General features: G+C 38.0%; 1 long non-coding RNA gene across 1 annotated transcript; it reads right to left on the minus strand.

The window, feature by feature from the left end:
• Positions 1 to 9489: 9489 nt before the first annotated feature.
• Positions 9490 to 54773, minus strand: Gm11351 (predicted gene 11351). Its single transcript, NR_045062.1, has 4 exons — positions 54738 to 54773; positions 19217 to 19421; positions 10893 to 10974; positions 9490 to 9749 (listed from the first exon to the last, which is right to left on the minus strand). It is a non-coding gene; the product is annotated as a predicted gene 11351 (long non-coding RNA).
• Between the last annotated feature and the right edge of the window lie 17316 nt (positions 54774 to 72089).

Raw genomic sequence — 72089 nt, forward strand, 5'->3', positions numbered from 1 at the left:
ACTATAGTTTTAAGTTTTTTTTTAACTTTATGTGTATGTCTGAATGCCTGCTTGTCTGTTTGTGAATTATGCACATGCAATGCTTCAAGAGGCCAGGAGAGGAGTCAGATCCTCTGGAGCTGGAGTTGCAGGTGGTTGTGAGCTGACCTTGCTGTTAGCTGGACCCAGGTCCTCTGTAAGAACAGCTTTCAATTCTGTGGGCTGTATCGGGTGTTTTGTCCATTTTTTTTTTTTGGCTAATATCCACTTATTAGTGAGTACATACCATGCATGCCATTTAGGGTGCAAGTTACCTAACTTAGGATGATATTTTCTAGTTCCATCCATTTGCCTGCAAAACTCAGAATGTCATCGTTCTCAATTGCTGAGTAGTCACTTGTGTAAATGCACCACAGTTTCTGTATCCACTCTTCTGCCGTGGGACATCTGAATTGTTTCCAGCTTCTGGCTATCACAAACAAGGCCTCTATGAACATAGTAGAACACATGCCCCTGGGGCATGGTGGGGCAACTTTTGGGTATATTCCTAAGACTGGTATAGCTGGGTCTTCAGGTAGATCTATTTCCAATTTTCTGAGCAACCTCCAGAGTGATTTCCAGAGTGGTTGTACAAGCTTGCAATCTCACCAGCAATGGAGGAGTGTTCCTCTTTCTCCACATCCTCTCCAACATGTGCTGTCACCTGAGTTTTTGATCTTAGCGATTCTGATTAGTGTAAGGTAGAATCTCAGGGTATCTTCATTTGCAGTTTTCTGATCAATAAGGACTTTGAACATTTCTTTAGGTGCTTCTCAGCCATTCAAGATTCCTCTGTCGTGAATTCCCGGTTTAGTTCTATACCTCATTTTTTGATTGGGTTGTTTGGTATTTTCTGGTTGTTAGCTTCTTGAGCTCTTTATATATTTTCGATATTAGCCTTCTATTGGATGTGGGGTTAGTGAATAATTTTTTCCAGTCTGCAGGTTGCCAATTTTTCCTATTAACTAAGTCCTTTGCCTTACAGAAGCTTTCCAGTTTCATGAGGTTCCATTTATCAATTCTTGATCTATGAGCCACTGAAGTTCTGTTTAGGAAATTTCCCCCTGTGCCAATGAGTTCAAAGCTCTTTCCCACTTCCTCTTCTATTAGATTGACTGTGTCTTGTTTTATATGGAGGTTCTTGATCCACTTTGACTTGAGTTTTGTGCAAGGTGACAAATATGTGTCTATTTTAATTTTTCTACATACAGAGAGCCAATTAGACCAGCACCATTTATTGAAGATGCTTTTTTTCCATTGTATATTTTTGCCTTCTTTGTCAAAGATCAAATGTGGGGGGAGGGAAGGACTTGGGTGAGAAAGAGGACAGGGAAGGAGGGGAACATGATCAGGTATTAGGTGGGGAAAAGAACTGAAGCCCTGAGGGTCAGCATCGAGACTGGAAACAGGTAACTTCAGGAGGTAGGAGGTGAGGGAACCCTCCAGAGTGTACCAGAGTCCTGGGAGGTGATAGACTCTCATGACTCAAAGGGAGGGACCTTAGATGAAAGGCTCTACAATGGGGAGAGAGAACTTGTCGAGCCATCCTTAGCACAAAGATAGGGCATCAAGTGAGGCATGAGATTTCCATCCCACGGTCAAAACTCTGACCCACTTTGGGCTGTCACTGGACCTCCATTTCCTCAGCTCTTTTCCATTTTTTTATCCCTGCAGTTTATGTTTATGTATACTGCTATTCCTGTATGAAGATAATGATAAATAATTCCTATCCAATATACTGTTTCTTAATCAAGAAAGGAGTGAATGTACAAAAGTAAGACAGATATCGGGAAAGCAATACTGAAAGGTCAAATGTAGACAAGAAGAATTATACAGCTTTGCCCTCCTGGCTCATCACCGGAAGTAGTTGTAATCCAGGACACACCCATGCTTAGGATGGTCATGTTGTTACTGTCCTTGGCCTTTCATGTACCACTTAATGAAAAGTGCCTTCCCTATATCACCATTTCTCCTTAAATCTCTCTGAGTCTCAGCAGTACAGTCCTTCTGGGATCAGTGTAGTTTAATATCAAGGTAACTTGAGAGGTTGTTATTATACACCTACAAAGGTGGATCAGCCCCTTAGAAAAAGCATTTGAATATATGCTAATAAAAACAGCCTCCTGTTCATCTAGCATGAGCTGTTTACTTATGAGAGTGGAAAGAAAATAAGGCATTTCTAATCTGGGTCAGAAATGAGATGGTGCTTGATGAAAATCATGACTGTGCCTGTCCTATTATCTGCTTGTGGAAAATGACCTTTGAGTTATCGACCTGTGCCTCCAGCTGACAATGATTATCATTATGTCCTCCTGGATCTTAGAAAAGTTATAAATCCCTGTGGATGGTTATTGTTGTTTTCTGTATTTTGTGAGCCAGAATCATATGTTTTCCTAACGACCCAATGCCAAGCTGAGGTGAGGTGCTTTTTTCAATGTAGTCTCAGGTTTCACAGATGATTGCTTTATGAATCTCAATGACTTTTTCAACCATCGAATCCTAGCTTATTGCTGTGGACCCTGCAATGAATCTCACCAGTCTACAGCCTGCATGAATTATCACAGCTTCTCCTTATCACAATCTGTGTCTTGCCTTGATAGACTTTGCATCTCTCTGACAAACACACACGCGGAACCCCAAGAGAAGATTTATTTTTGCTCGTGGTTTCAGAGGTTTCACTCCCCATGAGGTGACATCCAGAGGAGAACCTTATGAGTCCTTTATGTGCCTCTGAACCTCATTTAGTGAACGAACTAGATGCCTCAAATTTATAGGAGGTGTAATTAGGTTTAATAAAAATAATATTATACCTAAATTCTTGTTGTTAAAATAAAACTTCAATGCAGTGAAAACACTAGTTTATCTCATCATTTGATCTTTCTTATTTATTTTTTAACTTAAAATATTTATGTTTTTTGCCTTTAGTTGTGTGTATTCAGGTGTGTTTGTTGGCATATGTGCAGGTGAGTGTGGGAACCCCAGAGGACAGAGGCATCGAAGACCCTTGAACTGCAGTGTTAACCTATGCTGGGAACTAAACTCAGGTATTCCAGAAGAGCAGCAAGAGCTTAGCCACTGAACTATCCTTCTTTTTCATATCTCGTTGACCAGAAACACTCCAATGAACAAGGAGTTAAATAGATATAGTTTGTATGTATAGAGTCTTAGTTTGTAGGAAACTAGACAAGTGGATGATAGCAAGACATTATTCTCAAGAATAATCATTGATCACTATAATATTTAATGCTACTGTTGTCTGTCTTGAATTTCTGGAGTCTGTCTTATCTTTTGGTGAAGTTTTCTTCTTTTTCTCCAGATATATTCTTCTTATTGATGACTTTAATTTTGTTTTAATTTCGGTGAAAAGAAGACTGCTATTATATTCAAATAACCTAGAGTTAAATGTATTTTTCTGATTGACTTTCACATAATATTGCTGAGGTAGACTGCTGTAAAGTTGATGTGTATCATTTAAATATCTGAATACGATTGCACTAGACATGTACCTGAGCACTGAGAGGAATTATAAATGAGCTTGGTACAATTATATTTGTAAGAATTCCTTTAGGGGTTCTGGGTGCTCAGAGAACATTTGAACAAGTAAGACATTGAATCTGATTGTGTTTGATGAATGTGATCTTTTTTCTAGCTATTGTGTGTGTGTTGCATATTTGTGTGCGCATGTGTATGTTTGTGCACATGTGTGTGAATACATGTTAAAGAACAGGGGAAAAACCTCAAAAATTGTTCTGGTGGGTGACCTCTACCGTTTAAAAATATGTTTCAAATATTTTCAAACAACATATTCTGTTGACATTCTTCCCTCACCCCAAGACCTCTTAGATACTCGCCTCATTCTACTATGGACTTCATGTTCTCTATCTCAGAAAAAGGAAGGAATGAAAGAAAACCAAACCAAACCCGAACATGAAGCATATGAAGACCAGACAAGAGCAGGCATGTTCAGGCATGTAAGGATTTGACTCAAGGCACACTGCATGAGATGAAGCTCCTACCTGACATGATCTGGGTGACTAAAAACCAGAGACTACATGGTCCAGAGATCTGGGGTAAAACCAAAATATTGGTATTAAAAAATAAAAAAGTAACAGAAAGATTCCTAATGAAATTCTGCTATACATACAGATCAGTGCCTTATTCAGCCATCATCAGAGAGTCTTCCTCCTGCAACAGATGGACACGAATACAGAAAACCAAAGGTACACATCACACACACACACACACACACACAGAGAGAGAGAGAGAGAGAGAGAGAGAGACAGAGAGAGAGACAGAGACGACAGAGACAGAGACAGAGACAGAGACAGAGACAGAGACAGGGAGCGCTTAGGACACACAACCCTAAACTAAATGAGATATATCCATTAATTGTCTCCCCTTAGAGCTCAGAGAACCCCATAGAAGAGGCAGCAGAAGGCGTTGGGGAGGCAGGGGCATATAGGACACCAGGAGAATAGACCCTGGAAAACAACTAAGAAAAGCTCGTATGACCTTATAGAGACTGAAGCAGCAAGCAAATGTCTTACACGGGTCTGCTCCAGGTCCTCTTCACAGATACTATAGCTTTCTGTTTAGTACTTTTATGAGACTCCTGAGTGTCTAAATGAGTGAGTCTCTGATCTGTGTACCTTCTACTGGGGCTCTTTTATTTTTCTGTTGGCTTAGCTTGTCCAACTTTAGTGTGATGTATTTTGTTGTTGTTGTTGTTTTAACTTAATATAATTTATATTGTTATGTTTTGGTATTATCTCTTATTGTAGAGCTGTGTGTGACCACCACGTTACACAATCAAACAAGAAGCTACTTGCAGTTGAGAGCGGATGGATGTAGGCATCTAGAAAGCACAAGATCTATGGAGTAGATGCTGATGAGAGAACAGGTGAGGAGGAATGGGGAGAAGTGAAGGGAGGGCAATCAATATTCAGATTACATTGGGTGAAAAAAAACCCTGCTTAATAAAGGGGGTGGGGAAGTACCTGGAGACCATTTTTCTTGATCTTGAGAATTAAGCCTGCCCTGAAATGTTATGAATATACCCAGTGATACTCCATTGGAAAAAACAACAAGAACAACAACAAAAACAATAAACATTCTCTCTTCCAGCAGCTCTCAATTGTGAATAGCTTCTTGTTTAGTTGAACTTTGTGCTCACTTTTCCTCCTCTGGGTTTTGTCTGGCTTTAACTTGTACATGCTGCCATAGTCTGTGAGGCTCCATGGTATGTGCATCAATCAGTCACTGTTTGGAAGACACTGTTTCCTTGGAGCCATCCACCATCTCTAGCTCTTACACTCTTTTCTTCTCTTCTTTGCATAAATCCCAGAGTCTTGGAGTAAGGAATGTGATATAGTTATCCTATGTAGGACTGATTGCTCCTAAATGTCTCACTGTCTGCACTTTTTCCAATTGTGTGTCTCTGTTAATTTCCATTTACTGCAAGAAGAAGTTTCTGTGATGAGGCCTGAGCAATGTACTAATCTATGAGTATAGAAGTATTTCATTATCAGTTATTTTATTGTTGTTTGTTTAGCAGAAAAATAGGAATAGATTTTTTTCCCCTAGGATATATGATCAAGCCAGTCTGATGTTTTTCATTAAGAGTTGTCAGGTATAGGCTCCGTCATCTAATCAAAACGTAATTGGTTACTTCCATAATATCTGTGCCACTATGTTCCAATATATCTTGTAGGCAGGCCACTATTGTAGCTCACAGAATTTATAGCTGGGTAAAATTGATAAATACTTTTCTCCTCAATAGCAAGTACTGTAACTTCCAGCTCCATGAGCACTGGTCATTAGAAGTGAAGCTTCTATTTGGGTACCAGCTCTAGTTCTCCGTGTTCAAAGATATAAGTATGTGGATCTTCAGCAATTTGTCTTACTGTCAGCATGTGGAGGCAGTAACTGGTAGTATTGGTAATAGCCTGTAATGTCTAAGAACAGTCTCTGGGGGAACTCTTTGGCCAGTGTTTCAAAAGCATGTAATCCATTTCTGGTAACATTTCTTGGCTTTTACTCGGAAGCATGTAATGTCTAGTTGGGACATTGTCTCCTCCACTTTATTGTTTCCTTATTTAAATTCTTTTTATAAATGTATATATTTTAGGAAGCTAGTAGGTCTTTATACAGCTTTCCAAATGGTTGTTGGTATTAGTTTTCCCTTTCCATAGTCCTCTTCGTACTATGCCTTTCCATCACAACCCTGTTAATCCTGTTCTAATGTCCCCTTTATCCATTTACAAAGCTATACTCTAGTGCCTCTTCTTTGGAAAAGTCCCTCTTTTTCCTGGTCCCTCCCTAGTTACCTAAGCGGAACATTCAATCTAAAGCTTGCAGTGCTTGTCTTTCTTAAGATGGTTATTTCTGTCTGTATCCATTTACTTTCAAGGTTCATTTTTCTTAATGGCTGAATAATATTCCTTTCTGTAAATACAGCACGTTTTCATTACCTTTTCATGAGTTGGTAGATAGCAAAACTGTTTTTAATCTCTGGCTATTATGAATAGAACATGTATGAGCAAGTATCTAAGCCATAAGATGCAAGGTTTTTTGAGTACATGGCTAAGAATGGTAGAGCTGGGTCTTGTGGTAGGTCTATTTTCAGCTTTTTTCAGGAACATCTGCACTAATTTCTATAGTGGGTATACCAGTTTGCATTCCTTTCAGAAAAAATAAATGTTCATCTTTCCTTTTATACTTGCTAACGTCTACTGTTATAGCTTTTTTAAATTTAATTGATCTTGGTCATTCTGTGTTGGGTAAGATGCAATCTCAAAGTCCTTTTAATGTGCATTTCCCTGATGGCTAAGGGTGATGAACTCTGTTTTAGTGTTTCTCAGCCATTGACTTTTATCTGTTGTGAACTCTCTGCTTAGTTCTCTACCCCATTTTTAATTGGGTTGTTTGTTTTCTTGATGTACAGTTCTTTTTTTAATTATTTGTTTATTGTAGATACTGATCTTCTGTTAGATGTAAAGATTTCTTTCTGTGCTGTACAGGTACTTCTTAACTTTATAGAGTCCCATTTATCAATTGTTGGTCTTAATACCTGTGCTATCTATTGTTATTTTCTCTTTGGAACATCCTTTCCTGTGCCATTGAGTGCAAACCCATTTTCTAATTTCTCTTTTGTCAGATTTAGGGTGTTTTGTCTTATGCTGATGTCCTTGATCCATCTGGAGTTCAAGCTTGTACAGGGTGATAGATGTAGACCTATTTAATTTTTTCTCCATGTAATCATCCAAGTTTGGCCATAATGATGTATTGAATGGATAACGCTGCTTTACTCCAGTTTGTATTTTGGGCTTCTTGTCAAATATTAGTTATCTGTAGAAGTGTAGACTTGTGTGCAGATCTTCAGTTCTGTTGCATTGATCATTGTGTCTGTTTTTATGCTAATAGTGTGACCTTTTTATTCCTATAGCACTGTAGTACATACCTTGAAATTTGAGATAGTGACACTCCCGTATGTTTTAACTTTTCCAGGGTTATTTAGCTAGCTATTATTTTTTTTATTCTTCCATATGAAGTTTACGATTGTTTTTCAATTTCTGTGAGGAATTGTGATGCAATTTTGATGTGGATTTCACTAAATCTGTAGATTGGGTTTTTTGTTTGTTTGTTTGTTTGTTTTGGTTGATTAGATGACTATTTCACCATATTAATCCTACTGATCCATGAACACAGCAGATCATTCCATTTTCTGTTACCTTTCATCTAAGTGGGGGGAGAGAGAGAGAGAGAGAGACAGAGAGACAGAGAGAAAGAGAGAGAAAGAGAGAGACAGAGAGACAGGGAGAGAAGAGACAGAAACAGAGACAAGAGCTACTGTGAAAGGAATTGTTTCCTGATTTCTTCCTCAGCATGCTTGTATCAAGGTTACTGATTGTTGTGTATTAATTTTTTTATTATTCTGCTTTGAAAGTATTTATCAGCTGTAGAAATTTCATGGGAGATTCTTTTAGGTATAGAATCATATGATTTGCAATTAAGCATACTTCAATTCCTTCTTTTCCTACTTGTATCCCATTGCTCTTCAACTGTATTATTGATCTGGCTAAGTGTGGAGAGAATGGATTTCCTTGTTTTCCCAATTTAAATGGAAGAGCTTTGAGTTTCTTTTAATTTAGGATGATATTGGCTGTGAGCTTGCTGTAAGTTCCTTTTATTACATTGAGATATGTCCCTAGTATCTCTCTGAGTTTCATTATAAAAGGATGTTGTATTTTGTCAAAGACCTTTTCTGTATTTAAGTAGATAATCATGTGATTTTTAAGTAGATAATCATGAGATTTTATGTAGATAATCTGCCTGTTTATGTGATGGATTGCATTTATTGATTTCTATATAATGAACCATCCTTGCATCACTGGTATGAAGCCAACTTGATTGTGACAGATACTCTTTTGGGTTTGATTTTTAATTGATTTTGCGTGTATTCTGTTGAGTAGTTTTGCATCTATAGTCAAAATGGATATTAGTCTGTAATTTTCTGTTTTGGAGAATCTTTGTATAGTGGTTTTATTATCAGAGTAATAGGACCTTCGAATAATTTGAAATTGATTCTTAAGTTTCTATTTTGCAGAATAACTTGAGGAGTATTGGCATGTAAATCATTAGATGTCAGTCTCCTAAATATTATGGGATGAAATTCATCTTTTCTGGATGATAATAAATAAAATGTAATTAACATAAGATAGACAGGGCTAGAATGTAGCTCAACCTGTAGAGTTCTTTTCAATATTTACAAAGGCCTGGGTTCAATCTTTAGCATCACATTAACTGGGTATTGTGATATACATGTGTGGTTACAGCACTCAGGAGGAAAAGGATTCCAGCAAATTAATAAACCAAGGTTATGCTTGTCAAAAAGCCAGTTCAGGAATAGTCTGGGCTACATTGAGTCCTCATATTTTGATAAAACTGTCCCAGTTAGGGTTACTATTTCTGTGATGAAACACCATGCGAAAAGCAATTTGAAGAGGAAAATATTTCATTGGCTTACACTTCCATGTCACTGTTTATCACTGAAGGAAGTCAGGATAGGAACTCAAGCTAGGAAGAAAACTGGAGACAGGAGCTGATACAGGGGCCATGGAGCACAGCTGTCAGGTGCTTTGCTCTCTGTGGATTGCCTTTTTTCTTATGGAATACAGGACTCCCAGTCTAGGGATAGCCACACCCTTAATGGGCTTCTCCCTCATCAATCACCAATTAAGACAATGTTCTACAGGCTTGCCTGCGTTGATTTCATGCAGGCATTTGAGAACTTAAGTTTCCCTTGTCCCAGATGACCTTAGCTTATATCATGTTGACATGAAACTAGCCAGTACTAAAGCAAACCAAAACAAATAAGATAAGCTAAGAAGGTGAGTGATTTTTGTTTAATTCTAAAGATAAGTCTTTTTCAGAAACTAAAATCTATGGATGACTTGGAAAAATACTACAACCTTTTTCTATAACATGTTTTATTGTTTTATCTATTTTTCTATGTTTAATATATTTTCCATCTTACTTAGAAGCCAGTAATTTTTTCCTCAGTGTAACTTGTCTTTTTAAATAACAGATATTATGGGAATCTCTGAAAAGGACTTGTTTTCCTGTTCTTTTGGACACTACCAGTATTTGGCTCTCCAGTTGATAATGATTTCTACAGTACATCAGATGTCGGCACAGTCTCTTCTGTGGCCATTTGAATTGTTCCATTTGCTCTACAAACAGAAATGTGAATTCTCATTAGAAACATTCCTTTGGATTTCATGATGACAAGATTGAAATCTTTTGACCTCAATGTCAAAGAAAATTCATTATTGAATGAAACCACCTAATCATGACTAATATTTAAAATATTAAAAAGATGGTCTGTAAAACTGCCTTACTCAGTTGAATGCTTCAGAAAAGTTGTATGGATGGTAAACATAATTTTTTTTCCATGATGACAAAAAGTATATATGGGAAATCAGACTGGCACCGTTTGAATTCATTTCATATGAACCCAATAGTTTGAAGCAATGTTCATTTCTTTAACTCAGGTTTTTAAGTCAATAAGATGGTGGTCATATCCTTCTGCAAAGAAGGAAGTAGAACCATCCAACATCTCTGATTTCATATAATCTCCTTGCTGCCTGGATCATCTCTGGATGGGAGAGGGAAGCCTGGTTTTCTTCAATATTTCCCCGGAGCCTGACAGACTAGTTCCTGGCACTCAGTCTGTCAGCCTCGATTTATGTATCAACCAATATCACTTTGTTCCAAGAAAATGATTAAATTGCCTAAGTCATAATTTCATCTGGGTTTAACGATTTAAACTATGCTGTCACTCGTGCCCTTGTCATTCAGATAATTTCACAGCCATCGAATGTTATGTAGTGCCATATTTTCTGTTTTAAAATCAAGTACTGTGACGTTGTCTCTGCCCTCTAGGAGCTTATAATCTTAACAGTTTTTCTTCCAGAAAGCTTGCAAATCCCTATGCGTTTTGAATTTTGCTTTAGTCTTTCCCCAAAGTCCTATCCCCCAAAATTTTATCTTTAATTGGAATAACAAGATGTAGTACCGGTGTGTGTAATGTGTGCCTCTGTGTGTACACATGTGTGCACATACGAGTACACAGGTATGTGTATATGTATGTATATATGTCCATGAGAACATGCATCTGCCCTATCAGTAAGTGTGCATATAATCTTTTTAGTTTTGGCTAGTAGGGCTTTGATAGTCTATGCACTTGGCTTGTTCGACCATGAAGAGATGGTAGTAACAGTTTTACAATACTCTATTGATAATTTGAACTAAACTCAATGCTTTGTCCAGCACATCAGTCTTAATCATAGAGAAGCTGAGAGTGCAGAAAATACCTGTCTCTTCTTGTTCACACACTAGGTGGAAATCAGCTTACTCCAGTAGCTTCCATGTGGATGGTAGCCAGTCTCTTCTTCCCTGTCATGGAGATATAGACCTCAAGTCACTAATAATTTTAAACAGAAGCAAGCTAGAAGGATTTTTATTTTTATCTCAGTGTCTTTTCAAATGCAGGAATCTTCTGAATGCACACATTATGGATAACTGTAGTACCTGTCTTTCTTTTCTAAACAAGTCACCTTCATGCAGGTCTTGGGGGAATATCCTCTTATCTCTATGCATGTGATAACCTACTTGCTGCTGAGGCTGGCCCAGACTCTCCTCTCTCTTTGGCAAGTTTATTTATCCTTTTCCCCACTTTGACATTCCTGGCTCCAGCTGCCAGGATAGGCTTGGTGCCTTTATCAGAGTAGATTAGTTGCATTCTACAGGATTAGAAAGGTTTTAGAGAGCAACTGAGAGTTGGCAAAAGGAGCCTGTGTTGTTTAGAAATGTCAAATAAAAAAAGTGCTGCCAGGTTTCTGAGGGAAGAAAATGGAAGGACAGATGGAGGCACCTTTAAATCAGGTTTTCGCAGACAAAACGGTGAGAAAACAGCAGCCAGGACCTTTAAGAAAACAATCTTCTTATATGTTCAGAAAGGAGGAGGGTGTGGTGAAGCAGACAGAGAATGATGCGTTTCAATAAGGAGTTGAAAATTTTGAAATTGGACAGTTTCTGGCATTATACTCCAGACTTTTCTATTCTATTCAATCTTTTGGAGCAGCCCTGGGAGAAGACAAGCCAGAGCGTGGTGTTGAAGGGCACACCACTCTTCCATTACACCTGCTGCCTGTATTCTGATTTCTTTGATGATTTGAAGAAGGGGGTGGCTGTGGGGCTTTTGTCTTTGATGTGCTTTCTCAGAGAAAGGGGACAGTTATTAGCTCAGAGAGAAGCCTTGATCTCCTAAAGAGTCTGTGCTGGTGACAAAGGAAATGAAGAAAGCTGATTTTGGCACTATGTCTTGCATCTTTCCAGCAATGGCCCCCCACCCCCACCCCCACCCCCAGTACAAAGAGAAGTCACTGCTTCTGAAACCCCCAAAGGCTGAGTTAGGCAGGAGACAAGAATCAGAACATGTTGCTACTCTACTATATATGCAAAAGGATTGGAAAGTGTTCCACCATGGTCTCTGCCTTTACTGGGGAGCAGCCTTGAAGAGAAGGGAAGACACAGTGTGAATAGAAAGAAAATGGATGAAAAAATGGCCAAGATGTTAGAAACTTGGCACAGACTTCCTTGGGGTTTTGTTGAACTTGAAGTGAAACACTAAAGTCTGATGGGAAACCTCCACAGGAATAACTTCTTTTCTGTTTAAAAGATTCTCTGTGTGTGTATTACTACACAGCTGTGGCAGTGTGAGGGTGTGGGTCATGTGTATGTGAGTACAAGTACTCAAAGAGGCCAGGCACATTCTATCACTGGAACTAGACCTACAGATCACTGGGGGTTGGGAACCAAACTCAGGTACCCTCCAGGAACTCTGACCTCTGAGTTGTCTCTTCTGCTCCAAAATTTACCTCTACCAAGCCAAAAGTCAGCATTCTCAACTGCTGAGCTCTAGTATCCCTTGTTGCCTGTTTGTTTGTTTGTTTGTTTGTTTGTTTTTCAGCAAAGAGAAGCAGAAAGAATAAAGTTTGAGACTTCCCTATGTTGGGCTAAAGACCTATGAATCCTCCCTCAGGTATCAAAAGTCAGGCAGTTAGTCAAACTTAGTATCCATTTATCATACAGGTAGGGGTGGCTAACCCTTTGTGTTGGTTCAGGGTTCCTTTAAAAGACAAACAATTTACTTGTAAAACTCACACCTCTCCCTTTAGCAGCTCAGCTGTGCTGGTGACCTCTACTCCTCCCCAATGCTTCTCTGAATATGCCATGTTTCAAGGCATCGCTAAAAAAGAGATGACATCACACTAATTTAGTTTTGTTAGTGATTGAGTTGCCATCGAGATCAGAAACCCATGTCAGGGCCATCTGTAGATGTAGTACCAATCAACAGGCAACCTATTCAAGTGCATCCAGGGTAATTCCTTCTCGGAGAGAGCAGGATCCTCGGGGAATGTTCATGTGCTTCTGGTCTGAGAGCAGGGACTCAGTCTTATCTTCTCTGGCTAATACTCAAAGCTTCTTAGACTCTTTCTCCTTCCTGTTTTTTTCCCTTCACCATCGGGTTCCTCCTCATAGCCAGCGCATACCCAGCCTTGCTTTTATGCCTCTTTACCCTGACTGCTCTCTTCAGATATTTCCATCTTACTTCATTATTTGCATGTGTGTATCAATACACAAGGAACCAAACATACCCCAGGGAAGCCAAGGTTCTTCTACAATTTATTCATTGACTAATAGTTGAGTGATAGTCTCATGCAGCCCAGATTGGTACAGAACTTACTCTCTTGGGCCAGTGTTGAACTCTCTGTGTGCCTCCTCCAGGGACCAGAACAGGCTTCCCTTCACATAATAATGTTACACAAGCATTTATATCAATAACTTCCAATTATGAGGTAAATGAAGGAAGTCATACTTCCTTGGGCCATTCATAATATCATCCTAGTCAGCTCTTTTTAAAAAGGTGTTTCAATTTCCCCAATGCAATTTGCAATGCAATGCCCTGTCTTAATGAATCCTTATTCTATTTTCTATGGGTGTGTGTGTGTGTGTGTGTGTGTGTGTGTGTGTTGCCATGCAGATATATGTGGCAGCTAGAGATTGTCAGCTGGGTATCTACTTCATTGTTTTCTACCTTTTTCAATGTTTGCCTTTGCTTTGCTTTTGAGACAGGGCCCCATTACATAGTTCTAGATTGCTTAGAGCCCACTAAGTATATAGATCATTTTAGTTTTAAACTCATAGAGATCTACCTATTTCTGTCTTTAAATGCTGGATGAAATGTATGGGCTAACATACTTAGCCTACCATGTTATCTATCTATCTATCTATCTATCTATCCATCCATCCATCCATCTATCTATCTATCTATCTATCTATCTATCTATCTATCTATCTATCTATCTTACTAGTCTTGTACTTGCCGTTTCAACTAGTATTGCTTGGCAAGGAGTCCTAGAATCCACCTGTCTCCACCAGTGCTTGAGGGTATAGACATGCACCACCACATTCAGCTTTCATGTGGGTTCAGGAGATCTAAACCCAATGACCAAGTTTCTGCCATAAGCACTTTAGCCACTCCACCATCTCCTCAACTCCGTCCTGTCTTCTTCATCACAATGGCATCTCTGGATATCTGGGTGTTATCAAATCCAGACTCAGTTCTACTAGTAAATGTAGCCTCCCCCAGTCTTGAAGCAGGCTGATTCAGACTTTGCTGCCACTGAATATGAGATCACCTGGGGTGTAGCCTTCCGAATTTGATGGCTATATTGTTATGTCAACTACCCCTGCTCCTCTCTGCTACCTGCTGAGAGAGCCTTGAGACATTCCGGAGACACATCCTATCCTGCAATCCTGCAGTCGCCTACAGGCTGGCTCAAAGCACCAAGGATGGACTGGCTGGGGGGATGAGCCTTCCCCCATAAAATCACAGTCTCTCAGTAAACTTGCGGGCCTTGATCAGAAACATTTGTCTTGGCTTCATTATCTTTTCTCGAAGTCTAAGTCTCTTTCAGCCCCAGCCTGCCTTCCAGAAATACCTGGTTCATGTAGGCTGCGGGTAGGCTTACAACAAGTAAAAGTCTCCATAAGGGAGATAAACTTTCTGCCCTAAAATCATATTAGGATATAACCTACATCACAATGGCACATTCATAGTTATAGAAACCTGGACAAATGGGAATATTTTCTGAGGGCTCCTAACTCTTCTAGTAAGTATCAGGATGTTCTCTGAGAACATTCTCAAGTAGAATCATCAGCTTATAAAACCAAGAACAATAGGAGGAGATTGACTACGCTCTGAGTCCCCAGAAACATTCTAAGAGCATCAGTTCCCTGAACGAGAACATGAGTGAATAGTACAAGGCAAGTGGGGAAATAGAGATGCTAAGGTCACCCTAATCTGAAGCTCAGTGCAATACTTTTCTTCTCTATAATGTCCTGCAAATCCAACATGAGTCTGTGGTTCATTTTAACTTGCTTTCTGATGACTCGAGTCACAGGTTCCAGGTTTGTGTTGCACCAGTTTGCAGATTACTGGGCCCTTAGCTGAAAGACTTGGTTTACGGGGTGTTTGATTCAGTATAATATGTGGCTTTTGGGGACTTACATAAAACCAACTGATTCCTGCATTGAACGGTGCATGTACTGGGATGCTGTCCTTGGCTTTACTTTCTTGAAGTTTCTGAAGAACAGAGGTCAGTAGACCAGAAGCAAGAAAGCTGGAGAAGCCATCTGTACCCTCAAAACGGAAACTGACAGGATTTTAAAGCACGATTCTAAAGTGCACCAGCTGGATGACCTACTGTCTATACTTTCACAGAGCTATTGCCAAACAATTCAATTTACTTTCAGAGCCTTATTATTTTACTTTAAAGGTTTTAAACTAACACGAATAGTAATAGGTTTCATTGCTGCATTTTCTTTTCTTTTTTAAAAGTAGATATTTTCTTTATTACATTTCAAATGCTATCCTGAAAGTTCATTATATCCTCCCCCCCCCCCGCCCTGCTCCCTTACCTACCCACTCCCACTTCTTGGCCCTGGCATTCCCCTGTACTGGGGCATATAAAGTTTGCAAGACCAAGGGGTCTCTCTTCCCAATGATGGCTGACTAGGCCATCTTCTGCTACATATGCAGCTAGAGACACAAGCTCCAGGGGTACTAGTTAGTTCATATTGTCATTGCTACATTTTCAAACAAAATTGTTTTGTTGATTCTCTTCCCCTATTGTCTCCCCCATGTGCCTTTGTATACTTCTACCCCTCCCACAAGCTGTCTCTACTGTCATATCATGTATACACTATTGCCCTCCTGATTCTGCCTCAACACCTCTTTTCTCCTCTTGTGGTCACTGTACTAATTTCTAGCTTATATACTCTCTCTAGACAGTTTTAACTTCATAGTTTTATATTTGAGTACTTCAATCACGAGCATTGAGTTAACACTACTCCATCCCTTCTTCTTTCAACTCCTCCAGTGGCCCCACAGTCCAAAACCTCTTCTATAGTCATTATTGTTACATATATAAGCATACATGTGTATGTATGTGTATATCTAACTTAATGAGTCCATTTAGCTTAGTTCCTATGTACCTGTGTTTGGGACTGACAACCTATGTGGAGCATCTGTCTGGAGGAGACTGATTATTCCTCTCTCAGCAGCTGTTTATCACCTGTAGCTCTTTATTTAGCGGTGGCACCATGTAGAATTTCTCCCATACACATAGATGTGACAACTAGTGTTGTTATTCTGACCTTGTTCAGGAAGCATGTTGTTGATATTTCATGTGTGCATTATTTCTTGTAATGTCTTGGGGACACTATCTCAAAGTCTACTATGAGATTTCTGGCTTTACAGTCTTTCTATGGCATATTCAGTAATTTTCCATGAGCCTTAGGAATACAGATTGAATTATGGATGTATCAGTTGGGGTTGGACCCTGCAGAGTCACTTATTCTTGTATTTTGACCACTTTGGGATCTCTATAACAGTATCCATCTTTTACAAAGCAAAGCTTCTTTGATGAAACCCAGAGCATATCACACTGGGCTGGCACATTGGATGTATGACACAGCCTGGTCTGGAGTTGGATAGGTGTCCAAAAGACTCCAGAATAACTTCTAAGATAAATAGTGTGGGGATTCATAATTCACAATTGTGTCCATGAGAGGACTGAAGTTCAGAAGGGAGAAATGAACAAAAGACTCTGTCCCGGTGACAGACAGGCAGTCAGATCTTGCATTTCTAGGCTTGAGTCTCACACAAAGCTTCTCTCTATATCTCCAGATAGGTTCATGAGCTAGGACTTGGCAGTGTCTCAAACAAAACTGAACCATGGAAGCTGGGTTCAGATTTAACACAGGACACTAGGGCCCAACTGTGTCCTTGAGCATTCACATGAATAAGCCAAGTGATTTATAGAGGAAAAGCTCAACACCCCTGTTCTAGTCCTCCAATTTTCCTGTATCTAATATGCAAATTAGGTATTGATTCTCGATGAAGTTCTGAAGCAGAAATGGAAGTTCAGTAAATTCAGGACTGTTCAACATAGTGCACCTAATAAAATATCTTTTATCTGCTCAACACCCGCATAAGACCAAACCATCAAAAGGGCTAATATAAACGATAGAGGAGCTTTCCAGACCTACACCTCATGGAGGAGCTGTTGGCAGTGGATAGACAATTGCAGGTGGATGAAGAACCATTGTTTTCTGTTTCTTTGTTTTGTTTCATTTTTATTATGTTGCCACAAGAAGATTTTCCCTGTTCTGGTGGGTTGTCTTCCACATACACATGTAGGTAGCACTAATTGAACTTAGAGGGTTATACAAGAAAGGACAATTATATATATATATATATATATATATATATATATATATATATATATTTGTATAATATGGGGAGACATGGGGCATTTGAGAAGGGAAATGTGGTAGATATGATTGTATTTCATTGTATAAATACATGAAATTATTCAGAAGAAAGAAAAGTTTATTTTATTTTATTTTATTTTATTTATTTATCATCCGTTTTTTGAGACAGGGTTTCTCTGTGTAGCCCTGTCTGTCCTGGAACTCACTCTGTAGACCAGGCTGGCCTCAAACTCAGAAATCTGCCTGCCTCTGCCTACCAAGTGCTGGAATTCAAGGCATGCGCCACCACTTCTTGTTCTATTATTTTCTTTTCTTTGTTTTTACCTAGATTCTATATTCTTCCAAATGTCAGATTTTGCCTTGAGCAGGAACAAAGAGTAAAAGAAACCACCCCAGTTCTCTTAGAAAATGATTTTGGGTTGAAGGTTTGTTTTTATTTTTCTGTAAAACTGAGATTTAAAATATAAACCTGGCAAATAGGAATTTACAGGGATGCCCAGCAGTGTGTCTAGCTAGTATCAAAGTTTGCTAATGGCTGCTGGTATCCAGACACTAAAACGAGCTATCGTGTTAATCCAGAATCTATGGTTATGAGGGCTGCCACAGCAATAGGCCATGAACTAGGTGACTCAAGTCTCAAAAATTTATTGTTTCAAGGCTCTAAAGATTAGACAGGTCAAGGTGTCAGCAGACAACTGATGTTCCCCCTCTGAGGCTGGGGAGAGAAGGAAATGCCTTGCCTATTCTCCAGCTATCTGCAGAAGTCAGTATTCTCTTCTCTCTACATTGTCTTCTGTTGGCGTCTTTCAAATGAATTCCCACCTCTTTGCTTTTTCCGGTTTATTATTCCATGCCTCATTCTCCTTGAAAGTTTGAGGAAAGCTATGGTGGGCATTCAGTTCCCCTTCCCCCCTTATCTTTTATTAAGAAGACTGCCTTCATGGGAAAAGGTTAAGGAACAGACTCGCTAATATCTACAATCACTCTCTTGAGCAGAAAATCATCGAAAATGAAATCAAAATTATTTTGTCTACATTCCATTAGCTAATGTGTGTGTGTGTGTGTGTGTGTGTGTGTGTGTGTCTGTCTGTCTGTGTGTGTCTGTGTGTGTCTAGTGTGTAGACTTGTTTTTGCTTGTGTGCATGTGTGGAGACCTGAAGAGAGTCTTGTGTATCAACTCTAAGATGCCATCTTTTTATTTACTTAATTTTAGATGTGGTTCCTCACTGGTCTCAAATGCATTCCTTTGGGTAGGCCAATAATCCTGAAGGCTCTCCTGTCTCTGGCTTCCCTGTGCTTGGATTGCATGTATACAATACCATGCTTATCCACTCTCTTTCTTTTACCTTTCTTTCTTTCTTTTTCTTTTTTCTTTTTACCATGTGATCCAGCGTCAAACTCAGATAGTCATTCTTGCACGGCAAATACTTACTGACTAATTATCTTTACAGGCCCCGTAGCCTCAGCATCTTTCCTTAAGTTTATACCAGCATCCCATTCTCTCTCTACCTGGATTCAAGGGTAGGCCTGGTGAAGAACACAAGACTTGCTGGCCAGGATGGGGACTCAATGCTCTCTTTTGATTCATACCCTTGTCTTTCACTCTGATTTACTTCCAGTGAGTGCAGTGATTTACCTTTTGGGGGATTTTTTTCACTTTGTTCTTCATAAGCCCTTTGTTGGCTTTCTAGAAGTTATTGCCACTGAATTAGATTTTAATGGAGTTAATATATCAGTATGTTATTTAGCAGTTTAGCCCGCGATTAATCCTAGAGAAGTTGGGTGAATGCCTTACCAGGAGGCTGTGTGTTCTCCAATGGCTGCATTACTCATGCGGGATACAGAAGGACAAATCTAGAGCAGCAGGATAAATGAGGCCAGGTGACTGGGGAGGCAGGGCTCCAGAGTTTAGTGGCTTAGAAGGAAGGGCACCATTTTTCTCGGAGGTGAGGGTCAGTTTTCCATCCTAGGGTCTTTGATGAGGAAAGCAGACATTAATCCTACAGAAAATAAGATGAAAATGTTACTCACCTCTGAACCAGGCTTAATGATGAATCAATAGATTTGCCTTCAGATTTCCAGTTTCAGTGCCCTGAATCTAAACAATGGGCAGGTCTCTGGCTTATGTGCACCTAAGACTTACAGTTAAATTAGTTTTTTTTTCTCCCATTTTCTTACCAAATGTGAAGCAATGTAATCTCTATAACATACTCATTAGTAAGATCCAGAGCCATTAAATCCAATCCTCGGTTTTCACCCATGCTATCAAATACACATTAACCCCTCTTGCTTTTTCACTTTTCAGAGAATGGAAATAACAGTAGAAAATTCATCTGAATTTTGCTCACAAACACAGAGAGCTACAATGTTCTGAGGAATCTACAGATAATAATGAACATTTTTTGTCTTCCTGACTTCTCATGTGTATTCTGTGTGCATATGCACACATGCATGTGTGCACGCACGCACATACACACACACACACACACACACACACACACACAGAGAGAGAGAGAGAGAGAGAGAGAGAGAGAGAAAGAGAGGTGTACAGGTGTATTCAACTGTGTGGAGGCTCCAGAGTTAATATCTGACGTCTTCCTCACTCTCCTTTGCATTCACTGAGTGGGTCTCTTGTTGAGCCCAGAGCTTACAGATTGTGCTGCTTGGTTACCTAGATGGTCTCTAGCACTCTGACTCCACCTCCCCTCCAACCCCCCAGATTGCTGGGAATCTAAGTGTCATCCTGCCTGCCTGCCTTTCAAGTGTGTTTGAGGATCCAACTCTGCTTTCCATACCTGCTTTTTATGGTAGGCACTTTGGCCACTAAGCCATGTCCTTGGCTGTCATGTATACTTTTCCATCTACAGGTTCCCTAAAATGTTGGAGCTCCTGCCCTTCTTACTGTGATGTCATCACTTTCTTTTCCACCATGGATATAGTAAGTGGCACATTTGTCCTATAATGGTACCTTTGTGAGACAGACAGAGCTAATTTTTCATTCTAGATACCTGAAGCTACAGGCTACATTGAAAACAGGGAAAAAAAAAAAAGCCAGCAGTTCTAGGTTATGCTGACACAGGTAATGACTTAAAATTCCTCTGAGCTTAGATTTTTTTTTTTGTGCTTATGAGTCTCTAAATTAGCTTTCATTATCTCAGCAGGTCTCTGCCTTTTGAGTTTTGAAGCCATCGTTTATGAATATAGCCAGAGCACTGAAGTTGTTTGCTTTTAAGGTAACAAACCCCTGCTGGATGGGAAGGTGTGAGGTATTAGGGTTAGTGAGAATTGCAGTCAGTGGATATAGCATTGCTCTGAGGTGAATTAAAGAAGTCGAGCTTGATTTGATTTCAGCTGCAGTGTCTTTAGCCGGTACCAGAATGAATCCATGCCAGAACTGGCAGGGACTTTGAAGTGAGAGAATCCCTGTGGATTTTGTATAATCGCACCACACGAAGGAGGGAATATATGAAACACCTGTGAGATGCCACCCTGCCTCTGGTCCTGTGAAGAGGTTTAATGTTTAGACTCTCACACAGTGAGTCTCAGCCTAGTGGAATTTCTATCAGCAACAGAGAAAGTAGGCTCATGAGCAGCAAATACTATTTGCATCACTTAGAACCACAGACTTGAAAAGGACTAAGAAGTCATCAAAACTGCCTGCCCTGCTCTTGGAAAGAAGGCCTTCCTTGCAGAAGGCAGAGGACACTTGGCTATCTGGACCCAATTCAAAGGTTACAGGCATCTGCATAAATCATTACCCCTGCTTACCAACATCTGCAGCTAGTACACAAATTCTCAGAAATAACATGCCTTTAGACCTGGCTGGGGTTCTTCCAGTTTTTGCTGGAAGAAATAGGGTGCTTCATATTGTTCAGCCATATACTCAAAGCTCTATGGCAAAAGAGTTCATTACATGGTGAAAGACACTAGCTTGGAGAGTATTTCTTGGAGGAAGTGCTCTCATCCCTGACTCTATCCTCTGCAAACTCGAATTGTATTGTCTCAAAGACACTCTCATCCCCTCTGGACAGCCAGTCTGCACACTAGATGGCAGTAATAGCCCAGTTTCAGAGTCCCTTTTTGTCTTCCCCTCCCCCTTTCTCTTCTGGCATAATCTTTTCTTGTCCATAGCAATAGAGAATAAAAGATGCAAATAAAATCCCTTTATTTTGTACAAGGCTCATTCAGAAAAGCTGATATACAATTAAAATGATCAGGAAATAAATATTTTAAACAATATTGAAAACTTCAGGCATGGTGGGTTTTTCTTGGTGGTAGAGGAAGGTCTCTGATTCATTTCTTTGTTTGTTATTCTTTTTCAGGCATAGTTTAATTACCAAAAGAGGCTTGTTGAGGCCCAAGGTCTAAGCTTAAATGAGATGATAAAAATGTATTTTGGAGATTTTGGAGGGAGTAGGAGGCAGGAGGAATCCAGCCAGGCCAGTTTTTTTTTTCTCAAATCCCGTGCTTTGCTAGCAGATTGACTCTGTGCTTTATACAACATTAATCTGGATTTCCTAGACATTCAACAGTCAGATGCATGCTCAGAGCCGCATTAAGTATTGCTCATTAACAGTAAGTAAGATACTGGAAACAGAACTATAAACCAAACGAAAGTCTCCTGACATGAGTAGGCCCCTTTGGACTGTTTGTGTAAAATTTAAATCTGTATTGGTGAGCTAGAAAGAGACAGATTCTGTGTCCGTGAAATGTTCTCAGGCCTCTAGAATGTCCTATCTGAGGTCTACTTGCAAAAGAAGGCTCCACTCTTACTGGTGATAATTCATGCTGTTACCAAAGCAGTAAAAACACAAAATGCATATACTGAAACAAATGTGTCACTCTTAAATTGAATGTTGCAGCCACGGCCTTTCCCTACTCCTAAGCACAGCTCCAGCTTCCTGTTGGAATGCACAGGCCCACACTATGCTCCCATTTCCAGCAAATTCTGCAATCATCTCTTAAAGGTTGCCACAGAGAAAACCTAAGCAGCATCCTAAAGAACAACTCAAAGCCACGGGCAGATATGAATTTTTTACTTGGCCCACATGTGAAAATGATTAATGCATTATTTATAGATACTGCCTTTCCAGGGAGCTCAAGGTCATCTGTGGACTCCCAGACAAAGGGTCAAGTCTTGAGAAGCTGGCCTAATAATCGGTGCTGACAGTTTCTTGGACATATTGCAGTGCTTTAAGTAGATGTATTTTCCTACTTGGAAAGAACTGTGAAACCTTTTTTTTTCTTTTTATTCCTTTTAAATTAGTTAGCTACTCACTTATCTGACTTGATTACAACTCATTAACTTTGATCAGAAGGAGGGCATGGGCAGGAGTGTTGCTATGGCCACCTTCTGTCTTCCTCGAGCCTCTGCATCATTCTACTCTGAGAAACATTACAACTAGCCTTTCCATGTAACAAATGTACCTCACTTGCCTTATCCTGTGTCATTGATGCTTCCAGACCTTCTAGGGCTCAGAAAAGAAAACTCAGCGGTAGCACTGTGAAGCAAAGACCAGACTTTTAGATCATTCATTCAAGAACACAAATGGGAAATCAATTCAATATATGATATTATACTTACCTACAGCAGACAGGAACCAATATAGATGACAACTTAAAGGCATGGGATTTGGTATAATATCATATATTGAATTGAAGGACAATCTTTGAAATGATATGTATAACTTTATCATATAGAGAATATGGACCAGTTTTACCGAACAATCATGGGGCATACTATTGAGGTGCCAATTTCTAGTATTTAATGGGTAATGCAATGTGAAAGGACATAGGGAAGATTTGGCCGCTCTAATGCAGGAAGTAAGAAGTACATTCCAGAAAATGTGAGCTGCTTGCTTAGGTAAATATTCAAGTAAGTATTATACAAAGTAGATGGATTTCTAGGCTCAGCATGCACCAGCAATTCTAAATAGCTTTCTCCCTCAATTCTCCTGTAGTATTGTCTAAAGAGGAAAGGCTGCAATGGTCCCATCCTATCTCAAGGCTTGTATTACTACCTAGCTTCAGACATTATAAATCATAACAAAACAAAAGCGCTACAATTAATTATTCTGCTACTATAATTGCTCCCAGAGGCAGAGTCCTGTACTTTTCAGTTTTCACTTAGAGATTTTGTGATTTTCGCTCATTGATTATTGAAAATTGTGTTGCCTTGAATGCATCCACAATGAACTATTCTATATTAATTGGCTTTAATTAAAATTTTGACACAACAATTTCTTCAATTAGTCTCCACATATCACACCAGAAATTAGTGAGTGGCACAGAAATTCTTCAAATGAATGAAACAAAAACTCTTGAAAGAGGTATCTCTGTGACATTGTGACAAAGAAACATCTGTCAAGGGAAAATGTCATAATGTTATCACCAAAGCTGATGGGAGTTGAGAAAGCCCTCAGCCAGTATCTCAGGGTGTCTCTGATGAAATGGCATTGTGCAAATATCTTTGCAATGAAGAAAAAGATCAATTCTTCACATTCCAATAAAAATAGGAATGGTAACTATTTTTTTTAAAAAACTATTTTTTGCCTTATATTTTACATCTGAGACAGTCATACAATCATGATTTAGAGTTAAGGCCTGGATTTTTGAAAGGAAGCATCCTAAAATCTTAGGTCTGACTCCACGATGTACTCCACCCTTGGCTGTAACCCATGGCATTGGTTCAGTTGCCTATAAAGACTTAGCTTCCCCATCTGATAGATCTGTTTCAATTAATATAACAGCTGGGCCTACAGAGTGTACTTTACCGGATGTTACTACAATTCAAGATTCACTAATGAATCAGTGCTTCCTTAGCTACGCCATTGCATGTGGAGTTCCACGTACACAGCAAGTTCTCTGGGCCAGTCTAGCGAGCAGTCAACAAAGGGTGATTAGGTTTTACACAAATGACCATTCCTGTTCTTTTTCATTAATTTTCTTGACGTCCTTGCACCCGAGTTCCAACTGTTTAGTCTGGTGTGGTTACTTACACATGGTTCATGTCCTTTCACTACTAACACATAAGTTTATGACTTTGGGTAACATGCAAAGGTGGCATAATTTTCTAGAGAAAAGAGAAAAATAAGTCTAGACTGAAGTTAGGAGAGTTCCCATGGGAAGGTGGGAGTAACTTGGGCTACTTTCTCAGAGAAGGATGAGTGTGAGGAATGCAGGACAGGCAGTGCATCCAGGCAGGAATGGACAAAGGACTGAGCAAAGGAATGGGTGGGTAGGTGTGTTGGGAGAAATCTGCAATCAGGGTGAAGGGTTCATCACAGACAAGCTGGAATGCAGAGCAGAGCAAATGACTAAAACCAGAAGCCACATGGGACTGGAGAGTGAGAGTGGGGCTGGTGTGTGTGTGTGTGTGTGTGTGTGTGTGTGTGTCTGGGTATGTGTATGTCTGTGTGTCTGTATTGTGCTCATGACTAGAATTCAGGTTCTAGTTAGAGTTAGGGGCCATTCACATAACAAAGTCAACATGTTTATGAATAGATGTATATATTTCATCAGATCCTACTTTCCTCAGTCCAGCTAACATATTTCAGTTTAAGATTATGTGTGTGCACACATCTATAATATAGATACATTTGCATTCATCTTAAGATATAGATGTATGTTCTGATAGTCACATGTATATGTGTATTTACAATATTAAGTCACTTAAATGACAGAAACTCTGCAAAACACATCTTCAGGTGATTTTGTCATTTTCTGAACATCATGGAGTCTGCTTACACAGACCTAGATGATATACGTGTTTTCCTCCATGTAGCCTCTTGATGCAGGGCAGACAAGCAGTAAGCATTAGCTGGAGGAGCCTGCTCCAAACACAGCAAGTGCTTTTGTTCTAAACTAATTTTATTAGTAGTAGGTGTGTACTCTAATAACCAAAACCATAATGAATCCATTTATCAGCAATGTATTAACATTATAGAGAAGTGTTTGCTACTCAGTTTTCTATGCTGCTCATTCACATGGATGACTAGGTTGTAAGCTCTTCATCCATGCATCACTATAGGATGTGAGAAATGCACCACACCACAATACTATGTCAGCTATGCTATCACTGGTCATAGGATTTTCTCAGCTGCCCTATAATTTTATGGAACTCCCAATGGGCACTAGGCTTGTTGACCAAAAGTTCATTATATATGCTAGAATGGAACAGTGACTCAAAACAATAACTTTTTCTACTTCAGAAAATAATAACTGATTTGTAGTTGAATTATAGTAAGTGGCATTAATTCAACATGGGAACTATACCATTTTATATATGTTACCTAATACCATTTAAACCTACAGGAAACAAAAGAGAAAGATTATCAATTGGTGTGGGAAATGGTTAGGATCAAGAAAATCAGCCAACAATCTGTTGGCGACATCTAAATTCATATTGATGAAGTACTCTAATTTGGGGCAAATGAGAGTGGGAAATGGAAAGGGAGAAGAATCTGCGGGGAAAATATATCATAGAAAGAGAAATGGCTTTCCAAATAGAGGAGCTTTTAGAGTGGGATGGGAGATAGTGACGGATGGGTTTTAGAACCTCAGAAACTGTAGGAATGAGAGAGGCTGTAAAAGTTGCAAACTGCCTTGTGTTTATTATGATATATTATATATTAGCATACTACTTTATGTGTCTGTGCACTGCTTCAAAAAGAGTTCTTGACCTCTTACTCTTCATCAGCTCTGGGACCTATCTCACACAACAAGCTCCCTATCTTTCTCTGAGTGTTTTCCCATTGTTTCCAAGCAGGTGAGAGAGAGGATGGAATTTCAGGCTGGCTCATTTCACTCAGATCAGACCCACAACTATCTCCTTTCCAGAAATAGTTACCGTGGCAACCAGTGTCTCTAGCAGTTTCACTCTGTCATTTTCTCTTCTGGGAAGAACAAGATAGTTGGCACATGCTGGATGGAGAAGCCTTTTCCATGAGTTCTGCACTTGACAAGTTGGCTCTACTAAAGATAAATGAACCAGGATCTTAGATACTTTTGTCAAAACATGCAAAATGAGAAAGCAATCTATTTAACAGCATCAGTAGATGAAGCTGACATTGTATTACTGCTTGCTATTATTAATTATTATTGTTATAGATGCTGAGTGTTGAACTTAAAGTCTGGTATACACTCAGCACTTGCTTTTCTATTGAGCTGCACTCTGGTTCCCAACATGGAATCTGTGGATTGATGAAATCAGGGAACAGTAGTGACAGCCTCCACAAAATGTGGTCCACACTGAGATAATGATTCATTTTTCTCAATTCTTCCATTCTTTCTTCCTTCCAGTACTCCTCACTTGACAGTCTCAGATCGAAAAAGGGGCCATTTTACACTTTCCTGACATTTAGATAAAGGAGATGGGGATGTGAAAGTCTGAAAGGTGACCTAGATATGGAAAGAATACTTTCCCCAATGTTATTGTCTCTCCTCTTCCTCATCTCCTCCCCTCTCCATATTCTCCTTACTTTCACTCTCTTGATCTTTCTTTTTCTGTTATCAACATAAATTAATCGAATAAAATAAAGTTTTCTTATGACATTTTCATTCGTGTATATAGTATGCTTTGATCAGATCTACACTCCAGTACTACTTGTTTCCCTCGAAAACCACTGCTATCCTACCTCTTTTCAGTTGCCTCCTCTTACTTTAAAGTTTTTACATGTTGTGCTCATGACTAGAATTCAGGTTCTAGTTAGAGTTAGGGGCCATTCACATGACAAAGTCAGCATGTATATGAATAGATGTATATATTTCATCAGATTCTACTTTCCTCAGTCCAGCCAAGATATTTCAGTTTAAGATTATGTGTGTGCACACATCTATAATATAGATGCATTTGCATTCATCTAAAGATATAGATGTATGTTCTGATAGTCACATGTATGTGTGTATTTACAAATAAAGTCTAGTTTCTACAGAAGAAAGAAAACATGGAATGTATTTTGTGACTCTGGTAACTTTCATTTAAAATGATTATTCTCTGTACCATCCATTTTCATACATATGACATAATCCTTCTCTTCTTTATGGCTGAATAAAACTTCACAGTTTTTAAAGAGGAATGGTAATTGTTTTGAACTAATTCTGTGCTAGACATCACATGAAAAGATGTCATTTTTTTTTTTAAGAAAAAGAAACCCCTGACCCTCTGAGCTTTTAATTTCCAAGTTTTAAAACCACGCCTTAAGTGTTTTCTTATTTTGTTAAGCTTTAATTTCTTGGAGAAGTTTAGCACTTTTGTAGTAAAGGGCAAGTTTCAAGACTTTAGTAGCAACTGGATTTATACTGGGGCATAACAGAAATCAATGTATACACTGTTTGTTTTTTTTTTATTAAAGCCTGGTAGAGGATTTTTGGAGAAAAATCAAGTTGTTTGAGAGTTGGGGATTTATGAGTTTTGGCAGACTATTTCTGAGTTTCCTAATAATGATAATAAGTGTCAGGATGAACCTGATGAAGACACTTGGGGAGGGATCTGGGTAGAAAATGGATGTACTTGTGGGATAAGATGGAGAAAGAATCTCCAGCAGAAGTCCATACAAAATAAATGTGTGTGGACTTTTGAACAGAGTGATGGGGGCTGCTATAAAAATGAGAGCTGTTTTACAACTGATGAGATTACGAGCGAACAGGCACAGGAGCAAGTCAGATGAGGAGGGTTGTGGCTGTTAATCATAGTAATATAGAAGGTGACCCTCTCAGGAATAACATTTGCTAAAAGCTGCAGCATATGTCCATCATAGCCTGAGACTCACCTAGTGATATGTGAGTGTACTTTGTTTCAATTACTGAATTCTGCTGCTGTGGCACTCTGGAGAGATATGTCTAAAATGGGTGTGGTGATTATATGTGTGTGTGTGTGTGTGTGTGTGTATGTATGTGTATATATATATATACATCTATCTATCTATCTATCTATCTATCTATCTATCTATCTATCTATCTATCTATCTATCTATAACACAACAACATGCCTGCTATTATTAACTTTATTTGGTGATCTTGTATACCAGAAAGAAATCTTAGGAAGTGGAGATGCTTACATAAAGGCCTGACAACCTGAGTTTCATCCCCTGATCCAGGAAATAAGAATTAGAAATCTGACTTCCATGAGTTATCTTTAAACCCCGTCACACATTCTATGGTTCATTAATACTTGAATTTACAGACAAATATTGAGATATACAAAGTTAAATAAAACAACCACGGCAGGTAGGGTACAGTCTAGTATCTTTGACCTATGTCATTAATTTGGTTTATTTTTGTGTTCTCCATAGAAATCAAAGTAAAAAGAAATAGAAAAGAAATAGCATTGACTGACTATTCACCAATTGGCCAGGGACTCTTCTACTTGTGGTAATACCTGTGTGTGCTGGAAACATGTCTGGGAAATAACATTTATCTATTTTCCTCTTGGTTATTACCTATTTTTTTCAAAATGATTTTCTCAAATATAGGTTCCATAGTGTCCTCTGTGAGTTTGCCTTGCTTCAAACTTTCTCAATAAATTAACTCAAAGTGATCTTACAAAATAGAGTAACACTAAAAAATTTTAAGAAACAGTGATACCTTTTGTACTATAGTGTCTTCCAAAAGACAGAGCAGAAGTCAGTTACCAATTCATATCATAAAACCAGAAATACCATGGCAGATATACTAGAAAAATTATAAAGAAGAACGGTATAGAGTTATATTGATCAGAAATATAGACACAAATACTCTCACAAAATTATTATCAGATGGAATTTTGCAATATAGTAAAAAAAAAAAAGAGGTAGTATCAACTGAATTTCCATGAGAGCAGAATAGTCTAAAATAAACTCTGCCATACATAAGTATTGTACCATTAATGCATTAGTATAAATGAATACATTTAGTACTGATATAGTTTTAACGTTTTCCTTAGAATCTGAGAAAATGCTTACAAAATCAGTGAACCTCTGTGTACAAAATCAATCAACCTTTGTTTACAAAATCAGCCAACATCTGTCTTCCATAACTACTCAGGTATAAATAATTTCTGTCACATGCAAGATTATACTTATTCTCTTCAGGGTCTTGTCATATAGTATATTCCCATATTTTTATAGGGTCTTCTAGTTTATTTCATGAATATATAATACACTGATCATCATTATATACATCATAACTAATTACTCTCAGAGTCTGAAAGTCATTGGCTACCAGTTTTTTCCTTATGCTATTTCCCAATATTTTCTTTTTACTGTACTCTAAATAGCCACTTTTAAATTCAAATGTGTTTAAATAAAAATGAATTCAACCCTTTGGGCTTTTCTTTATCTCTTTTGTCAAAGTCTATATTTTAGATCTGTTATAATGGTGTTTATCTTTAATTCCAAAAATTGGGAGGCAGTGGGAGCCAGAGGAAAGCAGATCTCTGTGATTTCAAGGCCATTCTCGATTCTACTCAACATAGGGCCTTCTAGGTCAGCCAGGTTTACTTAATGAGATCCTGTCTTATTTTTAAAAAGTGTTTGTGTTTTAAAGAAAATTGTTTAAATATCTCCATATCCTGTTATCATTTTCAGCTAGCTCAAAGACTAGTATCAGAGTTGCAAGCTGTTTCAGAATACAGAGATAGTATTCAGATTCTTTTGGCAGAATGGAAAGCTATATGGTAGATTAAAATATGAAGTGTCTGCATATTATATAACCAAATTGATGTTACCTATGATGTGTAAATTGCTCTTTTTCAGGGTGCAATGGATGGGCACCCTGTGATACCCACTTCTGTAGGGCATGGGGGTCATAAAAAATGCTCTATATGAGAAGAAAAACAACATTTTTTTCTAGACTTGCCTACAATCTAGGTCACTGGAGAAGCCAAACCCACAACATCCACCACATGACAGAGGATGAAAGACAGAAAAAAATATTGCTGAGACTTAGGCTTTAAAGTCTCTTGGGGATATTGGGAACTTACAAAGAAGAGCCACAGGGATGATTAAAGAGTTGCAAAATGGCATCTCTGGGGAAAGACTCAAAGAACGGAGCTTGGTTATCTTGGAAGTGAGAGCAGTAAGCCATAGTTTCATTACAACACTAAAAATACAGAATTGGAAAGACTGGGAATGAGTATGCCCGTCATTTATCACCATGTGCTCAAGAACAGGAAGAGATTGGGCTAGCCATACTGTGATTTACATACTGAAAGATGGTAATCAAACTACCTGGGAGGAGAAGTTTGCAGAAGTTGGAGATAGCATAGCCAGATGGTCAAGCTTCAAACGAAGTTTTTGTTTGGAAACGATAAAGGGTTTGGAAACTTAAAAAATAGAGTAGGAAAGCATTGATACAGCTGAGAAGCAAGACCGCAAAGAACGAGTTTCTAAAGAGTGCAGTCCTAAAGGACTTCTCAAAGTGTCTTTCAGATATGTGAACAGGGGGCATGAAGAATTTGCCGAATTCAGTACCAAGTTGCTGTCACTTTTGCATGGTAAACCTACACATTGTCATCTCGTATTTTATTTTTATAACACAAGTTATCTTTGTGTAATACAATTTTTAGTGCTTGTCATTTGATACTTAAATATAATCAAATACATCAAAATACTTTAGTGAGAGGTATGGCTGATTTTTCCATAGAGCATATTTCTTACCCTTTGCAGTGGAAATGTTTCAGTGTTTTCCACTGGAATGTTGCCTTTGCCCAATGATACCAGACAGTGAGTGAGTGCCTCTTGAATCATTATGTCACCCTGTATTCAGAAGCTTTTATAGAGAAAAATGAAAGTATGAGAATAAATACCACTCCTTTCTTTATTAATGATTGGGTTTAGGGCATATATGGAGGATCACATCTATAATGACGCCAGTACTTAGTTAGAGTCCTGCTGAGACAGGGGGATTGTTATCTGTTCCAGGCAAGCCTTGGCTAGAGAGTGAAATCCTGTCTCAATAAAGTCTCATTACCAGAGCAGAGGATTCTGACTAAATCTCTCTGTCTCTGTCTCTGTCTCCCTCTCTTTGTCTCTCTCCTCTCACTCCAGCACCCAGCTTGAATAATGTTTGATTTCATCCAAACCCAATTTTACACAGTCTAAGAAAACCCAAACTTCTTTAAAAACCCAACTTTTATTGTTTGCTTTTCACTGTTATTTTTTCTTTCTTTCTTTTTTGGCATCAAAGAGCCTGAAGCCTTAATAAAGTAGAGAACTTACTTAAACTCAGCGATGAAGAAACTGGGCCAATGCTTGAGTCACTGTTTGCCAAAAAATTTTAGAACGATTACATTTTAAGTATTGTTCCATTTAAGAGGTAGAAATCACAGCTGCAGAACAAAACTGCCACATACCCTTATCACTGAAGAGCGCTTTGTACAACCTCAAGTGAAATTAGATTTCTCATTAATGAAGCAAATAAATCTGAATTTATTTCCTGAAGAGACAAGATATGGATTCCAGTAATGGTGTTTTAAAACACACTCTTGTGTACTTACCTAACATTACAGTATTTTAAACTAATAGAAATCCTGGCCATCCAAAGTAGCTTCATTAATTTCACACTGTGCACATAGAAATAAAGAGCTAAGCTCAGCATAGACTTCCCAGATCTTTCAATCCCATCTATTTACTTATTCCTGTAGTGTCATTTACTGTGTTGTTGGAGGTAGCTACTTAAGCATATCTTTCAGTGAATGAACTAATGCATCTTAGAAGTAAAGTCCTTTTCATTACTGAAATTTCTCCTACCTAAGCTGGAGAAGAATTTTTCAAAGGAAAGAAGAAAAGAGAAAGATTAAGCATCTCTGAACTGTTGTTACAGGTCTTCTGTTTCCATGTCTTACACATTAAATCAAAGAACAAAAATTTTGGATTCAATAATAAAGCAATAGAGTAGTCATGTGCTCCCAAGAGTGAAGTCTGACACCTATATTTCTTGACATATATAATCTCTTTTATTCATGGTTTCATGTTGTCACATTTTAGGAAATGTTGTTTCTAAGATAATTGGGAGTTTTGTTTGATACAGATCTGCACGCAATCATCCATGTTTCTTGTAACATCTGTGACAAGAATGCTCAGATATGATGTTCAACTCTACTATAGAATATAAGGAATGCAAGAAAAAAGATAGAGGCCACTTGAGTAAAATTATGATTCTCCACTCCTCAGGTTTGTAGAGATGCCATTTCTATTGCAGAGGCTCCTTTTAGGCAGACATTCCATTTTGACCTTTATCAGCTATGCAGGCCGTGTGCAGTGGAACCCACAGAGCTTAATTCAGATAGAAGTGCTTTATTAACCACAGATCTCTTCCTTTATAATCTTTGGATGTCATTAGAAATATGAATGTGCTATTTTTCTAGGCCAGGCCTCAAATTGGAGGCCTACCATACAACTCAAAATATGAAGTTATGGAAAGGCAAGTCATAAAGGTACTTCCCTCAAAATTGACAAACCAGGTGTTCCGATGCTCCTGAGTTCAAATGAATTACTCAGATCACTATTGAATTGCTATTAAAAATAGATTACTGCTGAGCAAATAGACCCAAATTGAGATCCTTGGGGAAATAGTTTCAGTGCACTTCATATTATTCACAAAAGCAATTAATACTGGACTGTGTAAGTCACCATCTCAAATGCCATGCAATATAGACTAAAAGGTAAAACTAAAAACAAAATCATATCCTGAGGAATCTAAAGGTAAAGGGCACAGGTAGACATAGAGAGACACAAGGGATCCAGTGTCATTGGTATGCAGATACTCAGAGGGGACAGACCACCACAGTAAAATGTCTTTAGTCTGAGGGGTTGCTAAGGGATTGTCAAATTTCTTCTTCATAATGTTTGATTGGGGAAGAAATTATGCAATATGCAGATGTGTGGAGATATAAGGCACATGAGAGGAGACAATCAGGACTCAATAGAAACAGAAGCCAGGTCAGCCAAGGCACATTAAGGAACGAAAACAAGTGGGAGAAAGAAGTGGTGAGCCGAGCCGCAGGCTGCAGAGGTCCTTTGTTTTCCACACTGTCTTTTACAATGATGCTTTGATAATGGACTTAGCAATTGTAAGGAAGAGGACATGGTGACAACAGGTATTAGTCGAGGGATTTTTGAATCAGGTCCTGAAGAAAACTCTAAAACAAAATGTTCATGCTCCCATTAAAGTTTCTTGGATAGAGAATAAGATTTTAAGCATGTTAATCATTTAACCATTTGATTTCTCAATGTACTTTATGTCAATACATCACATCATTTTTAAGTAGTCAGGATATTTCCAGGAAATTAATGTTTCAATCATGAAAAGAATTGTGTGTAATATACATGTATATATATAGGTATGTACAAATACAAACCAACAACTAGTTTCTTTTATGTTTATGTTAATTTCAGCTTCTCATTTTTGTCTTTTTCTCTCTGTCTGGCTTTTCATTTTGCATGCATGTGTGTGTGTGTGTGTGTGTGTGTGTGTGTGTGTGTGTGCATGTGCTAGCGATGCTCATGTATGTGAATATGTTCATATGAGTGTTGATGTGTGCGTCTCCTCACAGGCGTGTATATGAGGGTGTGGAGGTTGATGTCATATGTTTTCCTTGATCAGGTTACCACCATATTCTTTGAGGCAGGGTATCTCAATCAAACTCAGCATTTGCAGTCACAATTAGTCTCTTTAGACAGCTTTCTCTACAGATCTGGCTTCTGCCTCCCCAGGCTGACTTCTATACACACCTAGAATTTGTGTGAGATCTGGAGATTAAAAGTTAGAGTCTCTTGCTTGTACAGCAAGGACTTAAACTACTGAGCCATTTAAACCTTAGATTTTATAGATTTTATTTTCTTTGGAGTGGTTTTGTAGGTACTATACTGGATAATCATTTTGGGGGGAACTATTACACTTGTATGAAAGTCCTTCCAGATGTATTTACATATATTTACCTTACATTTAAAGATTATTCATTGTATTGTAAAATCTTGCTGTAAGTTTCTAAATCTGTTATAATGAAATAGATAGACCCTAAAAAAAAAAAATAAATGTTTTAGTGGCATGGATTAGTTGTGGTGTCCTTAAATTCTTTTTCCTACCTTTTAAGCATCTGCTTTATAGTTCACTTACTCTCATTCACTTTAGAGATTCAGAAATACAAATGAAGCACAAGAACATTGTGCTCACAGCTCGTCCAATGGCCCAGGATCTATTCTTGTCTCTTCTTGCTTTCAAGAATTTTAGTCTCAGTGCATCTTATCAACTCCTTTGGGAGCAGAGTCAACAAACCGATTCTTCTCAATGTTTGTATGTATTCTTTTCTATATTATTAGAAAGTGGTTCCTACTATATATAATAAAAATGTTGGCTTGAGTTTTTACACGGTATTCTCTAGAGGAATGCCTACTATATTTTCAACTTTATAAGGCATTCCTTCATGTCTGCAAAATCCACAGAAATGTGTTTTATTTGATTAACATTTGACATTTCATTGAGATCTAGATCTTTAAAATTCAATTTTATTGCTGTATACTTTTTACAACACGTACCCTTTCTCCTTGGAATCATATAATGAATTACAAATTCAAAAGATGATTTCAGGAGTGTTCTTTCACTCAGTCTCCGCAGTTCCCTGACTGTACAGGTAGTATTTTTAGATAAAGATGTTGAGTTACTTGCTTTTTGTTTTGTTTTACCTGAGGTCTTATGTTTGTATTTGCATTTATCTTATCTTTTGACATCAAACATTTATCATTGTAAGGGTCACCCTCTTTGTATCTAAAAGCATAAATAGAAAAAATTCCTTTGTAAGGAAAATGTAGCTCACTTCACTAAGTTCTAAATGAAAATAGTTGCACTGAACTAAAAGTGAATTGGGGACATTCAAGATGATTTATTGTTCTCCATTATACTTTGCATTCTCTTTGGTGGGAAGGTATAGGGAACAAGTTCTATATTCGTGGCCAGTTTCTCTAGGTTCAGATTCCATTTCCAATGACCTTTCAAGGTGCAGAAATATCTAATGTGAAGATCAGAAGGTTGGTAGATCATTGATCTTGGTCAGTAGTCACCGAGATAAGATCTTTAATAAACTTAGTACTTCACCATAGTATTCAGTAATTGTAGTAATCATTTCCATTTTTGAGCACAAGAAATGAAACAATACTAACTTTGTAGGCATGCAGATGCAACATGTGGCTCTTATAAGGACTTCAGACATGATTTAGACATGTGATAAGAAGGGTGTGTTTACATCTTAGCACACCAGAGGTAGCTTCAATTCCAGAGATACATCTCTGTTAAAGGTCATATTATAGAGCCATCAACATCCATCAAATCCCTCAAAACTTAAAGTCCAGATATTTAGGTCCAAATTAAGAAAACTCTTAACAAGTCCTTGAAGCTGAAGGATGTCCAGCAGAGCAGACTTATGCCATTCAACCTGCATCCCAGACCACTTCTTGACCTGCATCCCAGACCACTTCTTCACCTGCATCCCAGACCACTTCTTCACCTGCATCTCAGATCACTGCTTCTACTCAGTCATTTTTGCCCTCCCTCCAGAGGGTACATAGTGATCTTAAATACAGTCCCTGGCAAACTTTAAGACACATGTTACAGAAATGCACTCTTGGGAATCAACTGGTGAGATTGCTATACAAAAACTACCCAATACTAGATTTCCTAACAAAATATTCATAACTATCTATTCTATTTCCCTTTCCTAGGGAGAGCTCTCTGCCCCCTGTCCCTGTCTCTTTTCTGTACCAAACTTCTCTGGTACTACAGATTGTAGCTTGGTTAATGTGATTTCACAGATAATAACTACATGTAAGTGAATAAATATGTATCTATCTTTCTGGATCTGAGGTACCTCACTCAGGATGGTCTTGTTTTCTATTTCCATCCAATTACCTGCAAATTTATGTATTTTTAAAATGGCTGAGTAATACTCATTGTGTAAATGTCCATTTTCTTTATTCACTCTTCTGTTGAGTGAAATCTAGGGTCTTTTCAATTTCTAGCTATTATGAATAGAGCAGCAATGATATGATTGAGCAAGTGTAGAAATACTCTAATATAATCTGTAAATAGTTAGAAAGCAGGGGCTGGAGAGATGGCTCAGAGGTTAAGAGCATAGACTGCTCTTCTAGAGGTCCTGAGTTCAATTCCCAGCAACTACATGGTGGCTCACAATCATCTGTAATGGGTTCTGATGTCCTCTTCTGGTGTGTCTGAAGAGAGCAATGGTGTACTCATATACATAAAATAAATAAATAAGTCTTTAAAAAATAGTTAGAAAGCAGTAATTGGTGTGCTCCCTGGAACTTCTGAGGGAAGAGTGGTGGGGGTTTTTTATGTGTGCCTATCTGATAGTTTGGAGGGATGGTGGGAAGAAATGAGTCACTTGCTGGAGCCTGAAAACAAATAAACATGTGCTTCCCTTTTGCACAGAGGGTTATGTTTTGAGACAATGAAAATCTCTCACAAGCAGGAGAACTAAGTAATTGCCTTAAGCTGCTAAAGATCCCTTCTTACTCCTTAATCTCTTTAAAACACCAATCTTGTTTTGCAGTTTGACTTCAGGTGCAGATAAAACAAATAAAACACTGCTGAGTGGCCAGGCCTCTTATTAAGAAGCCAGCAAAAGAGGGGGAAATACACTGGAAAATCCAAATGTATATTTTAGTATCTCTTAAAAATATACTTTCCTGCGTAGAGGCAAAAAATCTGTTATTCATTTCTTAAAGCCAGAATTCATTTTATTCCTGACAATAAAATAAATATATTATCTTAGTTTAACTAATTAAGGCTCATCATGGTATGGGAGGGGCATTTCTCTTAGACAATATTTTTTTGGTTGCTTTTTTCTCTTGAAAAGAACAAAATTCAGTCCCCTTTTCAACATGTAAGTTTACATACCTTCACAAGGAGATAGATTAAAATGGAGTGAGGAAAGACATGTTTAACTAATGGCTTTTTCTCATGAATCTTCTATGTTAACTATAATTATTCATACATATAAATAAAGATACATCTCCATTACACAGCAATGCTCCTAAACACTACTTGATATTAAATTGCTAAGCTTGAAAAGTCTTTAGACATGTTTAAGATAACTTTTAATTTTTTGATATTATTTTTACATAATTTCTTCTTCCACTTCTCCCCTCCTAATGTCCCAATATACCTCCTTTTTGTGTTTTAAAATTGTGACATTTTTAACTAATTCACACACACACACACACACACACACACACACACACACACACACTGAAGCTGATGAGCCCAGTTCCAGCTTGTACATTAAAATATAAGTCCTGCACCTAAGGCTTCAATAATCAGAGATCATTGAAGAAGGGGAGGAAATATTGTAAGGGCCAGAGCAATAGGAGTTTGCTGTAGATATATGTTTTTCATTATTATCTAAATGTCTTGATTTTTTTTCTCATTTAAAAAAAGACCCTATGCTTTGAAGGTTACTGACAGAGAGCGGAGGATGGAGGGAGAAAGGGAGGTAAGGATGGAGAGGGAGAGGGAGAGGGAGAGGGAGAGGGAGAGGGAGAGGGAGAGGGAGAGGGAGAGGGAGAGGGAGAGGGAGAGGGAGAGGGAGACAGAGAGAGAGAGGGAGAACAATAGTTAAGAGAGCTTGCTTTCCTTGCAGAGGAATACAGTTTGATTCACAGAATCTATAACTCCAGTTTCATGGAATCTGATTTCTTTCCTAGTTTCATGGGCACTTGACTCCTGGTTGGTACACAAACAGACACAGGCAAAATACTTACAGACAGAAAGTCAAAACACATAAATAAAATTACTCTTAAAAGCCCACAAAGCCATGCATGGCCTATGGTATGCTACATAATGTAATTGCCACTCAGAGCTCAAATCTTGATGTTCTTCAACCTAGACACACCTGTCTCCTCTTTGTTCTTCAGACGTTAGAGATATGCTCTTCACTCTCAGGTTGTCATTTGGGAGGCACATCCTGCAAATATAAGCATGGTTCTCTCTCTTCTTCAGACCTGCCTTTATCTGTCATTGTTCAGGAAGCCTCGCCTTACTTGTTCTCTCTGCATTAGTTAAGGTTCTCTAGTGAATTAGAAGTAGGCCTTCATTGTGTCCTCAGACATGGCTAGTGTTTAGTGTTTGTGTCATAGTCCATACAGTCCATTGGAAGGTGATGCTCATGTTGAAAATTATGGTTCTTGCTTGATGTATTTTTTTTTAACTATGTAGTGACTCAGTTTCCACTTTGACTTGTGGACAAATCATATCCTGAGGCTTCAATCTTCAAACTTGGGCTGACTGGTCACATGTGCCCACAGGTGCCTGCTGAGTTTATTTATAGCATCGATGGAATTTATTTTTTTATTTTTTTTTATTTTTGAAGGTTTGAATAAGAAACAAAACCAAATATGCAAGTGTATGGAGGAGGGTATGGGGGACTTTTGGGATAGCATTGGAAATGTAATTGAGGAAAATACGTAATAAATAAAAAAAAACTTTTAAATATATGTAATATTTAGACTCTTATTGAAAAATGTTAATTCCTCCTGGAGGCCTTAAATTAGAAGCAGATTAAACATGATCATGCAAAAGTTGTAGGGTCACATATTTTATCTATTTTTCTTCATCCCAATTCCTTTAAAAATTGTCAATAAAAATGAAGAAAGGAGGAAACATTCGTAGTTTATTAGCCGCACAACAAGAGAGGTAAGGGCAGATTACCCCGAAGCCATGGTTTCACAGCGCCTGACCAATTACTCCTTATGGCTGTGAAGTCATTTCTAGGTTATCAGTCTCAAGAAATATAATGGAATTTTTTTCATTACCAAATATAAAAGGTATAATCTCAGAGTAGTATACAGTAGTAGGAATAGTTCTTTGTTTACCCGGACCTACATCTCCCTGACACATACCAGACCTGTGTTTCAATAAAATTCTGGACATTATATACATTTAAAAAGTTTGGCTTTTATATTATGATGTTCAATCCTACACAATTTCATAGTTTCTTCATTGTAGCTGGTAGTCTCACCTTGCTAAAAGCTTGAGGTCATTTGTTAAGGAGAGGAGAGAAGGTAGTGTTTACACTGTGATATGTTCCTGTTGTTCCAAGTACCAAGATGTTTAGGAACAAAACTGCAGTGCGGGTGGGGGTAGGGTGGCACAGAAGAAGGCAGAATTCAAATGTCTTAGTCACTCTTGGGATCATTTTACTTGAGTTGAAGTTTCATTTTAGTGGCCTGAAGGGAGGCATAGATACACAGAAGATAATTATTGTACAAATCAGAACAATGAACTCTGGTATACATGAGACTTTCCCATATGTCTCTCCTGTGTTCTCTGTCTGCAGGACAACAGCATACACTGTGAACTGAAACATGCCCTTAGATGTATGACCAGGAAGATAAAAATAACACCTTTCTAACATATGTATTTACATGATGCTGAATCTCAGATATAGTAGCACACTATGAAAAAGGGACACAGCAATAATTTTAACCAGGATCTATCATCATATTAAAAACAGAAAAAAAATATGTTGGAGAAATAAATATTTGGGTGGGAAAAAAAGAAAGATGGAAACTGTACTTGCCAAGAGAGAAAAATAATGAGGTACAAGTTTCCCTTGTCATATGAGTCAAGTTAATATCAGATAATGCTTAATGTAACAATGGAGGCATAGGAAAAGAATTTTCCACATGGTTTCATTTCTGTTCCTAGGAGTTCTCTGCTCCAGTTTAGTGTATTTTACAAGGCAGAAGAACAGCTGGGTTTATAGTATAAGAAATCCAGCTCAGAGAATATGCTTGCTTGCAGCTCAGTGCTTATTTGCTTAAGTGTCAGGCAGGTTGTGGGTCTGGGTACAGAAAGAACTGTTACTGCTACAAATATAAACCTGTAGGTGGATAAAGAAGATACTGGCTCAGAAGAGCACTGTAATACATTGTGTTCATTACTACCAACAAAGCCGCCAACATCTAAGATTCTTTACAAGGTGTTTGTCTAGAAATCAGCTGGTACAAGTTCAAGCTCTTAATTGGGTTTGGTGACCTCTAAAGTGTGCTGGATTCTCATTGCAGTATCTTCCATTGTAGTACTGGTAGAATATTGTGCCTGCCTCCTAGGTACATGGGAAGAGAGAGAAAAATCTGGATAGATAAATGAATAGATAGATATCAACAGATAGATAGATAGATAGATAGATAGATAGATAGATAGATAGATAGATAAGATAGATGGATGATAGATGGATAGATAGATAGGTAGATAGATATGTAGATAGACAGATAGTTGATAGACATGGATAGATATACAATCACTTGGTATGTGATAATATTAAGTATAAAAAAGTACTCGATTGAGTTTGAGAAACAAGTCAGTCAGTAACTTTCCTTGCATAAGCATCAAGACCAGAGTTTGTATCTCTAGCATCAATTTAAAGCCACTTAAAACAGTGTATGCCTTCTACTTCAGTGCTTGGGAAATGGACAGTGGATTCTGAAGCACACTGGACAGACTGGCTAGATGAAATGATAAGCTTCAAAATCAACAAGAAACCTTATCTCAAAAGTTAAAGTGTAGAACAATTCAGAAAGACATCTAGTGTGGACCTCTGACCTCCACATGTGTACACACTCACAAACATACAACACACTACATACGCATAAAGAATGCTCAATTAACAAATGTTTCATTTTACATTTGTGTATTATTATACCTAAATAAGTATAAAATGCCCCCAATAGATCAAATAAAGGATTAAAAACATTTATTAATAATTTTGCATAAGCAGTGAAGAAATTTTATTTTACATCTATACCATAGATAGTTCATAAATTTTCACACCGTGTCACATACACACAACAACTTGCCTCTCTAGACAGATACAAGGCTTTCATAATGAGCCTGGTCTCCGCATTTGTGGATTAACAAAGCTTTCTTATTAGATTCTTATATCCTCGATAACCACCTAATTAGATACAACAAAACCACATTTTCTTTAGTGCATCATGGAAAATAAGTAATCACAATTAGAGGGTGTCATTTTCCTCTATTCCTTTGCTTATTGGGTTTTAAATCCCTTAGATGCTTGCATAGATTTCACATCTGCAGATTACCTTGCAATCAGTGATTGGCTATTCACAGTGCAGTGATTAGCATATATGTGAAAGTATATGGTATGCACACCTACTCATTACAATCCTCACAAATATGTACCTTTTTTTATTTGCAGTTTCAAGAGGGTCCATGTAATGTACATCTTACCTTAAATGTTTTATTATATACTGCAGGTATATTTTAGACAATATTTCCCTACTTGGAACAGAATTTATTCCACAATCTCCCACAACTTGAGTTAGCCGAAATCTTCCAGTAGCATTTCTAAATATTTTCTCCCAGCTGCAGGCTTTAGTGTCACAAAATTAGAGCTTAGAATGTATCTAAATCATCACTGAATTTTGAAAAAAAATATGAGCCAGTATAAAATCAAAATAAAAATAAAAGTTACAAAAAAATCAATTCTTCATCTCACCATCTACACAAGAAAACGTATCTAAAAAGTCAAAGTATAGAACAATTCAGAAATTTCTGAGATTCCCATATTAACTCATAATCATGACCATGAATTCCAGGCAGCCTTCTGTACAGTCATGTAGTGTAACAGAAGTCTGGACACTCAGATATGTTTTCCCTATTAGTTTCTCAGACAGAGTGAGACTAAAAAGGTTGCTAGGTTGCATTAAAGGGATGTAAGAATATCCACTCTTCTTCCCATGGCTGTCCTACAGCCAATAGGGGTCTTGTATACTCATATAGAAAATGAATAGCTATTTTAAATAGTGAAAGAGACGTTAACACTGCCTCAGAAAACAAATAAGAGTGCACATTTGATTGTCAAAGAAAACTAGTTGCCAGGAGAGTGACACTGAGGCAGTAAGAGAAGGCTGATCCACAGCATCTTTACTGTCCTCTGCAAAAGACCAACTTTGACACAAGGGGGTAAACTGAGGCAGGCAGCCCATGAGTGGCCAATGCTGACTGGGGTGGATCTAGATACTTATAGGGGCTGCTGTTTATGGCAGCCAGCGGTTTGAGAATAGAAAGAGAAAATTCTCTCTCTCTCTCTCTCTCTCTCTCGATCTCTCTCTCTCTCTTTCTCTCTCTTTCTGTCTCTCTCTCTCTCTCACACACACACACAAATACACACACACAGACACACACAGACACACTGAGTGGATGAAATGAAAAGCAGAGTCCAATAACTTCGTACATATGAATATATACATACCTGCATACATTCATGCATACATAATACACATGTGCATTCATATATCATACAGACCTACAGGCAGACATATACACATTCATACATAAAATGGTTAGAGCAAAGCTGCAGTAAGCAGACTAAGCATTTTATACATCCACAATATACACATATACATACAGTTGGTGGATAGATCAAGCTCCAACACACACACACACAGGCAAGGTTTATATATATACATACATACACATAGTCAATGAGTGGAAGAAACAGGGTTTCAACCCCCCCCCATTCATACAAGCTTTACATATATACATACATATACATGTTTGATAGATGGAAGGAACAATGTTCCAACCTCCATACTACATTTTTCATTCCATAGTTTATATATCCAGGCAAAATCTTTCAAGTAGTTTAAAATTACAATGTGATTACATTTTAGTTTTCTTCTAGTGAATTATCATGAAAAAAAAATGTGATCCCTAACATCTTTACAAGAAAGAACATTATGTAGCACAGGTAAAAAAAAAATTATTTCCAAAAACTCACGTACGTACATTCGTACCTAAGCAACTTGTTATAGATTAAAGTATAAGCAAGTAAGGTAGTTTTCTTAGCCAGCTTCTCTAACTTGCAGGCAGCAATTTGTGATTACAAAGAAAGGAGTGATTATTTTATTACTTATCTTTAAAAGTGATCTAGTAAGAATCACAAAAGAATCGCAAAACTAAATTCTTATATAAAAATCAGTTATATATACTTTAAATCCTCATAATGCATATCTACTCATCAGCAATTCTTAATAAATCATGGCATGGAGCTGCGGGCAAAAATGGGTATAAAATTGGGTATCAATTATCACCAGTCCAGCCTCAGTGAGAGTCATGTCAGCCAGTGCTGTCATTGTTCTTGTTCCCTGACCATAAAATGTCTCTAGTTTAATTAATAAATGTATGCCCTTCTGAACTATAAATTGTTTTCTAGGGTTTTCTACATCAAAACCAGTAGTAAAAGCATCTCAACCTAGCTTCACTACCAAATTTATTTTTCCAAGTGTTTTGTAAGGTGCTGACAATCTACATTGCTAAGTTTTTTTACTCCAGCCAACAATGCCTGAAAGAGATCAAGCATTATCACTGAGTTCCAGAGATACTGTCCAGTGAGGGACCAGAAGTCACTTTAAAATTTCCATACACTTCTTAGATTAATTGGGGTGTGAGGGCAGCAAGCAGAGCAGAGCTATGTAAAAGTAAGAAGTCCTTAGGAAACATGGTCCTCTCTCTGGGTTATGCCACACTGAGGCTCACCCACATGGCTGTGGTAACAGGTGGGCCACATTCCATGAGTTCTAAAGCCCTAATTCATTCCTCCTGCATGGCCTTCGGGAGTCCTCTGTACCTGTTTCCAGATGATTCAGAGGCTGAGCAAGAACATAGACTTCAAGGGATGGTGTGGAGATGGTTTACCATCAGAAATCTAGTGAGCAGCAGAGACAAACATTATGCAGGCACTGTGGGATTCAGTATCCCTCATAGAGGAGAAACTGCTGTGGGCATAGGGGTTTGGGCACCAGGAAGCCTTGTTAGTTTACCTGTGTGTTGTCAGCACGAACAGTAAGTGTATCCTAGAGGCATATTAGAAATGTCAACAGGACTCAGGTAGCAAAGGAAACTGCAACATGTCCAGTCTAGGTAAGTCTGTCTTAATCCTTTTCTAATGTAGAAGAGAACTAGAAAGAGTTTTTCTCTATCTAGGAAGAACCAAGCAAAAGTCAAATACAAGTAATAAGCAGATGCTGAACAAATGATAGGAAGTCTCTTCAGAGCAGATGGTATGTGGAATATCTACAACACTCTGTGTCACTCTAAGATACATGGTTTTGTATCAATGCCATGCTACCTGGCCCCTTCATCCTGACATCTATTGCAACTGACAAACCTTCTGTGATCGTTACTCAATGTGCCACACTGAATTTTACAGGAGGTGATGCAAACTACAGAACTGTTGCCGTGCCTTCCAAGAGTGTGAAGTGGACTGAGGTCCAGCTCAGTGGTGGAATGTTTGCCAACCATATGTGAGGCTCTGAGTTCAATTCACAGTACTGCTCAGGGGCGTGTGGCAAGAGAAACAGACAGAGGAATGGAGACAGAGGGAAAGAGAGACAGAGACAGAGAGAAAGACAGACAGTAACAGAGAGAGGGAGGACAGGACACAGATCAGGGAGAGGGAGACTCTAGTTTTATTTCTACTTGACCTGACTTTTACTTGCATTTTTAATATTTTACACATATGAAGACTTTGCTATATATGTGTATCATGTACATTCCTGGCTCCTGGAGACTAATGAGAGCATTAGATGCCCTGGTACTGGGGACTTTTAGGTACTGTGTGGGTTGCGGGAATTGAACCCCAGACCTCTTCAAAAGGTCTGTGAATGTTCTGAAGTACTGAGCCATCTCTCCGTCCTCCTTATATGACTTTTTAAAATGAATGTCCTTTTCTAAGGATTGCTTAGGATCAGAGCTCTCCAGTTGTCGGCGGGGAGAATTCAGCTGGAAGGACTAGTGGTTGCTATGAAAAAGTATCTTCTGACCATTGTAGCATGGAAGATGGATTGAAAAGGCAAGTTGTTCAATCATGGTGATGGGTAAATTCAGCAGTTTATTGAGAATTGCTAGAAAAATAAGGAGTCTTCTGTTCCAGGTATTGCAATTCAATAAAAGCATCAATGTTACTGCAAGGTAGCCAGCCCAATGGGGCATCTGCAAGCGCCTTCTATCTAGAGTAACACAGTTTTCTTATCCCAGCTGCCCAGACATAGAGTGGCTCAGGGAAAAGCAAGGGGGGATGAGGAGAAAGAGAGAAGAAGGGAGAATGGAAGGAGATTTTTAAAAGAAAGAAAACAAAGGAAGGATAAAGAGACAGGAAAAAAACGAAGCTAAATCTGGAAGGGAAGTCTCAAGTGTTCCAATACAAAACCCAAATGTTAAAGAAGAAGAAATGGAGACAAAGAAGTTTAAACGATTTGCTTAATAACACACAGCTAATGACAGAGCATGGATTAGAATTTACTCCTTCAGGTACTTGAAATAATGTTCTTTCTTAATATACCACACTCTTAAGTTATTTAGTACAGAGTCTAAAAAAAAAAATACTAAGCAGGTTTTAACATTTATCCCTTTGAATATTGCAGGCAAGTTTGAGAAAAATAGTAATTGTGAATAAAAATTGATTCAAGGATTTTTAAACAGGTGCTTCCATTTGTAACGAGAAAAATAGAGAACCTTTCTCTAGTCAGTTGAACATGAATATTATGTGAACAAAAATGCAAATTGCAGCATCTTTCACTTGCCTCTCTTTCCTCACTCCCTGAAGACCCTTTTGTTTCTAAGTAGAAATTAGCTAGAGAAAGAAGTCCCTGTGTCTGAAAGGCAGGGCCCCCACTTATCAGACCCCTACGGCTGTGTTTGCTCCCCAGTCCTCATTTGGCTAGATAGGAGAATCCTATTGACATTACATTCTTAAATATTCAGATATTCTTTTATTCCAAATAATTGGGGATTGTCCAAGGAGGAAAACGATGTGAAAGGGGGGAGAATAAGAGACAGCCCACCAGAATTTCATCACCTTTTACAAACAGTTCATCATTATAAAAAGTTACTAAAATCACAAGAGATCAAGAAAATTAACACTTAGTACAGAGAAATAAAAATATGTCTTGACTATATTGGTGGCAGGGCACAGAAGATAAAAGCCAGCTGGCAGTAAGAGAGCAGCCTGGAAGGAGTACTGGAAATAAACCAGGCAGACATCTCAGCACACCCCATGACAAGAAAGAGAAAGGAGGGTTTTGTTATTTCTGGCTGAAGTTATTAGATGAGCCAATATCAAATGCAAAGTGCTTTGAGCCCGTTTTAGCAGCTCTTTCTTGTATCCTTTCATTATTCAGGAGCAATCTTTAGTGTCCTGATCACTTCGCTTTCAACCTTCTGCAGTTGCTCCATCATGACTCACGTCCCTGAAGATCTTGTTTTCAAAATGTACCCTTCAGTGGTGTCTCATTAGTACCAGGGGATACTGCAGGGCCAGCACATCAACTTACAAGTAAAGGCATTATGGTGAGTGTTATTTCCAACTTTAATCTCAGGTTCAAACACAGATCGTATAGCTAAAATCTTAAGGATATATCAATGTCAAAGGTAGGAAAGGAGGTCAAGCTGAGTGCGGAGAGCTGCTGGAAGCTGAAATCCTATCAAGGCAGCAGGTCATCCCAATTCCCCTTCATGAATTCTTTACAAACCAGGGACTGATGGTCTCTAAACCAGTTAAGGTTTTGTTGCATTGTCACGCAAACTGCCTAGAATCTCTATCAAAGGAGCACCTTCAGGGCTCTGCAAGGTTGCAGAAGGTTTCAGCTCTATTCTTGGTCTGTCTACATTGTGTTTGTTACAGAGACATTGGTGTGTTGTTATGTTCATTTCTAGACCAAAGCAATCTCTTGAAGCTACTGAAGTAGTCACATGCCTTTTGGTTGCTGTGGATGATGCACACATCATGAATTAGCAGGGAGTGTCTGGCACATCTCCATGAATTCAAACAATTTTGCTGATTTAAAATGTGAAACTTGGAAGAGTAAAGGACAAACACAAGAATGTAGATAAGAAGAAGGCAGGCAGAATAAAGGGGTGGGTGGGTAGGAGGAATGAGGATGCAGAGACTAAGAAAAGAAATGGAGTAGGTGACAACTATGAGAGGCAGAAGCTGTGGGTCCAGATTGACCAAAACTTCTCTGGCTTCGTTCAGTTCAGGATTTCAACAGGACAGTTATTTTACAGTCTCCCAAAGAAATTGTGTTACTGAAAATGATGTGGATATGAAGTTAGCATTAATTACCCATATTAGATTTTAGGACAAATGCAAAGTGCCTTTGCTTATAAGGAAAACTGGTAACTTATTTTCTAGAGTTAATTTCATAAATGAGAAAACAGGAATTTACATGCCGAAAGAATGTTGCAGATGGGAAATCAATTATAGATGGAATAGAGATGAGATATATAACCATAGGTGAATTACTATAGAATATCTGCTTATAAAAGCATTCTAGCTTCTGGAGCAAGCCCAACTGCTCTGAGGAGCCTGTATCCCAGGGAGACCTCTACTCTTCTGCTGTCTTCCCTCCCACCTTTGTCAGACCTGCTGAGCCTGAACCATACAAGTTAGCTTCCCTTTCCCCACCCCTCTTCCCTGTTCGCTGAGTCCTCTGGGCACGCCAAGCTGCCCTGATCAGTCTGCCAGCCCAGATAGACCTCCATTCTCCCACCACATCTCTTCTCACCTTAATCCTGAAACATAGAGACTTGTAGATTCTGAACCATACAGACCTGTAGATCTGGGTGTCCATCAGAGGCCTGCCACATCAGGACCATCGAGGTTCCAACACCTACTACAACAGAAACAGCCAGAGACCAAGGCCATTCAGATAGCTAGAGGTCATCTAAAGAACACAATCAACAAAAGCTAGGGCAATATGACACCTTCAGAGCATAGCTAGCCTTTTACAGTAAGCTGTGGATATCCTAACAAAACTGAACCACAGGAAAATGTGACTTCTCAATATAGACTCTAAAAGCTAGAATGGGAATGGACAGATAACTTGCATCCTCTAAAAAAACCACAGATACCATCCCAGACTACTATACCTAGCAAATCTCTAAATCCCTATTGATGGAGAAAACAAGATATTTCAATAAACATCCAAATTCAAACAATATCTATTCATAAATACAGCCCTACCAAATATACTAGAAGGAAAAGTCCAACCAAAGGAGGATAACTACATCCAAGAAAATACAGGAAATAAGTAATTGCATACCAGTATAACAAGGGAAGCACACAGAAACACACACACACACACACACACACACACACACACACACACACACACACCACTAACATCTTCATAACAGAAAAACAATCCCAGATCATTAATATCTTTCAATGGACTCAATTCCCCAACAAAAAGACACAAGCTCACAGAATGGATACAAAAAAACAGTATCCCTCATTCTGCTGCATTAGACAATACCTCAGAGTAGAGGGCCCGAAAAAGATTTCCAAGCAAACAGGTCCAAAAAAGCAAGCTGGAGAGTTGGAGTAGCCATCTAATATCAAATTAAATATACTTCAAACAAAATTAATCAAAAGAAACAGAGAAGGACAGTTCATATTCATCAAAGGAAAACTATACCAAGATGATAGCGAAATTCTGAACACTTATGCACCAAACAAAAGGGCTTCTGCATTTGTAACAGAAACCTCGCCAAACCTTAAATTGCACATCAAACCCTACATATTAATAGTGGGAGACTTCTGCACACCACTCTTACCAGATGACAGGTCAACCAGACAAACACTAAAGAGAGAAATAATGAAACTAATAGACATAATCAATCAAATGGGCCTGACACACATCTATAGAATATTTCACCCGAACACAAAAGAATATATCTTTTTCTAAGTACCTCATGGATTCTTCCCCAAAATTGATCATATAGTCTGTCTTAGTCATTACCATTCCACATTGATGTTCATCACCAATAGAAGTCAGGACAGGAACTCACACAGGGAGGGAATTTTGAGGCAGGAGCTGATGCAGAGGCCATGGAAGGGTGCTGCTTACTGGATTGCTTCCCCTAGCTTACTCAGCCTACTTTCTTATAGAACCCAGGACTACCATCCAGGGATGACATCATCCACAATGGGTTCGGCCCTCCCCCTTGATGACTAATTGAGAAAATACCTTATATCTGGATCTCATTGAGGAGGCTCCTTTCTCTGTAATAACTCCCTCTTGTGTCAAGTTGACAAATAAACCCAGCCAGTACATAGTCAATAACTAAGGAAGCATCAACATATACAAAAAATGTAAATAATGCCTAGTATCTTATCAGACCACCATGCATAAAGGCTGGACTCCAACAACAGAAAAGACACCATAAAACCTACACACAGATGAAATCACAAGTCTCTACTCAATGATCATTGGGTCAAAGAAGAAAAAAGAAAGAAAAGACTTTCTAGAATTCAAAGAAAATGAAGGCACAGCAGACCCAAATTTATGGGACACAACAGAAGCAGTGTCAAGAATAAATTTCATAGCATCAAGTACCTCCATAAAGAAATTAGAAATCTCTAATACCAGGAATTTAATAGTAGACCTGAAAAGCTTCATTTAAAAAACAAACAAAAAAACCCAAAACAAACAAACAAACTAACAAACAAACAAACAAACAAACAAAAACAAGCCTTCCAAAGAGGAGTAGAAGGCAGGAAATAATCAGAATCAGGGATAAAATCAGTCAGAAACAAAGAAAACAATACAGAGTATCAATGAAACCAAGACCTGGTTCTTTGACAAAATCAAAAGATAGACAAACCCTTAGGGAAAATGAACAAAAGACAGAGATGGTATCCAAATAAACAAAATCAGAAATAAAATGGGAGACAAAACCACATACACTGAAGAGAGTCAAAGACTCATTAGATCTTACTTCAAAACCTGTACTCCACAAAATTGGAAAATTTTAGAGAAATGGATGATTTTCTAGACAGATACCACTTACCAAAGTTAAATCAAGATAAGGTAAACTATTTAAACAACCCCATAACCTCTAAAGAAATAGAAGCAGTCATTAAAAGTCTCTCAACAAAAACAACAACAAAAGACCAGGGACAGATTGTTTTAGTGTAGATTTCTACCAGACTTTCTTTCTTTTATTTTTTATTAGATTTATTTCATTTACATTTCAAATGCTATCCTGAAAGCCCCCTATGCCCTACCCCCACCCTGTTCCCCAACTCACCCACTCCTGCTTCCTGGCCCTGGCATTCCCCTGTACTGAGGCATATGATCTTGGCAAGACCAAGGGCCTTTCATCCCATTGATGGCCAACTAGGCCATCATCTGATACATATGCAACTAGAGACACAGTTATGGGGGGTACTGGTTAGTTCGTATTGTTGATCCTCCTATAGGGTTACAGACCCCTTTAGCTCCTTGGGTACTTTCTCTAGCTCCTTCATTAGGGGTCCTTTGTTCCATCCAATAGATGACTGTGAGCATCCACTTCTGTATTTGCCAGGCACTGGCATAGCCTTACAAGAGACAGCTATATCAGGGTACTGTCAGCAAAATTTTGCTGGCATATGCAATAGTGTTGGGTTTGGTGGCTGTTTATGAGATGGATCCCCAGGTGGGGCAGTCTCTGGAAGGTCCTTTCTTCCATCTCAGCTCCACACTTTGTCTCTGTAACTCCTTCCATGGGTATTCTGTTTCCCATTCTAAGAAGGAACAAAGTATCCACACTTTGGTCTTCTTTCTTCTTGAGTTTCATGTGTTTTGCAAATTTTATCTTAGGTAGTCTAAGTTTCTGGGTTAATATTCCCTTATCAGTGAGTGCATATAATGTGTGTTCTTTTGTGATTGGGTTACCTCACTCAGAATGATATCCTCCAGATCCATCCATTTGCCTAAGAATTTCATAAATCCATTGTTTTTAATAGCTGAATAGTACTCCATTGTGTAAATGTACCACATTTTCTGTATCCATTCCTCTGTGAGGGACATCTGGGTTCTTTCCAGCTTCTGGCTATTATAAATAAGGCTGCTATGAACATAGTGGAGCATGAGTCCTTATTAAAAGTTGGAACATCTTCTGGGCATATGCCCAGGAATGGTATTGCTGGATCTTCCAGTAGTACTATGTCCAATTTTCTTAGGAAGTGCCAGACTGATTTCCAGAGTGGTTGTACAACCTTGCAATCCCACCAGCAATGGAGGAGTGTTCCTCTTTCTCTACATCTGCACCAGCATTTCTGTCACCTGAATTTTTTATCTTAGCCATTCTGACTGGTGTGAGGTGGAATCTTAGGGTTGTTTTGATTTGCATTTCCCTTATGATTAAGGATGTTGAACATTTTTTCAGGTACTTCTCAGCCATTCGGTATTCCTCAGTTCAGAATTCTCTGTTTAGCGCTGTACCCCATTTTTTAAAATAAGGTTATTTGATTTTTCTGGAGTCCATCTTCTTGATATATATATATATATATATATATATATATTGGATATTAGTCCCCTATCTGATTTAGGATTGGTAAAGATCCTTTCCCAATCTGTTTCTACCAGACTTTGAGACAAGAGCTAATACCAACATTCCACAAATGATTTCATAAGAGAACTTCAGGTGGATTTCTCTTATGAACATTGATGCAAAAATACTCAATATGATACAGAATCTAGTAACACATCAAAAAATTATTCAACATGATCAAGTAGGCTTCATCCCAGGGATGCAGGGATATATAATCAACTTAAAGAAAAATGTCACATGACCATCTCATTAGATGCTGAAAACAAAAACCTTCTGCAAAATCCAACACCTCTTCATGTTAAAAGTATTAAAGATATCAGGAATACAAGACAATTGCATAAACACAATAAAAGCATTATACAACAAGCTACTAGCCAACATCAAACTAAATGGAGAGAACCTTAAAGCAATTTCACTAAAGTCAGGGACAAGAAAAGGCTGCACCCTCTTTCCCTACCTATTCAATATAGTAGTTGAAGTTCTAGCTAGAGCAGTAAGACAACTAACTAAAGGAGATCAAGGGGATACAACTTGGAAAAGAAGAAGTCAAAGAGCAAATGTGGATGATACAATTGTATAAATAAGTGACCCACAAAATTCTATCAGAGAACTCCTACAGCTTCAGAAAAGTGGCTGAATAATAGAAAATTAACTCAAAGAGATGAATAGCCAACCATTATACAAATGATAAAGTGGCCAAGAAAGAAATTAGGAAACCATACCCTTTACAATCTCCACAAATAATACATAATATATTGGTGTAACTCTAACCAAGCAAGTGAAAGATCTGCAGGACAAGGCCTTCAAGTTCCTGAAGTTAGAAGTTAAAGAAGATATTAGAAGGTAGAACAATCTTCCCTGATCATGTATAGGTAAAATTAACATAGTGAAAATGACCATCTTACCAGAAGTAATCTACAGATTCACTGCTATCTCCATTAAAATTCCAACACAATTTTTTTATAGACCTCGAAAGAGCAAATCTCAGCTTCTTATGGAAAAAATAATAAGCCCAGGATAGCCAAAACAGAATCTCTGGAGGAATCACCATTCCTGACCTTAAGCTGTACTACAGAAAAATAGTGATAAAAACTGCATAGCACTGGTACAGCAACAGACACAGTGATCAATGGAATCAAATGGAAGACCCAAAAAACTCACACACCTATAGACAGTTGATTTTTGATAAAGAAGCCAAAACCATGCAATGGAGAAAAAAAAAAGGCATCTTTAACAAATGGTGCTGATCCAACTGGATGTTTACTGTTGGGGATTGGTTCTAATATTTGGATTTAATCCAGAATCTGCATGTCCAAACACTGAAGATCCTCGTCCACAGCTGAGTTTTGACTGATCACTAAAGATGCCAGTGGCTCATGTTTGGACAAAGAGAGACAGGGCTGCCTTTTCTGGCCTCAGTAGGAGAGGAAGTGCCCTAGCCTTGCAGAGACTTGAAGAGTCAGGGAGGAAGGATAAACAAGGGAGCTCCACCAGCTCAGGGAGGGTGGGAGGGTGGGATGAGGGAAGGATTGTGGGAGTGGGTGACCGAGAGGGGAGCAGTGAACAGGATGAAAGTGAATAAGTAAAAAATAAATAAATAAATAAAAAGAAAGGCTTTCTATACTACTGATGACAGCCTATTACAGACCAAACACTTTTTAAATTAACTTTAACTTTCTCCTAATATGAATAGAGGAGTAGCTACAAAATAAAATATCAGATATGGAACTCTCTCCAAACACACACACACACACACACACACACACACACACACCCTCAAAACTTATTACTTACTGAAGCATTTTCACAAATAACCTTTCTCTTTCTTTGAGAGTCAATACTGCATTATGTGAATTTCAATGGCTTAGGAAATGCTACCCTAATAACTTTAATGAAATTAACTGAATAATTTTAAATAATGTAGAATTAAGAATGCCAAATTTTTTAGTATTGTGTCAAAACAATTCAGAGGAAAATACTAGAAACACATAAGAAAGCACGAAGATAACAGGAGTTGTCGGGCGGACAATGGATTAAGAGCAATTTTTTCTTAACATTCCAGTCCATTTTTAAAAATGTCCTATAATGAACATTTTCCATGGGCAATGTATCATCATTATTTAATTAGAATATATCACTGGTGTTATTGCTATCAAAGTGGAAAGAAAGTGAAATCCCAACTTCTTGGTGGATAACACCCCTACAATTCTCTGGAAGTTTAACATCAGTGTAGATTTCTGATTTTTATATTATATTCTGTTTAGTCAGACTTCACAGTTATTTTCCAGTTGACCCAACAATAAATGCAAGGCTGGTTGGTACTGACTGAAAGCCTTAAAGACCACCATAGTTCAGTAATAATTTCATCTTCCCAAAATTTTACAATTTCTGTACATGGTGGTGTACATTTGCAATCTCAGGACTTTAGAGTTGGAAGTTGGAAGATCAGGAATTCAAGTCCAGTCTTAGGAACATAGAAAGTTTTGTGCCTGTCTTAAAACATTATCAAAGAAAGTATATAGTCATATATATAACAGACACTCAGACTATATTATCTGCTTACAACTATGCTAGTGTATTGACAGATTCAAACCCATCTCATGTTAACATGTTAACGGTAAACACACATGAACCAAAGTAAAAATGAGTCTGTACAACTCATTTGCAAAATTGTCTTCTCAAAAAATGAATTTTGTTATTTTATTCATATAAAAACTTGAACTAAAGTTTGATCTACTCTAAGGCACACCTTAGAATGATCAGAGAAACAGATATTCATTAGAATAGTGGCTACTGTCTTTAACATATAAATTTTAGAGATTGATAAAATTTGCTAAGATGACAGAGAAGTGAGAAATTCCAACCACCTAAAACTCATTTTCCCCACTTTGTCCTATTTAATAATAAATTCAGCACTTACACACCTCCAGCTAGTTCAACAGGTAGTTCTTCCTTTCCTCCTCCTCCTCCTCCTCTCCCCACCTCCTTGTCTTCCTTCCTCTTCTTCTTCTCCCCCCCCATCAGCCTATTAAAGAGAATGTTACATGAAACTATGTTTTGTTTTCCAGAAAGACCTATAATTTTCCTTTCTGCAGACATTCAATTAAGTACTTTTTTCTGGATTATATTTCCTTAAGAAAGAATTTCAACTTATTTTCAGCAAGCTGTCCACTCTTTGGAAGCCATACTTTCCCATTTAATAGTGACTACTGGCAAAATATCAGCTGTAAAATCCCAATTTAAAATTATGCCTGTAGTCGTTAAGGTTCCATTATCTTTCTGTACTTGTCACAAAATTCCAGGGAATATCAAATGTGAAAAATAAAACTTTATTTTGATTCACAGTTATAAAGACTTCCATCCCAAGGACATTTGGCCATGTTCCCTTGAAATGTCATGGTGGGACCAGAAAATAGAAAAGGTTGTTTGCCTCATGACAGTTGCAACTGATAAAGGGAGAGGAGTCTAGAATCCAGGATTCCTTCATTGGCAGAACCCCATCACCTAATTAAAACCCTCCCTCAGCATTACATGCTAGTACCTCTCCCCCACCCCCAGAAATTTTCACAATGATACCACATGCTAGTGCTAGCTCTTCCTACCTGATCATTTGCACAATGACATGCAATTTTACCTGGACATTTGCACAATGACATTCAATTATTTTTGTTTTTGTTTTTTATGGATAAATAAATCAATATTTATTTGTTTGTTTTTCAATTTTTATTAGATATTTTCTTCATATACATTTCAAATGCTAACCCGAAATTTCCCTATACCCTCCCCTTGCCCTGCTCCCCTACCTACCCACTCCCACTTCTTGGCCCTGGTGTTCCCCTGTACTGGGGCATATAAAGTTTGCAAGACCAAGTGGCCTCTCTTCCCACTAATGACCGACTAGGCCACTTTCTGCTACATATGCAGTTAGAGACACAAGCTCTGGGGGTATTGGTTAGTTCATATTGTTGTTCTACCTATAGGGTTGTAAACCCCTTCAGCTCCTTGGGTACTTTTTCTAGCTCCTCTACTGGGGGCCCTATGTTCCATCCAATAGATGACTATGAGCATCCACTTCTGTATTTGCCAGGCACTGGCATAGCCTCACCAGAGATAGCTATATCAAAGTCCTTTCAGCAAAGTCTTGCTGGCACATGCAATAGTGTCTGGGTTTGATGGTTGTATATGGGATAGATCCCTGGGTGGGGCAGTCTCTGGATGGTCTTTCTTTCTGTTTTAGCTCTGAACTATGTCTCTGTAACTTCTTTCATGGGTATTTTGCTTCACATTCTAAGAAGGAGCGAAGAATCCATACTTTGGTCTTCCTTCTTCCTGAGTTTCATGTGTTTTGCAAATTGTATCTTGAATATTCTGAGTTTCTGGGCTAATAACTGCTTATCAGTGAATGCATACCATGTGTGTTCTTTTCTGATTGGGTTACCTCACTCAGGATGACATCCTCCAGATGCATCCATTTGCCTAAGAATTTCATATGTTCTACACAGTCCAGTCGCTGCCCCCTACCTGTCTGCCCTCTCACAGTTTCTCAACCCATTCCTCCTCCCCGTCTCTAAGGGGATACACCCCAACTGCCACCAGGCCTCCCAACTCACTGGGACCTTAAGTCTCTTGAGGGTTAGGCATGTCTTCTCCCACTGAAGGTAGATCAGGAATTCCTCTATGGTATATATGTTGGGGGCCTCTTACCAGCTACTATATGCTGCCTGGTTGTTGGATCAGTGTCTGAGAGATCTCAGGGGTCAGTTAAGACTAGTTAGTTAGTTGAGTCTGCTGGTCTTCCTATGGGGTTGCCCACCTCCTCTGCTTCTTCCAGCTTTTCCATAATTCAACCACAGGGGTCCCCAACTTCAGTCCAATGATTGAACATAAGTATCTGCTTCTGTCTCAATCAGCTGCTTGTTGGGCCTTTTGAAGGAAAGCCATGCTAGGCTCCTCTTTATAATAGCATAAGTAATAGTGTCAGGCTTTGAAGCCTCCCATTGAGCTGGATCCCAATTTGTGACAGTCACTGAGCCACCTTTCCCTCAGTCTCTTCTCCACTTTTGTCCCTGCAGTTCTTTTTAGAGAGGAACATTCTGGGTCATTCTGGGTTAGAGAGGAACATTCTAAGTCAGAGCTTAGACTGTGGGATGGCAACCCCATCCCTCCATTTGATGCTGTCTTTCTACTGGAGGTGGATTCTACAATTTTTTTTCTCTCTACTGTTTGACATTTCATCTAAGGTTTCTCCCTTTGAGTCCTTGAAAGTCCCTTGACGCCCAGGTCCCTGGTACTTTCTATAGGGTCCCCCCACTTCCCACCCCTTTAGGTTGCATATTTCCATTCATTCTCCTGGCCCTCAAGGCTTCTCTCCTGTCTCCCCCTCCCCCACACCTGATCATGCTCCCCTTTTACCCTCTCCCTCCCCTCTCCCATCCAGATTCCTCTCTCTGTCTACCTCCTGTAATTGTTTTCTTCTTCCTCCCAAGTGGGATTGAGGCATTCTTACTTGGGTGCCTCTGCTTGTTAACCTTGATTTCTGTGGCTTGTTTCCTGGGTATTCTGTACTGTTTTTGGCTAATATCCACTTAGTAGTGAGTACATACCATGCATGTCCTTTGGTGTCTTGAGTTACCTCACTCAGGGTGATTTTTTTTTTTTTTTAGATCCATTCATTTGCCAGCAAAACTGGTGATGTCCTTGTTCTTAATAGCTGAATAGTATTCCGTTAAGTAAATGAACCACATTTTCTGTATCCATTCTTCTGTTGTAGGACATCTGGGTTGTTTCCAGCTTCTGGCTATTACAGATAAGGCTGCCATGACCACAGTGGAACATGTGCCCCATGTGGTATTGTGGAGCATCTTTTGGGTAGATGACCAAGAGTGGTATTGCTGGGTCTTCAGGTAGATCTATTTCCAATTTTCTGAATAACCTCCAGATTGATTCTAGAATAGTTGTACCAGTTTGCAATCACCAGTAATGGAGAAGTGTTCCTCTTTCTCCACATCCTGCCCAACATGTGCTGAGACCTGAGATTTTGATCTTAGCCATTCTGAATGGTGTAAGGTAGAATCTCAGGGTCATTTTGATTTGTATTTCTCTGATGATTAAGAACATTGAACATTTCTTTAATTGCTTCTTGGCCATTTGACATTCCAAGGTTGTGAATTTTTGGTTTAGCAGTATACCCCACTTTTTTTTATTGGGTTTTTGGTTTTTGGAGGTTAGCTTCTTGAGTTCTTTATATATTTTGGATATTAGCCCTCTCTCATGTGTGGGGTTAGTGAAGATTTTTTTCCCAGTATGTAGGCTGCTGATTTATTCTATTGACTATGTCCTTTGCCTTACAGAAACTTTTCAGTTTCATTAGATCCTGTTTATCAGTTCTTGATCTTACAACACTCTTGTCTCCTGTACTCATATCAGAATCCTGATTTCCTGCCACAGTTAAGGCAGATGAGGATGCATCATCATCTTCCTGTGGCAGCTTCCTGGTCAGAGAATTACATCACACATAAGCACAGATGAGGTTCCATTCTGTGCTCACTCTTTTAAGTTAAGGATACAGTACCACACAATGGGTAGGAAAGGGAATGATGAGCAGCTTTGTCTGGAAAACTACTTTAGATTCTCTGTAAATATTTGCTCAAATGATTGCTGTGGTTACATTAATAACAGAAGAGCATTTATTTTTACTGGAGATGGATGTGATAAAAGCAATGAAGCAGATGATGTGTTGTTGCTACTATAAATCCACGTGTCCCCGATTAGCTTTGTTTTGCTCTGCAGAAGAAATAGCACTAGGGCTGCTTAGAAATAATTGTTTTTCAAGGCTCTGTTTGCTTGATCTCGGTATGATCACCATCTTTTTCCTCTTACAGAAGATTACTTGTACCGCATTAATCAGCTTTCCATCATGTATATATGATATTGTCAACTTATACCAAAAAGTGGTTTATTTTGTCTCACAGCAATGGAGGTTCCGTTTCAAAATTAATGTGCCTGTCACTTTTGAATTTGTGACAAGAGAGCACACCATGATAGGAATACATAATAAAGCTAAAATTTCTAAATATGGTCAGGGATTTACAGAGAAGAAAAAAGCCTGGGGTCCACATTTCCCTCCTAGACATTGTATCCAATGATCTAAAGACCTCACATGAAGTCCTACTTTTAAAAATTTCACCTTGTCTTGATAACATCATTTCATGAGTCCTCGGAAGATTTTGGAAATCTGACATTTACAGTCTAGGAAAGTTTTGGTGAGCATAATTGTCTCTGGATATTCTAATCCAAGTTTCATAGGCCATTCTTCAAATATCAGGAGCACATCTTGTTGACACAACTCTGACATGCTATGTTCCTTAGATGGAATTAATAGCATTTCATCTGTTCAGAGAAGCCCTTGATCCAAAACTGACTTTGGAATTTTCCCTCTAGAATACAGCAGTTTGCTTCATGCATCACATGTTCCTAGTTTCTCATTCAATCTTGGGCGAATCCTAACCTTCTAAAGAGGCAGGTGAGAAGAGCTTTTTATTCTGCCAACCATGATTCCCAATGATACATTCCTGAGTACTCATGCATGTCTATGAGTCTGTGGGTACAGGCACATATATGAGTATGCATGTGTGTACGTGTATATGCATGTGTGTGCATGTCTATATGTGTGCATGGACAATTATAATTACTGTGGAAATTCTTAAAAAGTTAAAAACCTGTTCCCTGTTTTCCACTCAGCCTGTGTACTACATCATAAACCCCCAATAGAGAAAGAGATAAAGGAAGGACTCCTTTTGTTCTAGAAAAAAGAATAAGAAGCAGGAGAGAATATACATATTGTCCTAATTATGATTACTATTATTGTAATGAAATGCCATGAGAAAAAGCAATTTGGAGAGTAAAAGGATTTATTCAGCTAATGCTTCTACTTCCCTGTTCATCACTAAGGAAGTCAGAGCAGGAACACAAACAGGTCAAGAATCTGGAGGCAGGAGCTGATACAGAAGCCAGGTCATGGAAGTATGTTATATACTAGCTTGTACCACGTGGTTCAGTATGCTTTTTATAGAATCCAGTACCATTAGCCCGGGGATGGCCCCATCCAAAATGAGTTAGGCCCTCTGCCTTCAACCATGAATTAAGAGGCTTGCCTATAGCCTAATACTATGAAGGCCCTTTCTTAGCTGTGGTTCCCCTTACCCCAATGACTCTAGCTGTGTCATGTTGGCATAAAACTAGCCAAGCACACATTTCAAATAAACTTTTCTAATAATAAGAAAAGCAAATAAGTAATTGCTTAATCATGCATACATGAAGATTGTTGGAAGTGTGTGTATGTGTGTGTGTGTGTGTGTGTGTGTGTGTGTGTGTGTGTGTGTGTGGTTGTCTGCTTCAACAAATCACAATCTGTGTCCATGTTTGCCTTTGAAGTGGGTTGGAAATTATTTGCCAAACCAAGCAGTATATAGCATCTGCAGAGGTTAGTGCCTCCAAACTTTCACAGCTTTCCTTAGAAAGATTAAATTTATGATTTAGTGTCTGCAAAAGTGAGGGGCTGTTGTCCTGGCAAGTTCCAAGATTGATTTCTTGAAGTCTATCCTTGCCAGCTCCATTTGACATGTACAAACACAATCGATATACTTATGCCACAGGTAATCACTCATTAGAGAGACTTCATCCACCCCAGTGCTACACATATCAATTCATCATGTCATCTCCCTGCGTAGCAGAATAGTGTGTTTACTCGTTCAGTGGCATCATTTGAATAGACAAGGTTAATAGCAACTTAATTTCACTTTAATGATACTTTAAATGAAATACCTTGATGAACATGAAGCCTTGGATAGTCTGCTGAGTAAATTCAATCACAAATTGTCATTGTGACAAAGCCGTGCTGTTGACAGATGGTTTTATTTGGTTGTCTCCATTTCATGCAGAGGACTAACACTTCTCTGCCTGAGGCGTTTTGATGTAGTCAACATTCACTATCAAACAATGTTTTGTTTCTAGGGAAGCTTATCACAAAAATTATCAGTTTCATGCTCCAAGATTATACTTTATTTTAAAATATATTTTTACATTAAAATGTAAAATTACATCATTTCCTCTTCTCTTTCATTACTCCAAGTGCTTGCATATACCTTACTCCCTTGTTTGCTCTTAAATTCATGGTCCTATTTTCTTTGTTATTGTTATATACGTGTAAAGGTGCATAGATATATAAAACACCTAGCCAGTTCCAATTACTGTTGTGTGTGTGTGTGTGTATATATATATATATATATATATATATATATATATATATATATATATACATACATACATGTATATATGTGTGTGTGTGTGCATGTATGATTTCACAGCTGACTACTAGAGATTAGATAAACAATTATTCTTCCTGGGATGACTACTTCTTGAATTCTCATCATTTCTTAATTGTCTGTTGTTCTTTGTATATCATTGAGGGCCCATGAGCTATCCTTCTTCAACTTTAATATATCTATTGACATTGCCATTGTTTGGGTCTTGTTTAGGCACCCATATTGTCAAGTTATTATCAGTATAATTGCCCTGTCATTTCTAGTTTACATAATCTCATAGCAGACTTCCTGATCCTCTGGCTATTACAACCTTTCTTCTGTATTGTTTCCTAAGCCTTAAGTGTAAGACTTATGTAGTTGGCATACCCATTTAGTCTTGGCATCCAACAATCACTTCTTTTCTCCATTTTGACTGTTGTCATTTTCTATAATAGTCTCTATTTGTTGCAAAGAAAAACTTACTTAAACAAGACAGAAGTATAACCTTATCTCTGGATACAAGGATAAGGATTTAGAATACAGTTAGGATTTAGGTGGTTTTACTAAAGTCAGAGGTGGTAAAAAGTTCCTTCCTAGGATCTACAAGGCCAATAGCCCTAGGAAATTGGGCCGTCTCCAGGACAAGACATGATGTCCCTCCTGTAGAGTAAGCCGTAAGTCTAATTACACAGCTATGGTTATTACCAAGATATCAGTGCCAGGGTTGTACCTTTAGGGACATCTTGCTATGCTGGTTATTATTGCTGTTCATCAGCATCTCTGATGGGTTGGGTTTGGTTGTTTTTCTTCCTTGACACTTTGAATGTCAGCTTGAACTACTATGAAAGCTACTATTTAGAGAGGAGGCTTTTTTGTCAGATACAAACAAATTAAGTCGTATATCCTAAGAACAAGTGTCTTTAGCAATAGGGACTTACCATTTACTCTGGGAAACACTCAAGGTTAACATCAACACCCTGTATTGTTTTGGGAGAGTCTCTTGGACTTTCTTATCCACAAGTCAAAACATGTTTTTAATGCCTAATAATGGGGCTAATATTAGATAGTGTTTTGCTTTTGGTGGGGACTATTGTCAGCCCAAGTGGCATGAATATTTCTTATAATATTTCATATATATGACATTATTAACATGATGTAATACATATATATGTCAGTAAATTATATTTATCTGTAATCTTAGATAAATTAAAATAAGAGATTATGAGCCTTAAGGAAACTTCCTTAGTGTTATTTCCCCTCTCTGTCCTGGTCTTTTGGTATTGAACCCCCTCTGCCAGCTTACAGCCCCTCCCCCTTTCCTCCCTTTCCTGTCTTCACAACATTTGTCTTCTGCTTTACTTGTACAGTGACATTTCACTTTCCTGGTTTGGGTATATACGCAGTTATATACACCAGGAATATACTCATAAAGGTAAAGCTCCCATACAGCTAAGGAAAAAGTCAATAAAATAAGGATGGAGATGAAGGAAAAAGAAACCTTTGCCAGCTGTACATCAGATAAAGAATTCATATTCAGAATTTAAAAAGAACTGAAAAGAAAAAAAAGTGAAGAAAAAGAAAGGATGCGTTTAAAATGTGGGCCATGACACTAAACAGAGAGTTCTCAAAGGAAGAATTAAAGTGGCTAAGGAATATCTCAAAATAAGTTCATAATGCCTAGTAATTAAGAATATGCAAATCACAACTGAAAGATTCTGTCTTTCCCACTTTGAAATGGCAAAAATCAACAAAACAACAAACAAATGCTGTTGAGGATGTGGGGAATGAAGAACCCTTGTTCAGTGTAGTAGGACTGCAGCCTGGTACAGCCACTCTGAATCACTGTGGAGAATTCGCATGAGGCTAGAAATGAATATGCCACATGACCCACGTACACCATTCTTTGGCATATGCTCAAAGGACTCACTTCCTACTGCACAGATTCATGTTCAACAATGCCCCTTATCACCACATTCACAAGAACTAGGAAGTGGAAACAACCTTAAATTTCTTCAACAGAAAAATGTACAATGCAAATGTGGTGATATGCATATGGGAATACTATTCAGATGTAAAGAAAAATGAAGTCATGGAATTTACACGGAGATGGGCACCATTAGAAACTATTATATTGAGTGAGTTAAACCAGATCCAGAAGGACAAACACCAAATTTTCTCATTCATATATTCAGATGTGACATTATAGTAGAATGTTCTCAAAAATAATTTGTTGACATACAATAAACATTAAATAAGCAGATTTTTAATAACTATAGCTAATATCTGTTTGCTGAAATTTTTATGGAATTACTCAAAATCACCTTGGTCTCATTAACCCAGCTAGACATTCATTAACTATTCCAGGGAGGGTAGATTAGTTCTTTTATTTGTTGTACTGTCTCATGGTTCCTATCACACTAAGATCCCTCTGTGCTAAAAACAGCTATTCAAGGAACTCCTTGCCTACTCTCTTTTCTGCTTTTGTTTAACAGCAGAAATAAAACCATATATCCTTTAGGCATATACAAAACTTAAGACACCTAGAAAAATGACTGTTGATGGTGATATTCATAATTCATGTTTAATAAATTTTTATCCAGAATAAAATTATTGCTGTTATTTCTACTGTTTTTGTAGCTATGCTGTCTTGCTGTAAACTGTTAAATTTGATTTCAAGATGAGGGTCACCAGTCATCACTGTAAATGTAGCTGTCTCTTGTGAGACTATGCCGGGGCCTAGCAAACACAGAAGTGGATGCTCACAGTCAGCTAATGGATGGATCATAGGGCTCCCAATGGAGGAGCTAGAGAAAGTAGCCAAGGAGCTAAAGGGATCTGCAACCCTATAGGTGGAACAACATTATGAACTAACCAGTACCCCGGAGCTCTTGACTCTAGCTGCATATATATCAAAAGATGGCCTAGTCGGCCATCACTGGAAAGAGAGGCCCATTGGACTTGCAAACTTTATATGCCCCAGTACAGGGGAACACCAGGGCCAAAAAGGGGGAGTGGGTGGGCAGGGGAGTGGGGGTGGGTGGATATGGGGGACTTTTGGTATAGCATTGGAAATGTAAATGAGTTAAATACCTAATAAAAAATGGAAAAAAATAAAAAAAAAGGAGAAAAAAAAAGAAATTATCACATTAGTATAACTCAGATGGTATTTACTAGGTCCAAGACTTTTCTAGCAGATCAGTTCTGTACTTTAAGGGAAGAATCCTACCATCTACAAATATGGATAGTTTAGCTTGTTCCTTTCCTTTGTTAAATACTTTTTATGTCTTTCTCTTGCCTGACTACTAATACTGAACACTCCATCAAATGAGAGCTAGGAGAGAGGACATCTTTGTCTCCTTCCTGGTTTTAGAGTCTCAGTTTGTCTCCATTTGATGTGATGTTGCCTAAACGTTTGTTGTTTTTCACCTTTACTATTCTGAGGTATCCACCATCTCCCCTCAAGATAGCTCATGGAGGCATGTTGTACTTTGTCAAAAGTCTTTTCAGCTTCACTTGAGATTATTGTGTGGTTTCTGTCCTTAAGTTTGTTTGTATTGCATTTTACATTCACTGATTTATGTATGATGAAGCCTACTTGGTTGGGATGAATATTCCTTTCAGTGCGTTCCTGGATTCGGTTTGCAAGTATTTAGTTGACAACTTCTCAATATATTTTCATCAAAGAAATTGGTCTAATAAATACAGTGAAATTGCACATTAAAAAAAAAAAAGTGCTTCTTATTGCACAGTGTCAAGCCAGAAAAAATGATAATGCATCATATTCTTTGAAAGAACTGGGACAAAGGATTTTGAAAGATATCTCCACAACAAGATAATAAATGGGTAAAGAGATAGATATATTTAACATTACATGAGCAATGCATGGATATAGCAAAACAGTAAATCTAGCCAGGTCTCAAGTCTTTTTTAAATTGCTCCTTGTTTTTTCTCTTAATTTATGTGTTTTCATTTATTCATTGTGTTCAAGATTTCTCTTTCCTGCCTCCTACTCTTTCTAGATAAAAACTTTAGCATCTCATTCATGAGTAGGAGACTCTTAGAGACTGGAATTCACAAGGTCCTTCCGCAGGCTATCTAGGTGATGCTAGAACATTACCCACCTTTATCCCAGATGTCACAGCACCCATGTTTCTTAATCTGCTCCTCAAGTACTCCTCATACCCGCTAGAGCATCAAATGCTCCTGTTATCCTCATGCCAACCCATGCCATCTTTAACAGCTTCTGTGTTTATATTAGGTTCTGTGTTCTACTAGGTTGGGCTGTATTGTGGTATTCTATGTTATATACTTTGCTCTTTTGATGTTATTTCTCCTTCTTGGTTATCAGTCCATCTCTCTTTTTTTTTTTTTTTGATATACAAGATTGTCTTAAGCATCCCCTTCCTCCATGAAAGTGTTTGAATTTCACCTATTCTTACACCATTTTGCCTGTTTTCTAGCTTCCATCTCTGCTGGTGGACTCAAGATACTGCACGTTAACTTTGGTTGTTGTAAGGTTTTGGTCCTAGAAAGCTTTGCTTAGACTTTATTCTGGGCTCTCTCCTTTCTCTATTCCTGCTCTGTCTTCCTGAACATTTTATTCCTTTAGTTATTTCTTGAAATAATATTGTGTTCCATTTCTTTCTCTAGGTAATTTTTTTCAAATAACCATTTGGGATATCTTAGATATTCCAGTTACTTGGTTGGCAGATTCCTCATTCTAGCTCTTACATCTATTCTGCTGACATCTTTAATTTCTAAATTATAATTCCAGTCTATGACTATGCCACCCCTAATGCTCTTGATCACTTCTAAATTGTCAATCTAATTTCTACCATGCTTAGTATTCTTAAGACTGAATTTGTTATTTTTTCCTGTAACGCATTTATCGTGTAAAATTTCACCTATCTAATCGGTTCTTCATTGCCCAAAAGCTATTCTCCTTGGCTCTCATTTCCTTCTTCTGTGCATTTACACTTCTTTGATGAGCCTTTGTCTTCTCTCACCTAAACTGTATTCCCTTTATCTTTGTTCATGTTCCTGAGGAGCATGGATTGGGAGAAAAATAGCAGTTAGAGACTGAGCCTGTATGCGATTTTACCTGAAATGAAGTATAATGCTTTTTATTTCTTCTTTGATAACTTTATACATGTATACAATGTATCTTGATCCTATGCAAACCTCCCTTCCTACCCCCTTGTATCATCCTTTCACTGAATAACTCCCCCTCCAGTTTTTATGATCAGTATTCCTGCTTCTTTCTAAAAAGCCAGATAGCACTTAATCTGGCCTTCATGAGCAGGGTGTGAGATCATCCAACTATATATGGAGATGGAACTCAGGGTTTTTCATATATGCAAGGTAATCGCCCATACAGTGAGCTATACTCCCAGATCAAAGTGGACCTAGAAGAAAAGACCATAAAAACAATTCATTCTGATATGTAAATTCATGTGTTCAGATCCAACATAATTTGTTGTTTTTCTAGAAATAACAAGTTATAAACAAACAATAAAATATAATACTATGAACAGAGTTAAAAGGAATGAATAATACCCACCCATACTGTTTGATAAAGTTCAGAAAGGCATAAAGACAGAGAAAAAACAATGAGAGTAACTTCTATTTTGGAAAACCCTATAGTGTCTTAAAAATGAATATACTTGCAAAAACACTCACACCCTTTACCTACCTCTGGTTTGATTCTTTGTCCTGCATATCTGCAATATAGCAACTAGCTGAGCTGTAATCACTTATATCACTATTATCTGAACTTAAACACATGCAAAGCTCTGAGAAAAGGTTCTTAATTCACTAACGTCACCCACACATTTTGAAACAGTAATTCTGTAAATAGTACCTGAAGCTGTGGAGAATAATGAAAACACACTTAGATTAATTGTCAGACTGCCCTACAATGATGCTCTGTTTATCCCTTATGTGCTGAGGGAGATCTCAGTATCAAACACATTATTATTTTCTGCTATAACAATACTATTATTTTCTTAATCTATCAAAATGTCAACTTCAAGATTTTGAGAAAAATCAAAGCAAAATTTCAGTCTGAAAATGATTCTCCCATCAGAATACTCAGTAAAAGTAGGTCTAGTATCACCAGTAGGACAGTAAAAGGAACAGCTTGTGCTCTCATGACTCTGTTGATGACTGGAGCCATATGCCTGACTCTCCCCCTGTTCCCCCTGCTCCTGGCTTCCACATAATCACCATTGTGATGAAGTGAAATCTGGCCTAGGTTTACAAAGTCTGAAGATGCAGATGGAGTGTGGGCAAATAAAATCGTGCTATGAAAGAATGGACAACACTACATTATAACAGGCAACACAGAAACAAGTCATATCCATTCTGCTAGAAAATAAAGCCCTGCCCCCATGAGGATCAAGCAAAAGAACCTATGAGAGTATTTAAATATGTATTAACCCTGGCACATGCACTTGTGGAGGGGAGACTGAGAAGGGTGACAGTATTTGAAATGTAAATAAATAAAATAACCAAAAAATAATAAATGAAATACAGTAAAAAATCTTTTTTATATTCATGGGCTATTCAAATTAATTGTTAATAATAATACTGTACAGTTTAGAATCATTTATCATGTGTGACTTTTAGCAATATTCAAGGGTAACTGTTCAAAACATATATAAATTCATAGAAACATGGGTTTGGTTTCAATAGCTGTGTTATATGAGTTTACTGCAAGAACATGAAGAAATAATCTGTTTATCCCAGAGAAGGCACTGGCTGCATAGCAAAGAAGACTCCATGCAAGTCTACCTAAATGAAGCACCATGTTTATTGGAGTTACTTATAGGAATATGGAACACTTAAAAGGCAGCTGCATTACCATGAAGCTCAGCCCAACAACTCATGATTATGAATGAAAACTTTATCCCTGGAAATACACGTGTAGCTTTCAGAGATATCCATAGGGGGGAAAAAAAAACGCATCTCCCAGAAACTGATCCTTGCTTTTGTACCGTTGAGAGCATTTTGACTCTTGTAACTTCCTAAGTACCCTGAATATGGATAGTTATCTTACTGTCATACCTCCCTCCTCTTGTGACTCAGAGAGGATCACTACACAATAAGCTAAAATGCACATGATAAAAATATTTATCTCATATTGGTAGTTTTGTGTAATGCACAGAAGATGTAAAACTCATTTAAATCATCATTATCACAGACATATATTTGTTGAACTAATTCATATTCTTTTTCTTTAAAGGCCAAACCCATAGCATATTTGTTCCTGACTACAAACCATGTTACAAAATAAAAGCATTTCTTTTTCTTGGCCCCACTTTCATTTTTCATGGAGAAAGCAATTTTGACTGTAGTGGGATTCTTCACCAAAAATTCCCAGGCATTTGAATCTGTATTGTATTCACATGAGATGAATGACAGCTTTGGAATTGTATTGGAGACAAAAATTAAGAGATTCTTGTTTTTGTTTTTATTTCTAGTGTATGCAAATACAACTGGGAGTGTCACATCTAGAAACCATATTGTTTAGAATGTTAGTTTTGGATGAAGAAACTCAAGATGCAGTACGATCTGCTACCAAACAGTGAAAAAGAAAAAAGAAGATAGCCAAGCTCTTGTTCACTGATCTCAACATTCATTTTTGTATTTGGCTTAAGGAGTAATATGGAGGAATATATTTTATGTAGACATATATACACATATAAATATATACATATATATCCTATATATGCATATTATTAATATATTAATATATAGGTTATGGAAAAACATAACTTCTCTATAGCCTTTCTCCTCACTATGAAGGCAGAAACAGCAAATATAGTTTCCACTGAAGACTTACCAGCCTTCCTGCTTCCATTTGTGCAAAGTACTTATATCACTGTCTAATAATAACTTTTTGTTTTCTTTCTCACAAGGAGAGAGGAAGAATTAATGTTATGAATTTTGTAAGCCCTTCCAAATCCCTAGAGGTATGCAACATAAATATCTTATGACCACATGCATAATTCCTTCAACTTACTTGTTGCTCCTGGGTGGGAAAGGAAGATGTGTTCACTCATCCAGCAAACTCAGTAATATTACTTTTAATAAATGAATCTCTTAATATTTGGTTTTCCAAAAAGACAGTTAAAACAAAGAACTACTTTACATAATGTATTAGTGTTCTACTGCTGTGATGAGACATCAAGACACCACAAGTATGGCAACCCGTGTAAAACAAAGCATTTAACTGGGGCTTGCTTACAGTTGCAGAGGCTTAGAACATTATTATCACAGGATGAGTATGGCAGCACACAGAACAGTGTGGGAAAGGAAGCTGAGAGTTCTGCATATAGATTGGCAGGTAGCAGGGAAAGAAAGAGACATTGATCCTGGCTTAAACATTGAAAGCCTCAAAGGCCTCCCTCGATTACACTCTTCCTCTAAAAAGGTTGTGTGTCCTAATCTTTTCAAATTATCATACTCTATGAGCTTACCACACATGATAACTGTATTTATTACTGTATAAGTCCATACATCGTAGTAGACTTCAGTCTCACATAGAACCTTCAATCACTGTAACTCAATGCTGTATATCATTGTTACCATTTGTTCAAGGATGGTGGCTATCTACCATTGTGGCTTCTCCCATTTCTTTTGAGATTGCACAAAAGATCTATATACATAAAAAGAAAAAGACATTTAATTTTTTTGTACTTATTTATTGATCATGTGTGTGTGAGAGAAAGGTGAAAGCTTATGCCACTGTGTATATGCAAAGGTCAGAGGACAACTTGCAAGAGTCAGTTCTCTCCTTACATGATTTGGGTCACAAATCATACTCAAGGTATCAGTCTTGGCAGTAAATGCATTTTCTGGTTCTGAAAATACAATCTTTTAAAGAAATATCTTGAGAAAAGGTCTCCTGTAGGCCAAGAGACCCTCAGTTTCACTGAGTAGCTGATGATATCCTCGACCATCTGATCCTCCTGTTTCTACCTGTCTATCACCTGGATTACAGATGTGAGCCACATGATCCAAAACACAATAGTGTCATTAAACCCAGTGCTCGATGCATGATGATCAAGCATGCTACCAACTGCGTGTCTTAATTTCTTCTCTTGTTGCTATGATAAAATACCCTCATTACAAAACCAATTTAAGGGAGAAAGACTCTACTGTAGTCAATAGTTCATGCCAAAATAAATGAAGGTGGGAAGTCAAGGCACTGTACAGCTGGGTCATAAAATGCACACAGTCCAAGGTACAGAGACACAAAGTTATGTGCTATGCTTACTTTCTTCATCTTATATTCCCCAGTGAGTGAACAATCCCTGCCATGAGTAAGATAAGAATTCCCAAGTCTACTAACACAATCAAGAGAATCCCTCAACGGTATGCTTCTAGGTGAGTCACAAGTCACACTGAGCTATATCCCCAGCCTCACAAATACTTTTAGAGCCTGGTATATTTACTATCAGTCTCTAGGTAGATAAAATTATTGTATTTCCTTAGTGACAGAATAAATTTCATGCAAAGTTTATGTAATTAAACTTAGTTATAGAATAACAACAGCAAAATGTTACAAAAAAATAATAGTATGTTGACCAGTGTGTCCAGCACCTTCTTAACATGTGTACCAGGTCCTGATTCAGCTGAAAGCTATCTGCCCACACAGGGCTTGGTCTACTGCATCTCCATATTTAGCTGCTGTGTTATGATGATGGAAAACTTCCCTTAGCCGTGTGCACTGGATATTTTCCCTCTTGGATCAGCAATGAATTATTTAGTACTTGATTTGTCAGAGAGAAGCATGGCTGCACTACACTGACAGTTATGCTGTAGGAATAGAATATTATTCAAGAAATTATTGGTGCAAAAAAAAGGCAACCAAAACAGAAATCAGACTTAGCTTTCCAAATATATACATGCAAAAATAACATTTATCATAATTCGAGGGCTTTGTGAGAAGAAATTCTAGCGTGATTTGCCTTTGTAAAACTGAGTTTCTGTTCTGTGTGCATCTGTTGGCTGGTTTTTCCCTCGTCCTCTTCTGTCTAGCCTTCTGGAATGATTTCTTTTAAGGGCCTCACTTTGTTGTCACTTAGTTTCAAGATAAATAGAATATTTTTGTCTCATCATTTCCTTATTATCTAGTCCAAAATTTCTTAGTACACAAAATTACTTATATAAGGTGCTCAATAACATTTTCACATGTTTTATAAAAACATAATTTTGATGGTATTAAAAACACTATCCTCCTCCTTTCCTTCTTTTTCTTCCTCCCTTTTCTCTCTCTGCCTCTACCTCCTTCTCCATTTAGAACTGATTGTGTTCATGTGTTCTCCCTATTCACACACCCAAAGAGTCTTTCTTTACAACTTATGAATCACATGGATTTACAGTTAATCCAATTAATTAAACAATATCAGTGTTCCAAATGGCCTTTTGAAATTTCAGTTGACTGGGTAACTGTGGAAGACTCATACATTACAACTGGCCTTTCAGGCTGCATACAACTATGTACCAGTTGAGTGTTATTAACAGTGCGAAACTGCCTGTGTCTTTCAAAGCCTCTTGTTGATTGCAGAGCTCTGATTTAATTCAACTAGGCAGTAAGGTAAGATAAGGCATGGATTTATGTTTCCTTCTCCTATCTCAGGGCAAAAACCATTAACCATTACACATACAAACACACACACACACACACACACACACACACTTATACACACACATACACAAAATAACACACACACACAAATACTTGGAGATAGAGGATGGCCATCAAAGACAAAGGCACAAAAGATAAAAAAGTCCAAAGACCCCGAATAACATGAGGAGTACAAGTTAACTCAAACCCAAATGCATTACCCCAGAATATTCAAAGGAAGATATCCCTGCTGATTAAGATCTAGACTCCATCTAAGTTGTTGCCTTTAGACACATGCCACAGAATCTTCATTAAACCATATATAAAAGAAGAAAGCTATG

The sequence above is a fragment of the Mus musculus genome, chromosome 13 (assembly GCF_000001635.26).
Source record: "Mus musculus strain C57BL/6J chromosome 13, GRCm38.p6 C57BL/6J".
NCBI lineage: Eukaryota > Metazoa > Chordata > Mammalia > Rodentia > Muridae > Mus > Mus musculus.